Genomic DNA, 72,089 nt, shown 5'->3' with positions numbered 1-72,089 from the left:
ACGATCTGGATAAGGAAATGGCAAACTACTCTAGTATCTTTGCCAAGAAAACCCCAAATGGAGACACAAAGAGTTAGATGCAACTGAAATGGTTGAACAACAATAACTATATCTAGACAAATTACATCTTAGTAACACTCAAATTTCTGCTAATCTATTTGAAAAAAATTGGAGAATAGATGAGTTTCCGTAAAAATAGAGATGGACAAATGATTTTCCTCCTCCCCCCACATACAAATTTCTCTGTTTAGTATTTAAAGTCCACCACAACCCATCCCTATTCTACCTTTCCATCCTTATATATTACTCCCTTTCAGATCTTGGTTACTTCCCAGAACAAATTAAATTGTCTTGAAGATGTCTGGGGATTGATCACTTGCCTTCCTTTTCCTATGTGATTTGCTCTGTTACTTCATACTTTATACCTAGCAAATTAACCTCTGCCAGCTCCCTCTTTTCCTCCTCTCCCCAACATTTTTGGTATCACATAATCTTTTTCCATAAAATTTACAAAAATTTACTCTGCTTGCTTCTCTGTGACTAGCAGAATGGACCCTACCTCAAATATGTAGCAGATCAGACTCACTGAGATGAATGAAGGCTGTCTCACAGATGTCAGAACTGTGATTATTATTGCCAGGTTCCCAGCTGTCCCTGGAGTCATGTAAATTTGCCACCATAAATCAGATCAAGTGAAAGTTTCAGTCATGTCCTAGTCAATTAAACTCCTGGAAAGCTAGCCATATTCACTAACCATTTTCTTTCACCTTATTTTTGAAAATTAGTTTCAATTCATAGTGCTTAGCACAATGCTTTACATAGAATAGATATTCAATAAATGCATATTTAATTGGCGGTGAGGAAGACAATAAATTCACTAAGGCAGAACAGACAATCAACCACTTAATTCCTATTATAATCAACCCATCAAAGGTGATTTCTGAACTCCTTCTGTAAAACCAATTAACAACCCCTTGCTTATAGAGTAGCTTAAATCTGAGGAAAGTTAAGTGGTTTGTCCACGGTCTCATGGTTTTTAAATAGTAGAGGAGAATTTGAACCTAAGCTTTTTTGACTCTTGGTGTAGCACTTTATCTATTACTACGACTACAATTATAACAATGACCACGCCTAGTTAACATTTATATGGTGCTTTAAAGTTTGCAAAGGGCTGTATATGTAATTTCATTTGTTCCTCACGAAACCCTGTGAGACCAGTACTATTATTATCCTCTTTTTACAGATGAGGAAACTGAGGAAGACTAAGGTTACATGACTTACCCAGGCTCACACCGCTAATATCTAAAACAGTATTTGAACTCAGTTTTTTCTGACTCTTAGTCAAGTGCTCTTTCCCATTATGCCACCTAGCTGCCTGTACCACACCATACAGACTCTTGTTAACTAACAAAGCAAACATTTTTTAAGCTTATTTTTAAGTCTTGTTTTTTGTATGTAATGCTATATGTGTACTTGGCTTAATGCTCAGCAACTATGGATATGTCACAGAAGTGAGATAACAGCCATAGTAGGAGCACTGGGAGAGATCTTGAAATCACTACATTTGATTTCATAATCCAATCTTGGTGCCATTCCAGGCTGAGTATTGAATAGATTGTGGTTAACTGAATGCTGTATTTCTGTTTCCCAGTGCTGAAAACATCCAAAGAGTACACAATTATAAAGTTCTTCATGGAGAGAATGCCCGTATTTGGGAAATTGGGAAGAAATGCAAAGCCTCACCTAGGAGAAGAAGTATATTATGGATTGGATAGGTTTGAAATAGGTATGCCATGTATCACGTAACTTGGGTGCTTTCAGAGCATTGCTCAGGGTTGACCTCAATCATCACTTTTTATTTTATTTTATTTTGCTTTTTTGGTGAGGCAATCGGGGTTAAGTGACTTGCCCAGGATCACACAGCTAGTAAGTGTCACCTAGCTGCTCCATCAATTATCACTTATTACAACATCCACTTACTGTGAAAATCCTGGGTACCTGTTGGACCCATCTATTCAAGATTCCACCTTTCTCAAGATGTTACAAACATTCAACATCCTTAATTAACTTTGCTACATTCACTAAGTGTAGTCAATGTTTCTAAGTAAGTCTATGTAACCAATTACACATATTATAATTCACATCTCAGAAATAAGAATGTTGCTTTTAAACGTGTGTCCTTTTGGGGTAGTGGAGTTAGGAGCTTAGCAAATGGTGGAGAGAAATTGATTAGAGAAGCCAGCAAACACTCAGCAAGTATATAGAGACAGAACATGCTACTGTGAGAGTACCCCAACCCCTAGATTAATATGTCTGTTTGAGTTACCTTATCAGGCAGGTGCACTGGACACAGAGTAACCCTGTTTGCTGAAAGGAGCTAGTCAGGAGCCTGCAGTGATCCCAAGTCTTGCTCACGCCCAGACATCTTTGCTGGCTGACCTTGCGGAGCTGTGCATCCCAAACTAACCTAAACCAGCTTTGCGGTTAAATGTTCCTGCAAAACATCCTGCTTCTGTGTCCCACCTGTTCCTGTGAAAGACTGTCCATTCTTTATCCTAACCCTTCCTTAAACCTCACCTTTGTTGTTTTCTAGCATAAATTGTCTCTGGCTCTCCTAGGCTGTGGACTCCTTTGTACTTTGTACTAGGGTGCCTCGGCACTAGTGTCTGATTTTCTTTCTAATAAAATTTTTCTGCTTTCAACTCAGTTTGTATTTTATTCTGCATTTTAATGGGTGGGCTCCACCCAGTTCACACTACCTTTTGGATTAGTAGGTGGCTATATCTATCATGTCATTTAAATTGCTTCAAAAGGATGCTCTATGAACTTGAGGCCAGAAGCAAACCTTAGAGTTTCTTCCGAACAGTAAAATATGGCCTCTATAGTATAGCACTAAGCCTGTTTGTTCTAAAGTTGCTACACTAGCAAGCGGTGTCCCCTTCTCTACCCTTTTTACCACAATTACCCGTGGGAATTTTATTGTTAGTCTTTCTAATAGCCACCCAAAATACGTACACAACTTTGCTTCCCAAACCTAGAATTAATTTTTTTATGAATCTGTATGTAATATTCTTTATTCAAGTAAAGGTCTAATAATTGATTCTGTAGTCTGTCATTGTTGTTGCTACCATAACAAGAGTAATATCTTATATTTATACAGTATTGACATATTATGTATATCATATAACAATATAAATAAGCACATCATATATGTAACATATAGGATTATATATTTAAATGTATTATATACATCCATACATGTATGCATGTGTGCTTGTGTATATGTGTGTACATCTATATATGTATGTGTGTGTGTGTGTGTGTGTGTGTGTGTGTGCGTGTGTGTATTCCTCTGTTTGGCTTTTCAAAATGTTCCCCTTCTTGGTCCTGGTGTTTTCCCTGTTCCCCTGAAAAATCATTTCATTTTCATATTCATTGCCCTTTCACTACCTGTCTCCCCTACCTGAAATGCTCTGCTTCCTCATATTTGCCTCTTGGCTTCCTTGACCTTGAATGATCAGGTGAAATCTTACCTTCCATAGAAAGCTTTTTTCATTCTGCTTTCTGTCTCCCAATCTGTGTCTTCCTTCTGTGATTACCTTTCACTTATATTGTGTGTGTGTGTATATATATATATATATATAAAATATATATATGTGTGTGTGTGTGAGTGTATATATATATATATATATATATTTCTTTGCATGTTGTCTCATTTCCTCCATTAGAATGTGAGCTCCTGAGGTTAGGGACCCTATTTTTTGTCTTTCTTTGCATTTCTATCACTTGCCATGGTTTTTGACACCTAGTGATGACATGTATGTGGATATATACATTCATACTTTAAAATGTATATACGGACACACATATACATATGTCCTAGCTCTTATTAAACACACATAATAGATATCTATATATGTATATTATACAAGTGTACATGTATGTGTATGTGTGATGTTGATTTTCATCATTTGCAGTTGTTATATAAGTGGCTGCAAACAGTAACTTAGTGAATACAGAACCAGTGTTCCTAGGGGAAAAACAAGGTTAGGTTCTTCTGTTCCTCTGGTTACAATATTTACTTTAGCACTTTCCAGAGTGGCTTCATGTACAGATTGGAGAATTTCCTCTTCCTTTTTTCTGGATGTACTGTATTGCTAATTCATTAACATTGACCTCTCAGCCAATAATAACTTCTGTCTGAACAAAGCTTGTCGCACATATATTTCTTTTGCATAAGGCTTCAGGGCCTTCTTGTGTTTAGGAACTCTAGATAGCACTTTAGAATTATGCTTGAGGGCCATTTTAAACAATGATTTAAAATGTAAGAAAACATGATACTAAATAGACCATGATAAGGACACTTGTTTACAGTATGAGAGCTAAAATAAGAAGGCAGAACATGCCATGGTCAAACTCAGTTGGAAATGTGTCCCATGAGTCAAATTGTTGCTGCTCTGTGCCTATGTGAGAATTAACTCTACTGTGCTGCAAGTATTGATGTGGGGTTATAACTCCATTTCAGTAAGTAGGAAAATTCTCAAACAAGGAATCCATAAGTAGTGAGGTAGAATATATTTGCCACTAGTAGCACATATAATCAAAAGGCCTATATATTTCAAAAGTGGGAAAGATACACCTTAATTTCTTTCTTTTTTTTTTAAAAAAAGTTACTAGATCCAATTACCTAACATTCTATATTTCTCCTCCTTTTCTCAGCTCAACCCCTGCAAAAAGTAGCCTACACTCATTACTTCTTCTCCTCTAACCCTTTTCTAAACCCTATGCAAGCTGGCTTCTCAATTGAAGCTGATAATCAGTCAACTAAAATTGTCCCTTCCAAAGTTAGCAAAGATCTCCTAGGTGTAAAATCCAATGACTTCTTCTAAACCCTTAACCTTTTTGACTGCTCTAAAATATTTGACAATGTTCTAATTGAGCACTTTCTTCTCTTGGAATCTTTATCCTCGTGTGTGTGTGTGCATGTGTGTGTGTGTGTGTGTGTGTGTGTGTGTGACATTGTTCTACCTAACCGTATGACTACCTTGTCTCACTTTCCTATGATGGACCATTATCTCTACCAGTGTATCCAAAAGCTCTTCCCTACCCAGCACCTATGTGAATCCCTGACTCCCATTCTCACTGATCTCACATATCCAGTCCTTTGTAAATATTCAATATTTCTATCTTGACATCTCTTACTTATGTCCCTTCCTCTCTACTCACACAGTTGCCTTACCCCCTCCAGTTCAGATCCATGTCACCTCTCACCTAGACTATCACATTTGCTTCCTATTTGGTCTTTTAACTTCAATCAATCCCACACAGAGCTGGCAAAGTGATTTTCTCAAAGTGTAAATATGACTATGTCTCATCCATACTCCATGAACTCTAGTGGTATCATCTCCAATACTAAACTTTTATTATTATCATTTAAAACTCTTCATAATTTGACCCCTTCTTATCTTTCCATTCTTTGAATCTATTGCTTCTCTCCACACAAACTGTAGTCTAGGCATACTGATTATTTAATATTCTTCATACTTAACACTCCACCTCTTATCTCTGAGTTTATATAGTGGGTGATTCTCACTTTTGGAATGTTCCCCCTCCTCACCTCCAACTCTCAGAATCTCTTGAAAACTGAGTTCAAGTGCTATTTTCTACATGAAATCTTTCCTGATCTTCCCCAGTTGCTAAAACAATCCCTCCCCAAACTACCTTGTATTCATTTTTACATATCCCACTTTTATGTGCATATTGTCTTGCGAATAAAATATAAGTTTCTTGAAAAATGGGAACACTTTCATTTTTGCCCTTGTATTGGTAGCACTTAGCATGGGCATAACTGCCTAATAATGCTTCCTGACTGATACATAACACTAAGATCACCATCACAGAAAGGATCTATAATGTAGGTGTGTATGAAGAATAACAGTAGAGATTCCTAAGAAGTTTGTAGGGTTCAAGAATTTCAGAACATAGCAATGTATATATTATTGTAGATGTTTAAACACATAAGCAAGGCAATCTGGAGGTTCTAACTCTAGGGGAAAAATTTAAGATCATAGGTATCATTGAGATTTTATGAAAAAGGATTCATGAAAGGAACGTAGCCCTGGAATACCATACAAATTTCAGAAGGAGCAGGATAGGGTTTCTTTTTTCTTTTCTTTTTTTTTTTTAAGGAGGGTGGTATTGGGTTGGGAAGACAGGGCAGAATATCATTGTATGCTAACAAGATAAGAACGGTTTGCTGACTGCATGTTGATTTATTTAGAAAATACTAGAAAATCAGTAAATAAAATAATTGATCCAATTAATCACCTTAAAAAGTAATGATATAAAAAGCAAAAAAAAAAAAAACCCATGAAAATCAGAATCATTTTTGTGTCATGACAACAAAATCCAGCAAACTATAATGGAAAGTGAAACCCTATTCAAAACAATTATAAAATAGATAAAATGTCTTGGAGTAGACCTACCTGACCTAAATAGCCACAATTACAAAAAACAAAAACAAAACAAAACAAAACAAAGAAAAACAACTCTTTAGAGAAATAAATAAATAAATGGAGGAATACTCAGTGCTCATGGCTCAGTCATGCCAAAACAAGGAGAAAAAAGGCAATATCATATAAATTAATTTATAGATTTAATGTCAAACCAAACTACCAAAAGTGTACTTTATGGAGCTATATAAAGATAATAAGAAAATCCTTTTGAAGAATAAAAGATCTAGAATTTCAAGGGATGTAATGAAAAACAAAGTAGAAATGAAGGATGAAAAAAAACCTTTCAGACCTCAAATTTACTATGAAACTAATCCTAAAAAAAAACCATTTGCTATGAATTAGATAGTAGAAAAGTTTATCAATGGAAGATACTTGGCAAAGAAGTATTTGAAACTATTGAGTTCAATAACCCAGTACTTGATATAACAAACAACAGAAATTACTTGGTTTAAAACTTGGTTTATTTGTCAAAAACTTTTGGGAAAACTGGAAAGAAGTTTGGAAGAAATTAGATTTAGAACATATACCACATCATATTCAAAATGAATATATGACCCACATACTATAGTTCATACAGTTAAAAAAATTAGAGGAGGATCTGATCAGATACTTTTCACAGTAATTGGTAAGGGGAAAATTCTTAACCAAATAAAGAGCAATTTTTTTCCTGTTATGCACACATACATACACACAAGTGATGTATGCATTTTGTTTCCATGAAATTGAAAATTTATTGCATGAATATAGAAAGTAAAGTAGTCAATTTAAAAAAGAAATCATTGTATCAAATATCTCTGATAAGGTTATTATATCTAAATGTAGATGACTAACAGAAGCCAATAGACATTTTTCAATTTATAAGTGATCATTGGTTATGAACAAATAGGTCTTAAAAGAATTACAAGTTACTAGAAATCATATGAAAGATCTCTCCAAATCACCAGTCATAAAAGAAATGTAAATAAAAACAATGGTGAGATTTCACCTCAAATCAAGCAAATTGGGAAAAAAATGTCAATACTAGAGAGATTATATAAAGGCAGGCACAATAATATAGTCTCCCTGGAAGTGAGAATTAATCTAATCATTCTTGAAAGCGATGTGAAATTATAGCACAAAAAACAACTAAAATAGCCATAACCTTGAACCCAGAAATTTCATTGCTAGGCACATAACCCCAAGGAGGTCAAATATAGGAAAAAAAAGTTCCAAATACTTGTAAATATTTAGAGCAGCACTTTTCATAGTAGCAAAGAAATGGAAACAATGTGTATGCCTATAAATTAGGAAATGACTAATAAGGGGTGCGCAACCTGCAGCCTTGAAGTCACATGTGGCCCTCCAGGTCCTCAAGCGTGGCCCTTTGACTGAATCCCAAAAGTTTATTCCGTGAAGTTTGGATTTAGTCAAAGGGTCATGCTTGAGGCCACAGGTTCCCCACCCCTGGAATGTGGCATATGAATGTAATGGTTTATTACTGCACTATAAAAAAGGATGAGCTTAAAATATACAGAACACTATGGGAAGACTTAGATGACTAGATTCCAGGTGAAATAAACAGGACCAGGAAAATGTTATATACCATGATTACAACAATTAATTAACTAATTCATTAATGAGATGTACTATGATTACAATAATTTAAATGGAACAAGCAGAACTAAGTGCTTTATAATTATAATTATCAAGCTCAGCCTTGAAGAACAGATTTCAGAATGAATTCCCTTCCCTTCTAGGGATATGGGAATATTGTATAAAATGTTAGACTTTTGATGTGTAGGTTAGTTTTATTTAACTCTCTGTTTTCTAATTTTATTATTCTTGTTATTATTACTATTATTAATTATAAGCAATTTCTCTCAGTTGGAGATAGTGAGGGATACACCAGGAAATAAAGGTTATATAAAAACATCTTAAAATTAAATTAAAAGGGAAGTAAAACTCATGTGGAAATCTAACAATTAAAGAGATGAAATATATTAGTCAGATTTTAATTTAAGCTCAAAGGTGGCAGAAACAAATATGGTATTGTCTTTGGAGTATGTTACAGAACACATAGGCAGAGAGAAGAAATGAGTAATTTGTGGGGAGAGGGAGTGATGTTATTATACTGGTGACAAGAGATTGAGGCAGCTAGGTTGCACAGTAGATTGCAAGTACCTTGGGCCTGAAGTGAGGAAGACTTGAGCTAAAATGGAGACTCAGATATTTACTAGCTGCATGACTTTGACCAAGTCTCGAACTTTGTTTTTGTCATTTTCTTCTACTGTAAAATGGGGATACTAATAGTATCTCCCTCACAGGGACGTCGTGAGGAGCAAATGAAATATTTGTAAAATGCTGAACATGCTTCCTTCACGAAGTAGGCATTATATAAATGTTATTGTTTTTATTGTTGTTTCAGTTATCTATCTGCTAGAACCACCTGTCTTTGACAAAATCAATATTATTTTGTTACCTTAATGATAATTTCATTTTATGAAAGGTAGAGTTATTTAAAAAAAGTCTATCCTAGACTAATTTCTCACCAATAAGTAGAAATTTATTTCTAGGGAGGAAGTAAGAACTCCATTGTAAAATTTGGGACAATGAAGGAGTAGAAATCTGGGCATTGACTGATCTCTGCCACACATTTTGGTAATGCTGAATTCAAAAGATTCAGAGAAAGTATGACATATTTTACCAACTAATTTTAACAGGTGAAATTATTCAATTCCAATATATATATATAATATATATAATATATATATATAATATATATATATATATATGGAGAGAGGGAGAGAGACAGAGACAGAGAGAGAGAGAGAGAGAGAGAGAGAGAGAGAGAACTCATCACCAAATTAAGATTTTTAAATGACTAGTAGAAAGTATGGACTTGAAGACAAGTATGAGGAAGAAAACATATAAGAATAGTGGCAGGAGACAAAAGGAGTTGAAACTCGCAAGAAAAGCTAAGGACAAAAAAGAAGTATTTTTAAGCTATACTGAAGCAAAGAGGAGGATAAAAAGGAATAGGACCACTACTAAGGATGAATGGGATAATGTGAATGAAGATACAGATAAATCAGAGAGTAGTGATATTTGGACTGTCTTCAGATTTTTGAACTCAGTAATGTCTATTTCCCATTATTTAAGTAAAATTAGTCAGTGCTTTATTGATTCATTCTTTTTTTTAATCCTTTAATTTTTTAACTATCATTCTTTTGGTTTTAAATTGTCTTGTTTTGTTTTTGTTTGGAGAATATTAACTTGTTGGTTTTCTTTCCCTATTTTTAAATGAATTTTTATTTCTCTTTTTCACTTTTGTTAATATAAGCATTCAGAGACATATTTTTATCTAATGATTGCTTTAGTGGCATCAAAAACATTTTGATTTGTTGTCTCATCATTCTTATTTCCTTTATTAGATAGCTATTTATGATGATGGCATCACTATCACTCCTGTAACTAAGGCTCACAAATTAGTTATCTCATTGACTCCTACCTCTCTCATCTCCTTCCTTTTCCAAACTGTTTCCTAGTCTTGTCAATTTGACCTTCACAGTATCTCCTGAATATGTCCTCTTTTCCCCTCTGGTACTACAACCCTAGTAAAGGTTATCATCAACCCATTCTTTAACTATTGCAATAGCTTTCCAGTTTGTCTCCCTGAATCCAGTTTCTCCCCTCTCTGGTCCATTTTCTACTTAAGTGATTTTCCTAGAGTTCAGATGTGACCGTGTCACCTGCTACCTCCAACTCGGTAAACAAAGATCAATTATGAACTGTTGTTTTGCTTTTAAATCCTTTCTTAATCTGGTCTCTGCTCAAACCTGACTGCCCTCCATAAGTGATTTTGGGCTCTTTGTTCTTCTTTCTACAAGATACTCCATCTCCCAACTCCATGTGTTTTTACTGGATTTCTCCAATGCCTGAAAGTCTCTCTCCTCTTCTCTCCTTCTTGGTTTTTCTGACTTCATTAAATGCTCAGGTAAAATTGCATTTTCTTCAAGAAGTTTTTCCTGATCTCCCTTAATGCTAGTGACTTTCTCATCTATTAATCAAACTATGCCATCATATTTTGATTGATGTGGCCCTGAATGTGTTATTAATTTAGGTAATATTGTCTTCATATTGTATACTCATGAGTTACTAAAGTTTCTCCAATCATTTATGCCTTTTTCTGTACAGAAAGTTTTCTAGTTGCATTTATAGTTTATAGTTTCCTTGTGTTTACTGGTAGACTCCCAAGAGTTATATACATTCTATAGTTATTTTGAATGGAATTTCTCTTCTCCCTTTAACATTATTTTTTGGTAACATGTGGATATGCTTGTGATTTATTTTCTATTCTGCCACTTGATGAATATAATAGTTAATTTTTAGTTGACTAAAGCATTCTTTAATTAGACCATCATGTCATTTGGAAAAGAAAAGGAATAACTTTACTTACTCTTTGACTATGCTGATTCCTTTTTGTCTTGCTGTAATAGATCACATTCATATTGCTATTAAATAATAAGACAATTATCACTTGCCTTATTCTTGATCTGTTTGTTTTTTCTAATTTACTTATTTTTTTATTTATACTATGACTATTCCTTCTCTTATCCTTCCATCCTTTTAAATACACCTTCCCCACCTCCTCTGTTTCCTTGTTAAGGTTAGTGTATTTCTAGATCATGCTTTTTGTGAATGTGTATGTTTGCATGTATTCCACCTTGCTTTAGAAAGATCAAATGATAGTGAATTACATGGAATATCAACTTCTATAATTTCTTCCTCCATTTTGTATTCTATTCATCATATACTTAGGGAATAGAAAGTTTGAAGAATTAGGGTAGTATAGCAATCATGCAAAAGAACTTTTTATTTTTATCTGTTGTCAATTAGGGAGTAGGCTTCATAGAACATTCCTGAAATTTAAATTAACTGTTCATCACTTTGCTTGTTTGTTATTCCAGTAGTTATCCTTTTTTTTTGGGGGGGGGAGATAATGATTCATCTAAACAGTCACTTAAAATAAGATGACAAAGATGTTTGAGAACACAAAGTAGGTAAGTACAATTAATGTAATTGTTTGCACCCATTTGGAATAGACCCACAAAACTTTTTGGTAAGTAAACATAATATACAGAAGTATTTGTATCTTTCAATAATTTGTAACAGCATTTGTCACCCTTTGGACACTTTCACTCTGAGAATAACCTTCCCCATGCAATGTCAAGAGGGGTTTCAAATTTACTTCCAAAACTGGATATAAAGGATATAGTTCACTCTAAAGAAAATATGTTTCATTTAGTATTTAAAGGATAATTTCCTAACTGTTATTGCAAGTCATATATTACTGGAAAAAAAGAAAAACAAGATAACAAGTTAAAAAAAATCATAGTGCTAGGGGGAAAAATCAGAACCAAGATAAAATGTAGAGCAAATGTTGAATGGGATAGTTATCTGCTCATTGGTTGTGACTAGGTGTCTATAGAAGATACTCCAAATATACTTGTTAAATTGAGTGAAAGACAGTGGAATATTGAGATTCCACTTTGACTGTGATAAGGAATCTATACTGTGTTATTTAAATAAACTCCTTGGCTTTTTTGTCCAAAAGGAAAAAGACATTATGTAACTCAGGCGATAACTAACTCGATGACCTCAGGGGTCAGAATTAATCATGGAGCTGTAGCTGATGGCTGATGGCTTCTGGAACCTCAGCAGCTGCCTCTCCTAATCTCCTGAAAAGAGTGTCAAGTTGCACTTAACTGTAGTGTGGGTGGGAAGGATCTCCTAAAAAACTCTGGGTCATCCATGAAAAAAGGACAAAAATGTTGACAAAAACAGCACATTTCATAGGTAAAAATCTTATCCATTTCAAGATCCAAGTTATAAATGACAGACAGATGAGTGACAGAAACATAGCCTTGTCATAGGACAAGATGAAAAATTTCTGGCCTCCCAAAATGTCCTTTTGTGGAACTTTTCAGATAACTCAGCTAGGGTTTCTATTTTTTTTGACCTCCTCATATAGGAAATAAGCCATAAAGCTTGAGGTACAGTAGTAATTGAGCTTTCACAAAAGAAATCCACACGTCACCCCTCCTCCCAATTTATACAGAGCAGACTCTCTGACGCCTCTTGGACAAAGCCTTTGTGCCTTCTATTCCAAGACATGCCTCATCTACAAAGAACAGCATGTTTTCTGTCTTTCTTCTTATTATTTTGGTTCTTACATCTGAATTCTGGACTCATGCATGAACTAAACATGAGATTCTCCTCTGTTCTTCAAAAATTCCTTGCTTGTGATGTTGCTGGAAGCCATGTATACTACTCATGTTTACATGTCCAAAGTAGGGTGAAAAATAGGAATCATCTAGATAATTTAGATTACAACACGTAACTTGGAAAAAGGAGGACAATGGTTAGAGTGATGATGATGGCAATTATAACACTCATACATTTTGTCATCTCTATGGATTAATTCAATAAATAATTGCTGAATTTTCCAGTTTTGATTGATCTGTATAGATACTTTTCTTTTAGAACATGATGTTTTCTAGATGAAAATATGACTGATTTATTATTTAATGTTATTTAGTAAGTGTCCAAAACTTTAGCAGATGGCCAATATAGTAGATGTCCAAGGCTGGTTTGTTCAAAAAATGGAATCCTTTTTTCCCAGAAGTTTCATAGATTTTTTGCAATTGTTTTTGTATACTTGTTGTTTAGTCATTTTTTTCAATCATTTCCAACTCTTTGTGACCCCTTTGGAGATTTCTTAGCAAAGATATTGGAGTGGTTTTCCAACATTCTACCCACTATGCCACCTAACTGTCCTTTGGTATACTTACCACCCTAGCTTTTTATGAGGATAAAATTCATAACTTGAATATGGAAAAATTTGTTTTCTGTGTCAGTTTAGCTTCTGAATTCCCTCAGAAGAATGTAAGATCTTTGAAGGTAAGGACCAATTTTCATTTCTTTTTTTCTGTCTTTTCATGCCTCATCAACTCATCTTTAACTTACAGTCTTTGTGAGTTGCCAGGAACTCTTAGAAGCTAGGTTACTCACCCTTTGCTACTTAGCTGGTGTGTGTAAAAGGCTTATTTACTATACCATACTACTTCTCATGATAATAATTATTAAAAAAACTATAATAAAACTGCCTTGTGCAACCCTTTAAAATTTTCAAAATGCTTTCAAATACATGTTGTTCCTTTATGATCATTACAAACCCATGCAGTTAATATTATAACCCCATTTTACAAATGAAGAAACTGAAGTTTAGAGGGGAAAATGACTTTCTCTCCTCTTTTGAATTTCACTCTATTATTATCATTATTATTATTTTTTTTTAATTTCTACTGATCATGTTGGCTATCATCTTCTGACCACAAAGCCATTCTCACCATTTTCTCAAGGTGTTGAGGATCTGATTTATTACCTTTCTTTCCTCACCAAAACTCTTCCCGTATTCTGGAGGACTTGAACCTTAATGTTGTTAATGCTTTTTCAAACACTTTAACCTTCAAGTATCTCAGTTTCTTCAGATCCCATAATCTACTCCTCCTCTCCACCTCAACCACAAAGAGGGTAGTTACACCTGGGTCTCCATAAAGCTTCTACTTCCTTGATCAAAACCACTGACATTCCTCTGATGATAAATTCCTATCATTCCATCTCTCCCTATACCTCATCCCCCCCCCAAAAAATACCCTATACTTCTAACCCTCAGTATTTTCTTAGGCTATTATCCTTGCTCTGATATGACTTTCTTCCCTTCCCAATCTTGACTGTATAATTAACCAATGCTTGTTGCTATTGAATCATTTCAGTCATGTTGTAACGACCCCATTTGGGGTTTTCTTGGCAAAGATAGTTGATTGGTTTGCCAGCTGGAGAAGGCTCCAGCTAATTTTACAGATGAGAAACTGAAGGCAAACTGGGTTAAGTGACAGGCTCAGGGTCACACAACTAGGAAGTGATTGAGGCCAAATGTGGACTCAGGGAGATGAGTCTTCCTTACATCAGGCCCTATTCTCTATCCATTGTGTCACCTAACTTCCTAATTATGGGTTGTTGTTGCTTTTGTTATTTTTGTTGCTCTTCATGTTGACTCTTCATGACCCCATTTGGGGTTTTCTTGGCACAGATACTGGAGTGCTTTGCCATTTCCTTCTCCAGATCACTGTACAGATGAGGAAACTGAAGCAAACAAGATTAAATAACTTGCCCAGGGTCACACAGCTAGTGTCTGAGGTGAGATTTAAAGTCAGGTTTTCCTTACTCTAGACCTAGAGCTCTATCTACTATGCTAGGCACTGGAGAGAGAAAGAAAGATAAAAACTGGAGAAGCTTACCCCAGAGAAACTTATATTACATTGGGGAGACAACAAGCAGACAACAGTCATTGTTATTATTAGTTGGCAAGCAATTCTGGCAGACTGTCATACTGCCCCAAACTCAATAAAATCTAGTTTGTTTGTTTGTTTGTTTGTTTTTGTTTGTTTGTTTTACCTTTAGGATCAAAATAAAATCATTTGTTTGGCTTTTAAAGTCCTTCACATCCTCACCCCTTCATCCCTTTCCAGTCATCTCCTACTTGCCTCTCTATACGCTCTCATATAGTAATATTGTCCTCTTGCGGTTCCTTGAAAATGACACTCCATCTGCTGTATCTATTTCTTCTCTGTTTGCCCCTGATCCCTGGAATGCTCCCCTTCCCGTCCCTGTCTTCTGGTTTCTCTGGCTTCCTTCAAGTCTCAGCACAAATCCCATTCTCCGCGAGAGTCTTGTTCCAGTCCCTCTCCTGACCCCCTACCCTGGTCATTTTTCTGCCAATTACCTCACATTTGTATCACACATATCTTGCAAATCAGTTTTGCTATAACACTTACTTTGAAAATCAAATTTATTCCTATGTGATTCATCTATTAGGAAATGATTTGAATATAACATGAATTTTGATTTGTTTATGCATGATTTAGTGCACAGCCATCAAGAATGCAGAAAACTATTCTACTTCACAATAACTCACAAGCTGTAATCCTTCTGATACCCACTTCCATGAGCAAACTTCAGCTCTGTTTCAAGGTAAAGTGCTGTATTTATTGTATATCTTTTGGTGAAATAGAAACCACGGGGAGAGGAAGACTGGTCCACACCCATGTACTTTCCACTCCTTTCCACTCAACTACCTCTACTGCCTGCCCTGATTCCAGGCCCACACTCTCACTCTTCAGCCTTTTGAAATCTGGTCTGCTACCTCAACTGAAACTCTTCTTTCCAAAGTTACTAGTGATATCTTGTTTTCAACTTGGATTGGCTTTTTCAGTCGTCGCCCTTTTATGGTCTCTGTTGCATTTAATACTGTTTGAGTATGATCACTCCTGGCTAGTTTCTCCTTTCTGAGCTTTTATGAAACTACTTCCTTGTGGTTTTCCTACCTTACTGACCACTCCTCTTCAGTTCCCTTTGCTGGATCATCGTTATTCATATCATAGCACCTAATTGTGCATCTTACTGCTATTCTTCTCACATGGCACTCCATCTCCCGTCTCATTGCCTGTGCTTTTCACAAGATGACTCCTGTACTATTTTCTACATGAAGCCTTTCTACACTCTCCTATCCCTCCCCAGTCCTTGTCAACTGCTAGTGATCTCTCTCCCTTACTACCTTGTATTTTTCTGTATATACTGTACTTACCATATATGTATATGTCTAACCATAGAATGTAAGCACCCTGATAGTATGAATTGTTTAATTAAAACAATTGTATCCCCATTGTCTAGCACATAGTAGGAGTTTAATAAATATGTTTGGATTGATTAGTTGACTTTAGTCATAGTCCAGTGTTCTTTTTATTATTTCGTCTTGCTCATTTTAGCTGACAAAGGAAACATTTTACAGGTAAGATAATAATAGTATTAACACTCAGAATTCAATAAGAGAATTATTCCCAAGAGTATTAGTGAAGAAAATGATCTCAGATGGAATATAAGAAGGAAAAAATGCTTCCTGCCTCCCCAACTTTCTCTCTTTAGCACCTTTATCCTTATTACCTGGATACCATGAATATGTTCCATTAGGCATGGGATTAACAAAGGGAAGTGATCCTACTTATCACAATTAGTCTACCAGGGAATTCTAGAAAAAGAGAGTATAACAATGGTCTTTACATGAAACACCTTAAATATAACTTTTTCTGCTGCTATGAAAAGGAGAGCCTCTGGGGGATACAGAAAATAGTTTGCCCTATTAAATGAAGCAGTATTAGAGAAGGATAAAGAATTCCTGGATCATGAGGGTCCTCACCTGCTCCTTTCACTAGCAAAATATAAATAGCCAAATTTATGCTACGTGCCAAGATCACTATTGTTACTGTCCCACATGCCCCACATATAAATAAAAAATGAAGTAGCTCAGAAGGTAGGTCAGGGACTATTATTTGGGGCACTAGATTTTTTTCTAAGACAAAAATACTTTAAATATACAACCTGGGATTTCATCTGTAACAAAAAGAAACTTCTACCAATGCAGATCAGAACTTCTTAGTAGATTATGGTCTAAGAGAGTTGCCCTAGGAAAGTCATTTAACCTCTCCATTCCTATAGTGAAAGTGGTTTTGTTATAATGAAAATAAATATTGTGAACATTTTTCTTCTCAGCATTCCCATAGGTAGATATTATATCTTCTCAATGAATTTGAACAAGTAACCTTTAGCATATGATTAAATAGATTCATGGTTGTCTGAATACTCAAAAAAGTGGTCACCACTTGGTTAATACTAATCTGGAAGAACATGTCTGTCTCATTTTTGACTCCTTTCCTTAGGAATTAGACTTAGAGGCAGTATTAGGGATCTTGATACCTGACTTGAAGAAATGTTCCTGATATTGCCCTTGATACCAGTCTGGAAGATACTGCTTTCTCTTGTGAAGACATTGCAGTAAAATGGAAGGACCATGAGAGCAGAACACAAAGCCTAGATTCTAAACTCCTTGTTCTACCATCATTTAACTATGTCACTATGGGCAAGTCATTTAAATTTTCTAGGCCTCAGTTGCCTCATCTGAAAATAAGCAGGTTGAGCTAGACCACCTCTAAAGGCTCTTCCAGATGTAATGTTCTGTGATTTCATAAGTGACTAAGAGGTAGGTCAGAGAAAACTTAAGAGCAAGCAAAGACATTGGTAGGGCAATTTCAAATCATCCCCGGATCAGTGCTTCTTCCCAGTGCCTGTGTTCCCATCTAGCTACACAATACATTTTTAAAAAATAAAAATATTGATAAATAAATCAGCTCAGAGATAGCAACCAGGGAAAGAGCAAAAGAAAGAACAGCATAAGAAGTGGGAAGAAGGGATAGAAGTAAGGTGATTTTCATGAGACTGTCTCTCAGAGAAAAAGTGGAAAATTTGTTTGCATTGTAATTAAAAAAATCTATGACTTGCCAATCAAAGACAGTTAAAGTTAATATCATATTGTGAGGAATGCAGGGAGTTATATAAATAGATGAAATCTTTCTTGGGACCCTCTAGCAAACATTTCTTAATAAAATAAACAGCCATGGACAGTAGGTTGTTTTCCATCGTAAATAGGTATGGATGTTAGTCACAAGGCATATCTTTAAGGATGGCAGAATAAATGAATGGGTATATGAGTGAATGAATGAATATATAAATTTATTAAATGCTTGCTATGTTCAAAACATTGTACTAAGTTCTAGGGCTACAAGTGGAAAAACAGAGTCCCTGCTGTCAAGCAGTTTATATTTTAATAGGAAGATGCAACATGTATGAGTTTTCAGATGCAAGTCAGATGGAAGAGCTCCATGATTCTTAGTTACAAAATAGATAGTGACCCATTTTCATTAATGACATTTCTGCTGGTAAAAACATCTATTTCTGATGCTAGGACATTTTGTAGTTCCAAGGCTTGGTGAGAACTTTCTTCTCCAAGTTTTCAATAGCTGTGGCTACTGAGGATTTGAGAGCTATAGCACACCTGCTTATTGCTGGTCATTGGTCAGGAGCTGGTGTTAGCAAAGAATAGAAGATCATATTTCTAGTAAGTATGTGGAGCAAAGAAAATGTTTCAGTGACCTTCAGAGAGTGTGCTATGTTTGTGTTTCTTCAAGTGACAAGTAACTGCTATGTATGGTCAAAGTACAGGGTGGTCTCCCTAATAGAAGTGATGAAAGGACTTGAGAAATGCCTTTTTACTTCTCAGGTCATGAGATAGCATGGAAGGTTCCTGGAAAGAATGAAAGACATATTTCAAAGAATAAGCAGAGAAGGAAAAGGATGTAAAGAGGCAGAAGGAAATTTGAATTTATCAAATCAGGTTTGAAATTATCTAATCAGGTTGAAAAATAACAGCATAAAGAATTAAATAAAGAGGAAGCCTTCATAATTTTAAGCTGTATGATAGATTTGAGATTTTTTTTCCTATAGAAGATGAAATTTGATCATCTGATGAAGAAGCAACCATGTGTGGTCTAAGGAATAATGCTGTAGGTGTGTAAGTGCCATCAGGAAAGAGATCATTCAGTAATGTCTGAAAGGAGAAGCTGAGGAGTACAGAGGACAAAGTTTCTTGAATTCATATTAAGAACAGAGAAATTTTCTGTCTTACTAACCAACACAAGTGTAACATGTATGTTAAATGCATATAATAAGGGTATGTAACCTTGGAAACTTTTAAGACTTACAAAAACTGAAGACCACTACCTAATTCTTTATCTATCCATCCTACCTCCCTACCTATCTATCTAGATATATTGATATGTGTGTATGCATATTATATATGTATATATGTGTATATATGCATATTATATATGCATATATATAAAATATGCATACACACCTGATACTGTCATATATATATATACATATATGTATATATATGTGTATATATATACGCATACACACACGATACTATCATAAACAGCTCAGAAACCAATAAAAGTGCTTCTAAACTCCTGAGCAGGAAGTTTAGGTATTTAAATACATTTTCATCATTGTTATCGAGGATAGGTAGAGACTTCAAAAGAAAAAAGAAAAAGGAATATTGGGGAATTGAACTACTGATTAAGGTGCTGTCATTGAATGAAATTTAGGTTTCTGAACTATTCTTTTAAATATAAGAATAAAAGTGCCTTGACTAGGAATGGAGCAAACATAACAAAAGGTAGTAAAAATAGTTCTTTTTCTATTTTTTCTGCAGTCTAACTAAACTGTTCAAGAGAGCATTTGACAGAAAGGGGAGGAGTAAGGAGAAAACAGTTCTCTATTTTTCTGCCAAGCTACCAGATACCATGGGTAATACAGTAGCAGATAGAGCATAGTATAAAGAATATTTATAGGGAGGAACAGTAATCTACAAGAAAAAATGTAGAAGAAAAATATCAATAAAAATCATAGTCTTGCATGCCTGCTTGCAAATATATGCGTTGTATGGATAATAAACTAGAAGACTGAGAAATTAATTGACCAATCAAAAAGGAATCAGCTAGGTGGTACAGTGGAAAGAAGGCTGGTCCTGCAATCAGGAAGACTCATCTTCCTGAGTTCAAATCTGGCCTAAGACATATTTACTAGCTGTGCAACCCTGGGCAAGTCACTTAACTCTTTTTGCCTCAGTTTCCTCATCTGTAAAATGAGCCAGAGAAGGAAATGGCAAGCCACTTCAATGTATTTGATAGAAAACCCTAAATGGGTTCACCAAGGGTTGCACATAGCTGAAAATGACTGAAGAACAACAAATTATATATCCTGAAACTTTACTGAAGTTGTTAATTATTTCAACTAGCTTTTGAGTTTACTCTTTTTTCTTTTACCATTATATCATCAACAAAGAATGAAAATTTTGTTTTTTCACTGCCTATTTTTATTCCTTCAATTTCTTTTTTCTTGTTTTATTACTATAACTAGTTAATAGTAGCGGTAATAGACATTTTTGCTTCATCCCGATCTTTTTGGGAAGGCTTCTAGTTTGCCACCATTACAGATAATGCTTGCCCTTTGTTTTAGGTAGATACTATTTATCATTTTGAGAAAGGCTCCATTTATTCCAAGGCTTTCTAATGTTTTTAATAGGAATAGGTGCATTTTGTGAAAAGGTTTTTATTTCCTCTATTGATATAATCATATGATTTCTAATGTTTTTATTATTGATATGGTCAAATATGCTTTTAGTTTTCCTAATATTTATCCATCCCTGAATTCCTGATATAAACTTCACCTGGTCATATTATTCAAGTTTTGTAAAATATTGCTGAAATCTCCTTGCTAGTATTTCATTTATTTATTTATTTATTTGCATCAACATTCATTAGGGGAAATGGTCTATAGTTTTCTTTCTCTGTTTTATTTGTTTGTTTGTTTGTTTTCCTTGGTTAAGGTATCAAAACCATATTTGTGTTATAAAAGGAATTTGGTAGTTCTCCCTTATTTACCTATTTTTTTACATAATTTATATAGCATTGGGAATAATTGTTCCTTTAATGTTTAGTAGAATTCACTTGTAAATCCATCTGTTCCTGGGGATATTTTTAGAGATCTCATTTATGGCATACTAAATTTCTCTTTCTAAGACATGGTTATTTCAGTATTCTATTTCTTCTTCTATTAATCTAAGCAATTTACATTTTTTATAAATATTTATCAATTTTACTTAAGTTGTCAGTTTTATTGGCATACGAGTGAGCAAAATAACTCCTAATAACTATATTTATTTCATCTTAATTAAAAGTGAATTATTAATAGTATAAAATCCTTTTCATTTTTGATACTGGTAATTTCATTTTCTTCTTTATTTTTTAATCAAATTAGATAATAGGTTGGTTTTTTTCATAGAACCAGCTCTTTGTTTCATTTGTTAGTTCAATGGTGTTTTTTTATTTTTAACTTTATTAATCTCTCTTTTGATTTTCAGAATTTCCATGTTGGTGTTTAATTAATGATTTTTATTTTGTTCTCTTTCTAGTTTTTTAGTTCCATTTCCAAAACATTGACCTACTCTTTCTCTATTGATGTATTTATTTAGAGATATTTTCCCCTAATCAGTGCTTTGGCTGCATCCCACCCATTTTTGCATGTTGTCTTCTTGTTATTATTCTCTTTAATGAAATTACTGATTGTTTCTATGATTTGTTCTTTGACCCACTCATTCTTTAGGATTAGATTATTTAGTTTCCAATTAATTTTTAATCTATGATTCCATAGCTCTTTATTGAATGTGATTTTTATTACATTATGGTCTGAAAAGGTTCATTTAAAATTTATGCTTTTCTGCATTTGGTTGTGATGTGTTTATGCCCTAATACTTGGTCATTTTTTTGTGAAGGTGCCATGTACACCTGAGATAAGAGGTATGCTCCTTTCTATTCCCTTTTAATTTTTTTTCAGAGATCTATTGTATCTTACTTTTCTAAAATTCTATTCATCTTCTTAACTTCTTTCTTACATATTTTATGGTTAGATTTATCTAGCTCTGAGAGGGGAAAGTTGAGGTATCCCACTTGTATAGTTTTACTATTTATTTACTCCTATAACTTATTTAACTTTTCATTTAAGAATTTGGGTGCTTTGTCCCTTGCTGTATATATGTTTATCATTGATATTACTTCATGTTCTATGGAGCATTTTTAGCAAGATGTAGTTTCCCTGATTATCCATTTTGATTAGGTCTATTTTTGCTTTTGCTTTGTCTGAGATCATTACTGTTATCTCTCTCTTTTTTTCCCTTTAGCTGCACTATAATATATTTTGCTCTAGCTTCTTATTTTAACTGTGTGTATGTGTGTGTCTCTCTGTTTCAAGTGTTTCTTGTAGACAAAATTGTTGGATTCTGGTTTCTAATCTATTCTAATATCTGCTTATTTTATGGGTGAATTTATAGCATTCACATTAATACTTAAGATTACTATGTATTTCCCTCCATCCTATTTTCTTCTATTTATCCTTTTTTTTTACTCTCAAAAGTCTGTTTTCTTCTGACAATTGCTTCCCTTTATCTGCTCTCCCTTTTATCACCTCCTCCTTTCTCTTATACCCTTCCTCTCACACTTCCCTCTTAGGTAAGATAGATTTCTACAATTGATTGCATGTGTGTGTGTCTCTCTGTGTGTATACATACATACATAGTATTCCCTCTTTAAACCAATTTGATGAGAATGAGGTTCAAATGTTACCTGCCCCCTGCCAATTTTCCCCTCCTCTGAAAAAGCTCTTCCTCATGCACCTTTTTTACGTGAGATAATTTTCACCATTCTTCCCCCCACCACACACACCTTTTTCCTGTGCATCTCTATGCATTTTTTTCCTGATTATCCTAATCTAATTGACTCTATCCTATGTGCTGCTTATGCAGGATCCTTCTAACTGCCCTAATAATTATGAAGTTCTTAGGAGATACATGTATCATCTCCCCATACAGAAAAGTAAATAGTTTAACCTTATTGAGTCCTTCATGATTTCTCTTTCGTGTTTACCTTTTTATGCTTCTTTTTTAAGTCTCATTTGAAAGTCAACTTTTCTATTCATCTCTGGTCTTTTCGTCAAGAATGCTAGAAAGTCCTCTGTTTAATTAAATGTCACCTTTCTCCCCCAGTGGATTATACTCAGTTTTGCTGGGTAGATTATTCTTAGTTGTAATCCTACCTACTTTGCCTTTTAGAACATCATATCCTAAACCCTCTGTTTCTTTAACATGGTAGATGCTAAATCTCATATGATCCTGACTATGGCTCCATGATAATTGGATGATTTTGAATGGTTTCTTTCCAGTTTTCACTTTTACCTGGGAGCCTTGGAATTTGGTAATAATATTCCTGGGAGTTTTCATTTGGGGTCACTTTTAAAAGATGATTGTGGATGCTTTCAACTTCTGTTGTACTTTCTGGATCTAAAATACAAGAGCAATTTTCCTTTATAATTCCTTGAAATAAGATGTCTAAGCTCTTTCTTTGATCGTGGATTTCAGGTAGTTCAGTAATTATTCACTTATCTCTATTCAATTGATTTTCCAATTTAATTGTTTTTTTTTTGAGGAGGTGTTTCACATATTCTATTTTCTCATTTCTTTGACTTTGTTTTATTGTTTTTTGATGTCTTATGGAGTCATTAGGTTCCACTTGCCCAAATCTGATTTTTTTAATTTTATTTTTTTATTAATTTTTTTGATTTATCAATGATCACTTCCATATGCTTTTGAGTTTAAAATTTTTCTCCCCCTTCCTCCCCACCACCCTCCCCAAGACAGTGCACAATCTGATATTGGCTATACATTTACATTCATATTAAACATATTTTCACATTAGTGATGTTGTAAGTAGAAATTAAAATCAATAGGAGGAACCATCAGAAAGAGGAAACAAAACTCAACAGAAGAGAAAAAAATAACAATTCAGCTTCCATAGTTATTTCTTTGGGTGTGGATAGCATTTTCCATCACAAGGCCTCTGGAGATGTCTTAGATCCTTGTATTGCCAGGAAGGGTTAAGCTTATCAATATTAGTCATCACACAACGTGGCTGTTATTGTGTACAACATTCTCTTGGTTCTGCTCACTTCACTCAGCATCCAACCATACAAGTCTTTCCAGGTTTTTCTGAAGTCAGCCTGTTCATCATTTCTTATAGCACAATAGTATTCCATCACATTCATATACCACAACTTGCTCAGCCATTCCCCAATTGATGGGCATCCTCTCAATTTCCAATTCTTTGCCACCACAAAAAGAGCTGCTATAAATATTTTTGTACATGTAGGTCCTTTTCCCATTTGTGTGATCTCTTTGGGATATAGCCCTAGAAGTGCTATTGCTGGGTAAAAGGGTATGCACATTTTTATAGCCCTTTAGGCACATTTCCAAATTGCTTTCCAAAATGGTTGGATCATTTCACAACTCCACCAACAATGCATCAGTGTTCCAATTTTCCCACATCTTCTCCAACATTTATCATTTTCCTGTTTTGTCATTTTGGCCATTCTGATAGGTATGATGTGGTACCTCAGAGTTGTTTTGATTTGCATTTCTTTAATTGATAGTGATTTAGAGCATTTTTTCATATGACTATAGATGGCTTTAATTTCTTCACCTGAGAACTGTCTGTTCATATACTTTGAGCACTTATCAATTGGGGAATGGCTTGTATTCTTATAAATTTGACATAATTCTCTATATATTTTAGAAATGAGGCCCTTATCAGAGAGACTGGTTGTAAAAATTCTTTCCCAATTTTCTACCTTCCTTCTAATCTTAGTTGCATTGGCTTTGTTTGTGAAAAAAACTTTTCAATTTAATGTAATCAAAATTATCTATTTTGCTTTTTGTAATGTTCTCTATCTCCTGTTTGGTCATGAATTCTTCTGTTCTCCACAGATCTGACAGGTAAACTATTCCTTGCTCTCTCAGTTTGCTTATAGTATCAGCCTTTATATCTAAATCATGTACCCATTTTGACTTTATTTTGGTATATGGTATGAGATTTTGGTCTATACCTAGTTTCTGCCACACTCTTTTCCAGTTTTACCAGCAGTTTTTTTCAAAGAGTGGGTTCTTATCCCAGAAGCTGGGGTTTTTGGGTTTATCAAATAATAGATTACTATAGTCATTGACTACTGTGTCTTCCATACTTAACCTATTCCATTGATCCACCACTCTATTTCTTAGCCAGTACCAAGCAGTTGTGATGATTGCTGCTTTATAATACAATTTAAGATCTGGAATGGCTAGGCCACCTTCCCCTGCATTTCTTTTCATTAGTTCTCCTGATATTCTGGACCTTTTGTTCTTCCAAATGAATCTTGGTATTATTTTTTCTAACTCAATAAAATAATTTTTTGGTAGTTTGATTGGTATAGCACTGAATAAGTAAATTAGCTTAGGTAGAATTGTCATTTTTATTATATTAGCTCAGCACATCCATGAGCAACTGATGCTTTTCCAATTATTTAGATCTGATTTTATTTGCGTGAAAAGTTTTGTAATTCTGTTCATAGAGCTCCTGGGTTTGTTTTGGAAGGTAGACTCCTAAATATTTTATAATGTCTACAGTAAGTTTAAATGGAATTTATATTTCTATCTCTTGCTGTTGGGCTTTGTTGGTAATATACAGAAATGCCGATGATTTATGTGGGTTTATTTTATAGCCTGCAACTTTGCTAAAGTTATTATTTCAAGTAGCTTTTTACTTGATTCTCTGGGATTCTCTAAGTATAACATCATGTCATCTGCAAAGAGTGATAGCTTTGTTTCTTCTTCACCTATCTAATGCCTTCAATGTCTTTTTCTTCTCTTATTGCTAAAGCTAACATTTCCAGTATGATGTTGAATAACAGTGGTGATAATGAACGTTCTTGTTTCACCCCCAATCTTATTGGAAATGCTTCTAGATTGTCCCAATTACATATTATGCTTGCTGAAGGTTTTAGATAGATGCTATTTATTATTTTAAGGAAGACTCCATTTATACCTATGCTCTCTAGTGTTTTTAATAGGAATGGGTGTTGTATTTTGTCAAAAGCTTTTTCTGCATCTATTGAGATGATCATGTGGTTTCTGTTAGTTTTGGTGTTGATATGATGGATTATGCTGATAGTTTTCCTTATATTGAACCAGCCCTGCATTCCTGGTATAAATATTACCTGGTCATAGTGTATTATTTGTGTGATAAGTTCCTGTAATCTATTTGCTAATATTTTGTTTAAGATTTTTGCATCTATATTCATTAGAGAAATTGGTCTATAATTTTCTTTCTCTGTTTTGACTCTTCCTGGTTTAGGTATCAGCACCATATTTGTATCATAAAAAGAATCTGGTAAGATTCCTTCTTTACCTATTTTACCAAATAGTTTATATAGTATTGGAATTAATTGTTCTTTAAATGTTTTATAGAATTTGCATATAAATCCATCTGACCCTGGAGATTTTTTCCTAGGGAGGGCATCAATGACTTGTTCAATTTCTTTTTCTGATATTGGGTTATTTAAGTATTTTACTTCCTCTTCTGTTAATCTGGGCAATTTATATTTTTGTAAATATATATCCACTTCACTAAGATTGTCAAATTTATTGGCATATAATTGGGCAAAATAATTCCTAATTGTTGTTCTAATTTCCTCTTCCTTGGTGGTAGTTTCACCTTTTTCATTCTTGATACTAGTAATTTGGTTTTCTTCTTTCTTTTTTTAATTAGATTAACCAAAGGTTTATCTATTTTATTGGGTTTTTCATAAAACCAGCTCTTAGTTTTATTTATTAGTTCAATAGTTTTCTTAATTTCAATTTTGTTAATTTTTCCTTTGGTTTTCAATATTTCTAATTTGGTGTTTAATTGAGGATTTTTAATTTGTTCTTTTTCTAGTTTTTTTTAGTTGTATGCTCAATTCATTGATCTCCTCTTTTTCTATTTTATTTGTGTAAGCATTTAGAGATATAAAACTTCCCCTAAGAACTACTTTTGCTGCATCCCATAAGTTTTGGTATGTTGTCTCATTATTGTCATTCTCTTGAATGAAATTATTGATTGTTTCTATGATTTGTTCTTTGACCCAATCATTTTTTAGGATTAGATTATTTAGTTTCCAATTATTTTTTAGTCTATCTTTCCATGGCCCTTTATTACATATAATTTTTATTGCATCATGATCTGAAAAGGATGCATTTACTATTTCTGCCTTTCTTCATTGGATTGTGAGGTTTTTATGCCCTAGTACATGGTCAATTTTTGTGTATGTGTCATGTACTGCTGAGAAAAAAGTATATTCCTTTCTATCCCCATTCAGTTTTCTCCACAGGTCTATCATACCTAACTTTTCTAATGTTCTATTCACCTCCTTAACTTCTTTCTTGTTTATTTTGTGGTTAGATTTATCTAGTTCACAGAGGGGGAGGTTGAGGTCCCCCACTAGTATAGTTTTGCTGTCTATTTCTTCCTGTAACTCCCTGAACTTCTCCTCTAAGAATCTGTATGCTATACCATTTGGTGCATATATGTTTATTAATGATATTACTTCATTGTCTATGGTGCCTTTTAGCAGGATGTAGTTTCCTTCCTTATATCTTTTGATAACATCTATTTTTGCTTTTGCTTTCTCTGAGATCAGGATTGCTACCCCTGCTTTTTTTTACTTCAGCTGAAGCATAATATATTTTGCTCCAGCCTTTTACCTTTACCCTGTATGTGTCACTCTTTTTCAAATGTGTTTCCTGTAAACAACATATTGTAGGATTATGGTTTTTAATCCAATCTGCTATATGCTTCTGTTTTATGGGAGAGTTCATCCCATTCACATTTACAGTTATGATTACTGTCTGTGTCTTTTTCTCCATCCTTCCCCCCCATTTATGCTTTTCTTTCTCCTTTTTCCTTTACCCCCCTCACTAGTGTTTTGTTTTTGACCAGCTCCTATGGTCCCACCTCCCTTCTATTATCCCTTTCCCTTTTCTTCCCCTTTACCCTTATTGCTTCTTCCCTCCCTTCTATCCCCCCTCCCTTTTCTTTCCCCTTTTGCCTCCTACTGCCTATAGTGCAAGTTAGATTTCTATACCTAACTGATTATGTTATTCCCTTCTTGAGCCAAATCTGATGAGAGTAAGGTTCAAACAATGCTCATCCCCCTCCCTTCTTTACCTCTGCTCTAATAGGTTTTTGTGTCTTTTCTTGTAATGTAATTTACCCTTGTCTGCCTCCTCCTTTCTTAGTACATTTTCTTAGCTCAGACTAATCCACTTACTTGGATCCATTTAACCCTCTTGATTAATTTTTTTTTCATTACATCAAATTCAACTTATATCCACCCCCTTTATGTATACTCCTTTAACGTGGTATAATAACAATACAGTTCTCAGGGGTTCAAGTGTCATCTTCCCTTGTAGGGATGTAAACATTTTGCCCTTATTAACAATATATTGTATCTTTTTGTCCCATTTACTTTTTTATGTCTCTCTTGAATCTTGTATTTGAAGATCAAATTTTTTGTTGAGCTCTGGTCTTTTTATCAGGAACATTTGGAAGTCCCCTATTTCATTGAATATCCATCTCCTTCCCTGAAAAATCATGCTCATTTTCACTGGGTAGTTAATCCTTGGCTGCATTCCAAGCTCCTTTGCCTTATAGAATATCATGTTCCATGCCCTATGGTCTTTTAATGTAGAGGCTGCAAGGTCCCATGTAATCCTGATTGTGGTTCCATGATATTTAAATTGTTTCTTTCTGGCGGCTTGCAGTAATTTCTCTTTAATCTGGTAATTTTGGAATTTAGCTATTATATTCCTTGGTGTTTTCAATTTGGGATCTCTTTCAGGTGGGGAGTGATGGATTTTTTCTACAATTATTTTACCTTCAAGTTCTAGGACTTCAGGGCAGTTTCCCTTTATAATTTCCTGAAGGATATTGTCCAGGCTCTTTTTTTCATCATGACTTTCAGGTAGGCCTATAATTTTTAAATTGTCTCTTCTGGATCAATTTTCCAGGTCAGCTGTTTTACCCATGGCATATTTTACGTTTTCATTTATTTTTTTCATTTTTTTGTTTCTGTTTGACTGATTCTTGCTCTCTCATAGAGTCATTAGTTTCCATTTGTTCAATTCTAATTTTTAACATTGGTTTTTTTTCTGTTAGATTTTGTACTTTCTTCTCCAATTGGTCAATTGTATTTTTAAGGGATTTATTTTCTTTATTGTACTTTTTTTCCAGTTGGCCAATTGTGTGTTTTAGGGACTTGTTTTCTTCAGTGTACTTTTTTTCTATTTGGCCAATTGTACTTTTAAAGGACTCCTCTACCTCTCTCATTTGACTTTTAAAACCCTTCTTGAGCTCTTTGAAGCAGCCTTTTTGGGCTTCAGACCAGTTCATATTCCCTTTTGATGTTGCAGATGTGGGTTTGATGACAGTGTTGTCCTCTTCAGAATTTCTGTCTTGATCTTCACTCTTCTCATAATAAGAATCTATCGTACGTTTCTTTTTACTCATGGTGTTTCTTTATTCCCTGGCCTTTACAGAGATTAAGCTTTCCTGCTGGGGAGCAGAGGGCACTGATCAAGCTTCTTGTGTTGGGAGCCTAGGTCTTGGTCATTGGCTTTGGGAGCTGGGGCCTCTTATGTTGGCAATTGGAGGCTGTAGGGCTCCGGCCACTTATCTGGTGTTAGGCTGGGATCAGCAAGGCTGGGACTTTCAGGCAAATCTAGGTTGCCTGCTTTTCCTTTCCTTTAGCTTTGTTTAGCTCCTTTTAGATAAGTGCTGCCAGGTGTTTATCTGCCTGGGGCCCCTTGCAGTGCTGCCTCCCTTATTTCTGTTGAGGTACTGGGAGACTTTGCTGTAGAATGCTGAGGCACCTGGTGGTTTTCTGAGCTGGTTTCCACCAGTTACCCCACCCTCACGGAGGCACTTGGAGGTCCAGCTGTTGGTGTTTGCCTGATCAACCACCTGAGGTTTGGGATCTCCTCCCGGTTTGCAGTTGGAGGCTGTAGGGTTCTGACAGCTTACATGGTGTTGGGCTGGAATCAACAAGGCTGGAACTTTTTGGCGCCTCTAGGTTGCTTTCTTCAGCTCCTTTCAGGTGAATGCTGCCGAGTGCTTATCTGCTTGGGGACTTTTGTAGTGCTGCTTCCCTTATTTTTGCTGAGGCACTGAGAGACCCGTTTGCTGTAGAATGCAGAGGCACCAGAATCTCCTCCTGGTGTGCTAAAGTGGGTCTTTCCACTAGCTGGCTGGGCGACTCCCTGTTCTGTACTGCTCCCCTTCCCTCAGGGTAAGAGGGGCCTTTCCTGTTAATCCCTCTAGCTACTTGGGCTACTGCATTGCTGCACGCAGTCTTTCTTCTGGTTCAGCTGTTCCAGGGTTTTTTCTGGGGTGATATTTTCTGGGTTTTCACAGGTTGATAGGGGAGCGTGAGAGCGACTACCTTTTAACTCTGCCATCTTGGCTCCCAGAAGTGGAAGTCCTGGCCCCAGATCTAATTTTTTGAGGATTTTTTTTTCAGTGGGCTTTTGTATTTCTTTTCCCCATTTGACCAATTCTAATTTTTAAAGATTTATTTTCATTGGTGAAGTTTTGTATATCTTTTCCTGTTTGGCTGATTCTGTTTTTTGATGTATTCTTTTCTTCATTTTTTTTGTGCTTCTCTTGCTAAGCTGTTAATTGTCACTTCACAATTTTCTTATATCACTATCATTTCTTTACCTGATATTTTCCTCTGCTATGATAATTTCATTAGGAAAATCTTTTTTTTTTTACTTTTCTAGGAATTTTTGTGCTTGTGTCCAATTTATACTTTTTCTCTTTTAGGTTTTGTTTATAGATATTTTAACATCAATGTCTTCTTCTGAGTTTGTTTCTTGATATTCCCTGTCATTGTATTAATATTGTATCATCTGGCTATGTTTTTTGTTATTTTCTCATTTTCTATCCTACTTTTGACTTTGAACTTTAATATTTAAAGTTGTGCTCTGCTGGGGCACTGTGCTGTTTATGGCTTTTTTTGCACTACTATTTTCAAAGGTAGTTCTGGGGGATTGAACATTTTCGGTGCTGCCAAAGTATTATGATGCTGGTAGAGATATGACCACTATTTTTTGGGGGGGGGGGGCTAGGAAATGGGGTTAAGTGATTTGCCCAGGGTCATGCAGCTAGTAAGTGTCAAGTGTCTACAGCCAGATTTGAATTCAGGTCCTCCTGACTCTAGGGCTGGTGCTCTATCCACTGGGCCACTTAGTTGCCCCTAATTTCCAATCTTTTATTTATTTGTTTGTTTGTTTGTTTGTGAGGCAATCAGGTGTTAAGTGACTTGCTAAGGGTCACACAATTAGTAAGTATCAAGTGCCTGAGGCTGGATTTGAACTCAGTTTCTCTTGACTCCAGAGCCGGTGCTCTACCTGTTGCACCACCTAGCTGCCCCCCACTATTTTCTTGTTCTTCACTCTGATCCTTACCTGGAAGGGCCCCTGATTCTTTCTTCACACTAATGATACTGTTCCTTAAGGCTCCTGTTCCTTGGCACAACAAGTAATACTGTTCCTCAGGGTTCTTGATCCCTTGGGACTGAAAACACTCTTCTGCACCCTGGAATTGTGACCTGGAAGAGGTTATGGGCAATGAAGTCACCAATCAGTGCCCTGTCCCATGCTCTATTCTAGCACTGGGATCCCCAGTAACCTTTTTATGACCAGTTGCCAAATCCCTTTACTGTCTTTGGCTTCAGAGCTCCTGAAATTGCTGCTACTGCTGTTGCCACCTCTAATATCTACAGCTACTGTTGCCACCATCTGGGCTCTAGGTTAGCCCCTACCCCAATGTCCCAGACCTCTCCTTTTGATCTTCTAAGTTGACTGGGAAAATGATTTGCTCTGTCCTTTTATTGGCTCTGTTGCTCCAGAATTGAATTTGAGGTGTTATTTTAAATTTATCTGGAGTCTAATGTTGTGAGAGATATGCTTCTTCCTCTTCTCCACAATCTTGGCTCTCTCCCCAAAAGTCCTTATATTTGAAGTTATAGAAAATTGATTTGGCAGCTTTGTGGAGACTAGCTTAGAGTTAGTTGGGAGATAATTAAAGCATGAAGGCCAAATAGGAAGCCATAGCAATAATACAGGTAAAAGGAGATGAAGTTTTGGCCTAAATCAGTGACAGCATCAGTACTGAGTAGAGGATCAATATAAAAAAATGTTATATAAATAGAAATAGTCAGTTGGGGCAGAGATCTAGAATGGTGAATCATGAATTGCACAGTAGGAGAAGAGGCCAAGATGCTTTGAAATCCAGATGCCAAAGGTACCACTATCAGAGGGATCAAATTAGAGAGTAGGAGAAAATCAGGAGAAAAAAAGGCTGAAATTACAAAAGCTATCAGGAATAAGAAAACTGAAAGACTATGAATATAAGCAGATAAGGTACAAGGAAAACATTAACAACAGAAGAAAATATTGTCCCCAGATCTAGCAAATAAGTTCAGGCATCATTGAATAAATACTGCAAAACTATACAACATTTGATGAAACAGAGCACTTGGTGGAATATGAAATGAACTTGGAGCTATGACACACTGTTCCTAAGTGGTTCAAAAGAGAAATGAGAATTATGAGAGGTTAACAATTAATTACTGACATTAAAAGAAAATGTGCTCACAATGCAAGAAAAACATACTAATCTCAAAGACAGCTTGAATAGAAACCAACTCAGAATATTAGGTCTTGTGAAACAACATGACAAGCCAAAACAAGCTCTGTAAAGTTCTGTAAATGAACAAGAGAAAGACCATCAAATACAAAGAAAAGACAATTCAAAAAATTCAAGACTTTTCTGCACCCACCAGAAAATATAGGAAAGAATGGAATAATGCGTTCTAATGAGCAATGTAGTTGAGGATGCAGCCCAGCCTGTAGCTAATCTTAATAACATGTAAAAAAGATGGATATTTAATAATAATAATAAAAGTATTTGAAAAATAGAAAAGACTTCAGATTTAAGGCTATTATTTGTTTCTCAAATATCCTAAACAACACAAATGCAATGCAGTAGCCAAAAACAGCAATAGCAGCAACATAATAACAAAGAGACCAGGAAGAAATTTCTTCCCAAATATACACATACAGACAGGTGTGCAGACAGAAGTCAGGTGGAAGTAACAGTGAAGAGATGGGCCTGGGGCATTATCGACAGAATCTAGTAACACTCAACCTATAGGTGAATTGATGCACTTTTTTTTTTCAGAGGGGGGTACATTTCAACATGGGAGAACACATGAAGGAGGAGAGGAGGGAGAGGAATAGAGAGGAATAGGTGATATTGTGGTGCCAAAATGAGGGTTTAACAGTGAGAAGATGACCCCTGTGTTCCCAGGTAGAGAAGAACCCACAGGGGAAGGGGTAAAGAGGAAGAGGGGAAGGGTTGAAAATGGGGCAGGGAAGGGAAAAGCTCTTACTTTGGTGGCAAAAGGGGGTTCCATCTTTGAAGGCTGCTATGGGTGAAGAGAAATAACCTGTGAAGAGAGAGGAGACAAACAAGGAAACTGCATTATGCTGAAAGGAACCATAGACGAGAAACTTATATCAGTAATATACTTATACTGAATAGTTTAACAGCCAAATTCACAAGGGGAATATTATGTGAGTTACAAGAAGACATAAATAGTAACACAAAAGTGACAGGAGACTTCAATATCCCTCTCTTAGTTTTTAATAAGTCTAATAGAAAAATGAGCAAAAGGAAAAGTATGGAACAGAAAAAATTCCTAGAGAAACTAGAGTTAAATGACATATGGAATCTTTTAAATTGGACAGAAAAAAATTATACATATTTTAGCACTCTATGGAACTTTTACAAAAATTGATTCTGTTACTGAACTTACACTCCAAAGAAATCCTCAGCAAAAAGAAAGTTCCAACGTACACAAGATAAGTAAACTATATTATGGTTAAAGGAATCATAGAAAGAAAACCAATATCAGTAATAATATAGTCTTCAAATATCTTAGCATCCAAATTCATAAAGGAAACATTATTTGAGCTTCAGGAAGCCATAGACAATAATACAATAGTCACAAGAGACTTCAATATCTCTCTTTCAGTTCTGAATAAGTCTAACAAAAAGATAATCAAAAGGGAAAATATGGAACTGGACACATTACTGGAAAAACTAGAATTAAATACTTATGGTATCTTCTAAATGGGACAGCAAAAGAATGTACATATTTTCTTTTTAGCAAACAGATCTTTAAAAAACAACTGAGCATGTTTTAGAGCACAGTGATATTGTAAACAAATGTAAAAGGGCAAAAATAGTAAATACATCCTTTATTGACCATGATGCAATGAGAATAGAAATTGATTCAAGGACTACAAACAAAAGATACAGACCCAAATATAGACTTAACAATGAAATCTTAAATAATAAATGGATCAAAGAACATATCACAGAAACAAATGAAGACTATGTAAATGAAAATTATAATGATGGAATGACATGTCAAAATTTCTATGATGCAGCTAGAGCAGTCCTCAAGAATAAGATCATATCTTTACAATTAACATTTACAAAATATAAAAAATGTAAGATTATATACACATACATATATATGTATATATATGCATATACACACACATACACATATGTATATATATATATAAATGAATCATAGATGCAGATCTTCTCTGCTAGGTGAAAGATTTAATGAATTAATGTAGTTGATGGAGGAAACAAGTCACCGCATTGCCTACTTTCTGATGATGAAGATTTCTAAACTTGCTTCAGCTGACTCTCAAATAATGTACATAGTGTCATAAGGCAATTTTCCCAAACTGTCCAATTTCCAAATGAGAACTGCCATTTTGTCATCAGAGAACCCAGCATCAGCTTTTTGCCACGAGACCCATCAAATTTTAATCTTCATGCAATGATATTCCTTGTGCGACGCCAAAAGTAACTCCAGAAATCATTAACTAGGAAAAACTGTGTTCATTACTGTTCAGATTATGCTTGAAAATCAAAGGTAGTTCTTACACTGGTTAAAATTTCATTACACTATATAACAGTGGAAACTTTTGACTGATGGGTAATCTCAAAATATTCTTGCTTACCAAAAGCAGGATATCTAGAAAGGATGTTTTACCAAACCTGGAGAAAGGTATGAAGGAAGGGAAAGAGCCAGTGATGCTAATGGGAAAGCAGCAGTAAAGGAGGTCCAAGTTTGGTCTAATCTTGGGTGCAGTTGTACATAAAAGGGGGCAACTGGACAACTGGAAACATAGAGACCCATCCTCCTGCGGCCCTTCTGGGTCACAGAACTGAGAGCGGAGAGAAAAGAGGGAAAGGCCTACACATTGACCAGACCTATGACTGCAACCGGGAGAGTATATACCTGCAAGGGAGAATTATGAAAGTTCAGGGGAAGAAGAATTCTTTCCTGGTTTTTGGCTTACTTTGGGAAGCCTTATCATCTCTATTCTGTTTAATGTTCTAATACAGTATAATTTGAGCAAATTATAAAGAAATACCCTTTCTCTCAGAGTTTAGCGAGTGCGAACACATTGGAATTGCTTCCAGTTTATTGTTAATACATAGTTGTCCAGATTCACTGCTACTATTGGCCTCAGGATTATTTATTTTGGTTTGTCACATCCTTAGGCTGTAATGTGTCTCAGATTTCAATCATAACAACTTTGGCTCACATAGCACTTTACAGTTTACAGAGTGTTCTCATCTTTGATATTGAAACCAATCCTGTGAGGCAGGTAGTGTAGTTATTATGACTCCCATGTTCAGAAGAGGTAACTAAAGCTCAGAGAAGTTTGATGACTTGTCCAAAATCCAGAGCTGAAACTCAAACCCAAGTCTTGCTGATTCTAAGTCAATTATACTTTCAATTATACCAAATGATCCAAGCAATGCAGTGAAATCCACTTCAAGGAACAGGAATGGCAAGGGGGTGATATGCACGGGTACTCAAAAGTCTCAGTCTACTTGTAAACTTTAATAGCTTAATTAATTAATAGCTTAAGTTTTTCTTAGCTTAAAATACTATTTAAAGTTTTGGGACATCCTGTATAAATAGTCTCTATAATTAGTACCAAAAATAATATAGTACTTTCTAAAAGTTAAAGCTTAAAGTTTCCATGAAATCTTTGCAAGTTTCCTGAAAGTCCAGAGAAGTTAAATGAATTGTCCAAGGACACACAGTTACAAAATGAACTTGAATCCAAGTCTTTCTCATTTCATGTTGTGTTCTTTCTTCTCTAGCATGTTGTCCAAGCTAAACACGTGAAATCCAATTTAGAGAACAGGAAAGGTGGAGGCTGGGTGTTGATGGGGTATAGTGGAATATAAACTTTTGTAGATTGAAACTGCACTAAGACTTTTGGGACATCCTGTAGATTCTATCAACAAAAACAATATATTACTTTCCAAAAAGTGTAAACAGGTGAAAAATCATATAGAATTATTTCATATTTCTGGAAAATTCACATTATCTTGGCAAATTACTAAGTACTGAGAAATGTAAACAAGCATAGTCCACTACAGCAAAGCTTTAGCAGGATTACTAAAAATAGCTGCTCTAAGCTGCCATTCTCCCCCTCCTCAACCCCCAGAAAATACTGTATTTTTAAATTAAGAAGTTGGACCAAGCCCTACTGAGCCCTGCTTCAGGTTTGGCATTAAGCCTGCAAAAATACTTATTATGGTCAACCCCTGCTACTGGAACATTTATTATGGCTGGATGTAGGTAGGCTTGGTCAACAAGAAAGATGCTTCTAATCTCATTTGCGCTTGATGCATATGTTTTTCACCATGTTCTAATTCAGAACAGTCTGTTTCTCTTCAGTATGCAGTTCTCCTTCCCTGCAAACCACTCCCCCCCACACACAGACACATCAGATTTCATTACTTAACTCACATACTTGTTACGAAAGCTATTTCTGTGCCTGGTAGGTTTAAAATTATTTTTAAAGAGATGTATTTGTCCCCTTTTTAGATGATGCATATGCTTGCCTGAATTTTATTAGGGGAAAATACATTTCTGCATTGATGAAACCAGAATCCTGTCTTCATCCTCAAATTATCTGAAAATATATGAAGTGCCAGTGAAGAAAACTGTGAAGGAAAATAGAGCTAATTGGGCACCTAATCTTCCTATTCTGAAAAATAGCCATCATAAAGTGCCATACCAAGGAAAACTCCTTTTCAAAGGACCAAGAATAGAGAATCTATCCTCGTGTTGTAGTGGATAGAGGGTGGGCTTAAAGTCAGAAAAACTGAGGTGAGGCTGAAATCCTGTTTCTGACCATGTGACCACAGGCAAGCCACTTAACTTAGGAGTGGCCCAGGCAAATCTCTGATTTTAAGCTACAGATGGTCTTCAGATCTGAATCTGTGCATGGAATTTCCACCATAGAGGAACAAGAAGAGGATAGTACAGACTTAAATAATCAATCAAGAGCCTTTTAATTGCTATGCTTTTAAAATTTATACGGTACTTATAAATGTAAATTTGTTTGTATTAAGAAACAAGTCTCCTCACCTATAAGCCTCACATGTGAATATTCCATAGCTGGAGTATTCATCTCCCTTTAAAGAAGGATGTTTCATCATTTCTTCTCCTGGATTGAGATTTGTGAACACAATTAATCACAGTTTAATGATCTTTTGGTTTGGTTTTTATTTATATTTTATATTATTATAGACAATGTATATATTGTTCTCCTGGTTCTGCTTTCACAAGTCTGCACCTCTCCATAAGTATATATGGGGTTTTTATGGAGGACTAGCACCTCTGTGTGAAGGCTTGCCAAACCCTTTTCAGGGCTGCTCATCCACCTGTGGTGTTTATCTTTCGCCCAAGTCTCACCTGTGGCTCCAAGAAGCTGTAGCATGCACAGTGGCCATACCCCATAAAACATTCTTGGCATATGGGCTAAACAAAATTAAGTGTAATTGACAGGCCTCACACCTGTTAGGGAGATGTGCATCCCAAGCAAGTGAAGACTTCTGCCATTGGAATAGATGAGCAAATGATAACAATTTTCTGTGAAGGTGGGCTGAAGCAGAGGCTGTGGAATGCTTAGAACTTGGTCAGACATCAAAGATGCCGAGGTCATCCGCTGCATCTCAGTGGATTTCCAGTCATCCTGACTTTTGTCCTGCCACTGGACTTTGATGACTCTGGGAGACAGAGTGATGCTGACACCTTTGTGTAATTCTGCGTCACTTAAATACAATTCATGCACAAGTCAAGACATTACTCCATGATGTCATTGGTCCTCTTTGAAATGAAGGATGACTAATCACACTATAATAGTCTTCCCATATTTCCATTAATACCTCTTATTTTATATTTCTTGCAGAGCATTCACCTCATTATGTTGGTATACTCTAATTTAGTCAGCCATTTCCCCTTTGATGGTCATCAACTTTTTTTTAAACTTTTCTACTAATAGAAAAAGTGTTTATATGAATGTTTTTGCATAAATCAAATTTACTTTTTATCTTTGACCTCCATTTATTATAAGCCCAGTGCCAAGTCTATCAGGTGAAATATGAACAATTTATTGACTTTTCTATTTTAAAACCATGTCAACAAGATAAAATGTTGTGGCAATTGAATTGAGATCTTAGTGTATTTTTAAGAATCTTTGAGAGAGCAGTTTCAGTGAAGTGGTAAGATTGTAAGCCATTATGAAGTGAGTAAATAATGAGGAAATGTAGACTACTCTTAGGCAAAGTTTACCCATTCAGGGAAAGAAAAAGCAAATGAGAACAAAAGTAGTTTGAGAAGGTAGCATTGTGATGAGATTTGAAAAGTAGTGATAGTGGTAGGGTGTGTGTGTGTGTGTGTGTGTGTGTGTGTGTATGTTTGTGTATGTATTTGTGTGTGTGTGTGTGCATGTGTGTAATTGGGCTCAAGTGTGTGTGTGCATTTGTTGAATAGGGGAGATTTGATTGTGCTTATTGGAGGAGGTCAAGAAGTCAGTCAAGAAAAGACAGAATAATTAGCTAGGTTCTGGGAGACAAAGGAGGAAATAAGATAAAAAATTCGAATGAAGCAAATAATATTGACAAAGAGTCGGCATACTTCATCAGAGTTAGGAAGGGAAGGACAAGACCATTTGATATGATGGGGGAAAGAGTAGAACAAAAATAAGCTCATGTCTTCAGTACTCAAGCTGGAATGGACAATGTAGAGAGTATGGTATAGTAAAAAGAGGACTATCTGTGGAATCAGTCACTTAACTTTTCTCAACCTTAACTTCCTCAGATTAGATTAGATAACTTCTTTTGTCCCCTCCAAGTCTATATGTATGAATAGATATATTATTTCAATCTGAATATAAGAATATCTGTGACTCTCAACTGAGGCTAAGTAGCACAAACTTGTAGTTAATGCAATCAGTTATATTTTGTGATTTTCTACATCAAAATGTGGAGATTAGTCACAGGAGAATCAAATATTTCATTGATTCAATCAATCAATCAAAAGTAAACTAAGTATAAAAAATCCTTAGTCAGTTTGAAAATATTATGGGCACTTTGGGTCATTGGATAAAGATAGATGCTATCCCACAGGATATTCCTTTTACTTGATTGAAGATCAATTGTTAGCTTATAAAAGCAAATAATTCAGAGTCATTCTAGTGAAAGGGGCTCAAAATTTGGGAGCTAAGGCTTTTGGGTCCCTGTGGAATAAATGCCCCTAGTAGGAGATTGTAAGCATTCTTTTCTTTTCCCTCCCCAATGACCATGTTACAAGAGAGATTGGACTTGCAGACGACAACACACCTGTCTGTGGGTATGGAGGGACATGCCAGGGGCAGACAGAAGATATGCTGAGAAAAGGGAAGTAAGTATCCAGAGAAGATATTGGAAAGGCTATTGATCACCTTGTGAACTCTGAAAGGTCAGAAGACCTGGAGGGCTCCATTGGTGTCATAAGTAGCAATTTCCACCAGAACTGGTAATAGAATCCTTGAAGCAGGAATGACCAAAGGCAGTGTCTGCAACCAAATCTGAGAAATAAAACAAAACCAAATAGACATAATTAGTAAACACAATTTCAAGAATATATGGAATCACCAATCCTCAGAGCCCAACAGAGAGCTAAGGGGAAATTCATGAGTACTACATGAAGTAAGAAAAAAACTTCTAGCAACCATGAGTTAGGAGTTAACCTTTTGATGCATGGGTTTCCTACATTTGTGCCTCACTACCATTTTGCAATAAGTTTGAACTACTTTCTCCATGGACCTTATGTGTGCAGAAGAAGAGTATGATGCTCCTGATTTATGGGAATCATTTTGTGTAACAAATGTCTTTGCTATGTCTGCTTAGAAAATAACTTTTCTATAAGCCAATCATTGACGCTACTTACTGATAATCAATGGAGTGAACAATGGTGGAGGTTCATGATTGGCAATAATAGAAACCCTATTCCCTCCGAGTTATCCCTAGAGATCTGAGGGGAACAAGTCCTAGCCTTACACTGGGGACAAAATATGGCAATGCCAATGCATATTTATAAACGTAAACACTGAAGGAATAAGAGTGATTATGAGAAGGTAATTCTTGACTGTTGAGATTTTGGGGATTCTGAAATGATTGTCAGTGAGTATTTTTTTGTTGTTGTTAAGGACATCATTGTTCTTTGGACCCAATGAGAATTAAGGTGATGAAAACGCACTTACATAGTTATGTAAACTGCAGTCCAGTTGATGTGATCCAAAACTAGAATGGCATATCTTATTCAGTAGGGACTTCTCTGTCACTGGAAGTGTTCATATAAGGGATGATTGTTCACTTGCCAAGAATGTTGTAGAAAGTTGTCATTTATATAGAAGGCTGGCATCTGAAATGTTCTCTGAAATTCCTTCCAATCCTAAAATATTTGATGTCATGACTAATTCTCTTAAATATCTGTAGATTACTACATTCTAATGAAGAAGTCTTCCTACCAAAAAAGTAACCTATTTTACACAAGAAAATTAAAAAAAATTTAAATTAGAAACAACTTTAGAAATTATACTTTAAAAAATCAAACTGGAAACTTTCCAGTCTCTAACTCCTGTAAAATTGAGTGTATTAATGAAGTAAAATCCCATATTTCCTTCATCAAATTAGCCAGAATCTCTGTATAACCATGCAAAATTTCCCCAGAAATTCAAGGACTATGGCATTATCTAATTAGTTTTTCTATAATGCGAATAATCCATTCCATCAACTTTGATTCACTGGGATGAGCAGCATGTCCCAATCCATCATGTACCTTAATCACCAATTACCCCAGTTAGCATCTTTGTTGACACTCAGCATCCCTTTATGTTTTGTATGCCTGATAGAGAAAGAGCTACTGAAGAACTTTGTATTTTTCTAACTTAAAAGAAATGAAAAAAAAAAAAAACAACCTAAAAAAGCTTTCTGGTGACAATGCAAGAGCCCATGATGTTGACAAGTTATGCCTCTAGGCAATGTAATTGAATACTTGTGGGGAGACGCCCAGAGTCTAGTTCTGACCATCAATATTTCTGAAACAAATACAGACTTTGCAAAACAAAGTAGTTTGCTGTCTTCATGAAGATGAAAAAATATTATCAAATAGAAAGTGTGGCCTGGGCAATTGTGCAGCATCTTGCATCCTACATCAGAAATAGAAAAAACCCAGATTCAAAAATAACACCCAGGCTCATCAGTCAATCAAATAAGGGTGCTCCTGAAAAAAGATCTGGATATCTTAGTCACAACAAAGACAACTATTTTCAGAGAGAGTGCTGCAGACGTACATTCTGTTTGCAGCTGCAGCCCAGCCCTAAAAAGAGATGTAGATTCGGTTTGGAGGGAGGCCAGGGTGAGGAGTAGAATGAACTCTGTAGCCTGGGACTGCCTAAGTGAGTGTGAGAAAGGAAAGCCAATTCCAGAACTCTCCTGAGACCATGGCTGAGAAGGGAGCCTTGAGGTATCAGGGTTTCACAATTGTAACCCTAAATAGCTCATGTTTGGGTTAGGGCAAAGCACATGTATGCCCAATGGTTATCTACTTTACTCCAAAGACCCAAACAATGGCAGCACCTTTGAAGGAAAAAATAATATGACGTGTATACACAGATGCTGAGTGAGAGAAGAAAAGATTCGGGAGTTACTCTGAAGCACAGACATTCCTTTTTGAAATTTGATTTTATTATTTTGATTAACATGCATTTATATTTTTTTTTCCATTTTCCACAATTGAACAATAAAAAGAAAATTCTCATAAAAATAGGCAGAATTAAATAAAACAAATCCCCATACTGTTTACACATATATAAAAATATATACTTCATTTTTACATGTTAAGTCCATCATCTCTCTAGCATGAAATGGGCCATATGTGTTATTGTTGGTCTTCTGGAATCAAAATTTGTCATTGCAAAGGTTAGAATTCAAAGTTGCTTTTCTTTAACTTGTTTTTATCATTGTATAAAATGTTCCCTCACTCTGCTCACTTCTCTTTCCGTTAATTTTTAGATGTCTTCCCAGTTTCCTGTGAAACTGTCCATTTCATTATTTTTATGGATCAAAACTACTCTATCACTTTCATGTACAATTTGTTTAGCCATTCTTAAATAGGTGAGCATGCATCTAAGTTTCCAGCTTTTGTTGCCATGAAAAGAGCTGTTATATCTTCATTCAAATGGATCCTTCTCCCCATTCTTTGATGTCTTTGGACCATGTGCCTCGTAGGGATAAAACTTTGTCAAAGGCTATGCACAGTTTGGCGACTTTAGGAGTATAGTTCTAAACTGTCTTACGAAATGGCTGGACCAATTCACACTTCACCAAGGGTCCATTAGTGCACCTCTTTCCCCACAGAGCATAGCCATTCCTAAAGCAGCCCTTTGAATCATAACTTAACTGTGAACATTCATAGAAGGTCCTTGGCATTTTCCGATCAGTAAAAAAGAAATTCTCAAAAGCTAAATAGTGGAAGTGAGCAGAACCAGGAAAACATTGTACACAGCAACAACAACATTGTGCAATGACCAAATTTAATAGACTTAGCTTTTCCCAGCAATGCAATGAACCAAGGCAATTCTAAAAGACTCGTGTTGGAAAATGCTATCCACATTCGGAGAAAGAACTGTGGAGTCTGAATGCAGACCAAAGCATACTATTTTCTTTCTCTCTTTTTTTCCCCTTTGGTTTTATCTTTCTCATGATTTTTCCCTTTGGTTCTAATTCTTCTTTACAACATGATTAATGTGGAAATATGTTTAATATGATTATACATGTATAGGCTATATCAGATTGCATGCTGTCTTTGAAAGGGGAAAGGGAAAGAAAACTAAAACTAACTAACTAAATATTAAAAATAAATAAAAAAGAGCTAAATTGTGTAAAATACATTGTGTATGGTTGGCTTCAAAAAAAAATGTGTGATGCCTTTTTGAATGGACCATCTGGTGACAGATACAGAGTGAGTTTCAAGTATGTTTTAAGCTGCTATCATTTAGAACCAACTTCCAAGAGCATTTCTGATGTTATTACTTCCATGTATACTTCTTCCTCTGAAAGGTCAGAGAAACAGAAGCTGCCAGAGGACTATAACAACCAATCAGAACTCAGATGATTATGGGACCTTGTTTACTTCAGACCCTTTGTGTTATACAGAATCTGGGACTCAAAAAACAAAATACTTAGATTCATGCTTTAAAGTTTGCAAAAGGCTTTACTACATTACTGCAGCTGGTCCTCACAATAATGCTGTGAAGTAATATGGATGTCACATTTCAATAGTTTCAGTTCATATTTTGAATATTAGTGTTTCATTTAATAAATATTTATTAATTACCTACTATGTAGCTGGGACTATCTTAGATACAGGAAATATGAGGCTCTTAAATTCCGTTAGAGGATGGAGGAGAAAGAGGGAATGACATTCATGCATATAAGTAAGTATCGAATATATAAAAAGTAAACACAACTTTCCAACATACTGATGAAGGATGAGGGAGGAATCAGTGGACAAGACTAGTGGGGAAGCTTTGGGAGGAAAGTACTTTCCCTTCTCTTTAGTTCCTAGACCAGAGTTTCTTAACTCAAAGATCCACAGTCCCCTTAGGAGTTTGTGGATAGTTTTTAGGGGGTCTTTGAAACTGTTTTTTCAAATGTTTTGATAACTATTTCAACATGTGTTTTCCTTTATAATGCTACATATTTTATTTTATGCATTTAAAAACATTATTCTGAGACTGGGCCTATAAACTTCACCAGGCTGCCAGAGGGTTCCATGACACACAAAATATTTAAGAACCTCTGGCCTAGAACTAACTGAATGTCTGAGGCAAAGAACTTTATAATTATAGAGATTAAGTAAACTCTAATGACATCTCTCCTTCCACCCCCACCCCCATCCTTCGAAAGACTTTAAACTAAAAAGCCTTTTTCCCCAGGGGAAAAAAAGTCTACAATACTACTATGGTAGTAGTGGGATACTGGTGGGGACAAAAACTATAGACAAATTGCTAAGTCCTTACAAAAGATTGGTAGTTTACAATTTAATTTAAGCTTAAATATGTAAATGCTAAGCGCACCCATTAAAGTATGATTTGCCTGTAACAAGATACTATGTTCCAGAACTTCACAACAGAATCTCCTGGGAAAGTTTTCTTGTGTATCTGATGTTACAACCTGAATTCAAGTCCTGCTCCTTATCAAAGACTGTAACAGGTGTTGATTTGTTTTGCCAAAAAACCAAAACCAAACCAAACCAACCAAACAAACAAACAACAAGTATTTCTTCACTGGGAATTCCCTAAACCAATAAAATCAAAAGTCAAACAACAATAACAAAAACTTAGATAAATTAATACATAAAACCTATTATTAAAAGATAAAACACCTGGTCTTGTTAATGATATTACTTTGCATTTATAAACCATCTGCAATTTGAAAAATCATCAGAGCCATAAATATTGTTTTCTATTTAAGAATTATTTTTAAACTGTTCTTTGTCAGTGGCCATGTGTTACATTACAAAAATATAGCAATGGTAGGAGAGGTGAGGCATCTCTTTTGTCAATTGTTGGAGACAAACATTGACCATTTGGAAAATTTTAGGTTTTCAGTGTCAACTTTCTTACTGCAAAATCTGTCTGGCTTCCCCAACACAGAGCACAGGCTCTAAAACAGCATCTCTGTGAGTCAGGGCCTCTGCCCTAGAAACCACCTACCAATCACCTGAGGGTTGAGTAAGGCCAGGAAGCAGCTGCAAAACATGACTCATCTGGCTTCCTCTTCACTATAAGCAGAACTTCAGCCTACTCATTGGGCCTAGTGCCAACTTCACCACCTGAATTTACCCCTGAATCCACCTCTGCTTACCTGATATTTTGATCTCCCAATGCCTCAAAGACCTTAGCTTGCACTGACCCTGTGAACTCTTCCCCAGGTGACTGACTCCTTTTACTGCCCATGCTTATCTTGTGGCTTGGCTCTTCTGATTCTGCATTGGCTGATTGGCTTCATCTATGCTAAAACCTTTGCCTCAAGGTGACAGCACGGCCACTTCTATCTTTTCAAGTCCAGTCATATGGATCCATTTGCTATTCCTCATACACAGTGTTCCATCTCCTAATTCAGTGCCTGTCTCTATCTGTCCTCCCGGCCTAGAGTATATTTTCTCTCCTATCTCAGAATTCCTTGATTTCCTTCAAGATTCAGATCAAAAATACTCTTCTTTATGAGCTGTTGCCAGAGCCAGATCCTGACTCTACCCAAGACAAAGGAAATATTCAGAGAGATTAGAAAATCAGGCTTTATACATGAATTATGTCCTTCCAGAGAGGTGATGGATTCAGGGTGCAGAATGAAAACATATATATATATATATATATATATATATATGAATATAAATAGAATGAAAGATATATTACAAAGCCAGTATGGGATTTTTTTTTTTGTTTGAGCCTGTATATTTGCTACATGGGTTTTGTTTTTATTTTTCCCCAAGGGGAAAGGCATGAGGAAGAGATAATAGATTTTTTGATAACTAAAAAAATAATTAAAAAAGAGAAAATAATCAGTTTTAGTTACCTAGGATATTCTTATTTTCAGTTACTTCTTCCTTTTTGATAATATGGAGGGTAAGAAGAAAACTTGAGTGAATTTCTTAAATCCCTTCAACTCATCTTCTTCATCTATAAAATTGTGAAGTGTGGGGAGGGGATACAGTTGGAGGAAGTAGTTAGACTAGATCAGTTTCTGGAACGTTTTGTGTCAAGGACCCCTTTGGTAGTCTGGTGAAATGAAAAGGCCCCTTCTCAGAATCATGGATTACTGCATACATTCATAATTGAAGGGAATATTTTATTTTAGTTTGAGATCAGTGAAAATAAAGATGTAATTTTCCTCCATCCAAATTCTTTGACTACCTGAAATCTATCCATGGAACCAGTCAAGAATCTTTGGACTAGATGATCTCTAGGGTACTTTTCTAGTGGTAACACTCTATGACAAGAGGGAAGCATGTGCATAAATCTCTCCCAATCAGCTGTCAAAATAGGAAGTTGGGAATAAGGAGGAAAATAAAAGCTTAGTCATCAAATGGAGCTGGAATTCCTTTCTCCCTTCAGCACACAAAAAATTCACCAAGTGCATAGAAAGAGACAGATGAGTGCAGGTACAGATTTTCATTCAGTCTTAGCTATGATTCTTATAGTCCAGTGAGCTTGACTTTGATTTGTGGTAGAATTCTCAAACATATTAAAAGGGTGGGTGTAAAACAACTAGAAAATGATTCAGTGATCATGGCTTAATTAAGAACAAAGCATGACAAACTAAATATGTTTCCTTTTCTGAAAGGGTTACCAAGCTCGTATACCAGGTGAATGCTATAGATATAGTTTACCTAGTTTAGAAAGTCTTTCATGTCCTTCTTGTTGAAAAAAAAATACAGTAAAAAACGTAGTTTATACAATAGCATAATTAGGTGGATTTAGAAATAGTTTATTGTATGTGGAAACTATAAAATAATACATCTAGAACTTAAAATAACTTTATAATAATTTATGGCTCAAGGTAAACGCTATTGATTGAAGTACCCTAGGTGTCAATGCTGTTTAACTGTTTTTCTTGTTGTTATTGTTATTGTTGTTGTTGTTTTTTCAATGATAAAAGGCATAGATGGTATCCCTTAGATCAGGGCTTCTGAAACTTTTTCCACTCATGACCCCTTTTCACATTTTGTCAGCATTTGTTAGTGCTGTGTGGGCATTACAGCATATGCAATGCAAAGCGTGTGTGTCTGTGTTCAAAACCAAGGTTGTAGTGATGTTGTATAATGCAACATGGGCAAGCACTGCCAGAAATAGATTGTTGGATTTCTAATTATTATGCATTTAATTTTTAATTAATTTTTGGCCATTGTGAATTCAGAAACATTTTACTGTTGCCAAATTTTTCTTGACTCCTATGGCCACAGTTTAAGAAGTACTGCTATAAACAATGAAGTAATATCAATACTAAACATATATGCACCAAATAGTATAGCATCCACATTTTTAAAGAAGGTAAGTGAGTTATAGGAGGGAATAGAGAGTAAAACAATATTGGGGGGGAGGGGCTCAACTTTCCCATTTGAGAACCAGGTAAATCTAAACAAAAAAAATAAACAAGAAAGAAGTTGAAGAACTAACTAGAATTTTTTTCTAGAATTTTAGAAAAGTTAGATGTGATAGACCTCTGGAGAAGACTGAATGGGGATACAAAGGAATATACCTATTTCTCAATAGTATGTGGCACATAAAGAAAAATGGATGGTGTATTAATGCAAAAAAAAAATCTCACAATCAAAAGCAGAAAAAGAGAAATATCAAATATACCCATTTGAGAGCACAATGAAATAAAAATTACATTCAATAAAAAGCCACAGAAAGATAGATTAAAATTAACTGGAAAGTAAAATAATCTAATCCTAAAAAATGAATGAATCAAACAACAAATCATAGAAACAATAAATCATTTCATCAAAGAGAATGGCAACAAGAAGACAACATATTACAATGTGTGGGAGGCAGCCAAAATGGTACTTAGGGGAAAATTTATATCACTAAATGCTTATATCAATAAAAGAGAGAAGGAAAGATCAATGAATTGGTTAGGCAAGTGAAAAAAAATTTAAAAAAAGAACAAATTAAACATCCTCAATTAAACACTAAATTGAAAATTCTCAAAATCAAAGAACAGAGTATTAAAATTAAAAGTAAGAAAACCATTGAAGTCATAAATCACACTAGGGCAGATTTTATGAAAAAAAAACAATAAAATATATAAACCATTGGTCAATTTGATTTTATAAAGAAAGAAAACCAAATTACCAGTCTTAAAAATTAAAAGGGCAAATTTGCCACCAAAGAAGAGGAAATTAAATCAAGTATTAGGAGCTATTTTGCCCAATTATACGTCAATAAATCTTACAACTCAAATGAGATGGATGAATATTTACAAAAACATAAATTGCCCAGATCAGAGGTGGGGAATCTGAGCCTAGAGGCCACATGAAACCTTCTAGGTCCTTGGGTGCGGCCTTTTGACTATGTCCAAGCTTTACAGAATAAATCCTTTTATTAAGGGGATTTGTTCTGTGAAGTTTGGATTCAGTCAAAGGGCTATGCTTGAGGACCTAGAGGGCCACATGTGGCCTAGAGGCTGCAGGTTCCCCACCCCTGCTCTAGATTATCTGGAGAGAGATAGATAATGATAAGGGTGAGAGAAATTTTTTGGAAAGGGATACACAATTGAAATTTAAAAATAATGAATAGGAGTGGATGATGGGGAGGAAATGAAGTGGGGAAGTTTCTTGACCAACTAAGAAGAAATAAAGGGACTAAATTAGACAACCAGATAAAAAACAGGAAAGAAAAAGCTACTAGTAAACAAAACTCAGATGGGAAAGGTATAATGAATGTAAAAGGAGATTGGGGTAAGAGGAAGAGAGTGAATGGGAATAAAGCCACCTTAAAAAGATTAATTGAAGGAAACTAGGTGGTGCAGTGGATAAAACGCTGGCCCTGGAGTCAGGAGGACCTGAGTTCAAATCCAGTCTCAGACCAGATACTTGACACTAACTAGCTGTGTAACTCTGTACAAGTCACTTAACCCTATTGCCTAGTCTAATAATAATAAAAATATTATTCTAAGGTAATTGAAGAGATAGAGTACTATTTACATCAGAAGGGGAAATATATAACTTTTAACATAAACCAAATAATTATATCTTTAAATGTAAATGGATTAAAAAAATCCAATAAACAAAAAAATAGTGAGATTGGTTAAGAAAAAAGCCCCTACAATCAGTTGTTTACAAGAAATATAGTTAAAAAAAAACAAAGACAAAATTAAACTGAGGAGATGAAAAAGAAAATTATTATGCATCAAGTGCATGCAAAAAAAAGTAGGAATTTAAATCATGCTATCTGAGAAAACCAAAACAAACATTCAAAAAAATAAAAGGGACAATCAAAGAAATTATATTATGCTCAAAGGAACCATAGACAACAAACCAATATCAGTAATAAACTTATACATTCTGAATTTCTTAGTATCCAAATTTGTAAATGAACCATTAACTGAGCTACAAGAAGACATATATAGGAAATAACACAATAGTGACAGAAGGCTTCAATACTGTTCTCTCTGTTTTGTCTAACAGAAAGATAAATGAGGGAAAATGTAGAAATTAATAAGTTGATGAAAAATTAAAGTTGAAATATTTATGCCGTCTACTAAAAAGGACAAAATAATATATATATATATATATATATATATATTTCTCTGCACCACATGCAACTCTTAACAAAAATTGACTATGTTTTAGATCATAAACATTGTAAACAAATATTAAAAAGCAGAAATAGCACATATTTTACATACCATAAATCAGTAAAAATAATAATTGATTTATAGACCACAAACAAAAGACACAGCCCCAAATGTAGAATTAATGAAGAAATTCTAAATACTAAATGGGTCAAAGGACATATCATAGAAACAATTAATAATTGTGTGAAAAACTGATAATGAAACAATAAAATTCCTGGGATTCTGCTAAATTAGTCTTCAAAGGAAATATCATATACCTACAATCATACCTTAACACAAAGCAAAAAAAATAAATAAACTGAATATGCATTTAAAAATTAAAAAGCCAATAAGTAAACAAACTTGAAATAAGCACAAAAAAGAGATATTAAACTTAAGGGAAATAGATAAATTGGAAACTAAAATAATAACAGAAATGGCAAACAAAAAATAAAAGCTGGTTCTTTTTAAGAAACTAATAAAATTGATTAACTTTGAGCTCATCTAGTTGAAAACAAAATAGCAGAAAATCAAATTAATAAAGTAGCAAATGAACAAGGTAAAGTCACAGCAAAAGCAGAAATGAAAATAACCACCAAAAAAGTATGCACAATTATGCCAACAAAATTGAGAACACAAAAGGAATCAAGGAATACTTTCTAAAAATGTAGAATAAACAGACTATCAGAAAACAAGATGGAGAACTGAACCAAATTTTACAAATGGAAATACTTCTAGTTGTAAAGGCACTACCAAAGGGAAGGTGGTAAATTTCTGGTCTTGATAGATTCATAGACAAATTCTATCAAAATTTAAAAAAAAAATCAGTACCCATACTTTATAAATTATTTTCAAAAAGTGAGAAAGGAATCATCTTATCAAAAACATTTCAGAAAACAAACATAGTACTAAGATCTAAACCAGGGAAAGATAAAAACACCCAAGGAAATCTATATGCCAATATTATTAGTGAATACCGACTCAAAACAAAATCCTGTCAAACAGAATGCTGTGGTTTGTCCAAGAGATCATTCATTGTGACCAAGTAAAATTTATTTTAGGGATTCAAGGATGGTTCAACACTAGGGAAACAGTCAATATAATTGTATTAAAAACCAAAATATCAAAAAGCACATAATCATCTCAAAAATGCAGGAGAATAAAAAACTTTTGACAAACTTTTATGCTAAAAACCCAATAATATATAGGGGTAGAGCGACCACTTAATATAATAAAAAGCATCTATCTAAAACCAAAATTAATTATCTCATGCAATGGGGAAACACTAGAACATTTTCCAATAAATATGAAAATGAAACAAGGTTGCCTATTCTCACTATTATTTGATATAGTTAGAAAATTCTAGCAACAGCAATAGAATGAGAAAAAAAATTGAGGCATAAAGATAAGTAAAGAGGAGATAAAACTATCCCTATTTCTTGACAATATTGATGGGGTTGGAATCTGGACCCCAGAAAGGAAAAACCCTGGAGTTTCCCACATGGCCAAATCTTTGGCATTTTCCTGAGGTTATAGTCCTATGAATTGGTCTGTCTTTGTGCCTATGCCCAATCTTCCAATTCTCTGTTACCCTTAACCTAGCCTAGTCCTCCATTGTCTTGCCTCCCTATGGCCCCTGGCCACTTTCCACCCTTAATCCTAGCTAGGCTCCATTCTCCCTTGGCCACATGGTCCAGGTCCCTGGCATTCTATTACCTCACAGTCCTGCAGACTAATTGGTCACTCCTACATCTCTCCCACAGTCTTTTTGTATATAATGTCCATCTTGTCTCCATTAAGGTGCTCAGATTCTTAAAAATCTAGCCACTGCTCAGATTTTTATAATCTAGCCAATAACTCACTAATGTTCAGATTCCTTAAGAGCCTGGCCAAAATGGAGGATGTTCTAATAAACTTTGTCTTTGACTGAAAGAAGGCTTGGTTTGAATTCTTTTGGGCAGGCCCCGGGTGTTTTGATTTTGGGGTCCCAGCACCCCTAAACTCCTAAACCTCAACAATATGATAGTATACTTAAAAAATCTGAGCTATGTTGGTAGAATTGTGAACTGATCTGGAGAATTATTCTGGAGAATAATTTGAAACTCTGTTCAAAGGGCTATAAAACTGCAAATTCTTTGATCCAGCAATTCCACTACTAAGTCTGTATCCCGAAGAGATCATAAAAAAGGGAAAAGGACCCACATGTACACAAATATTTATAGCAGTTCTTTTTGTTGTGGCAAAGAATTGGAAATTGAAGGGATGCCTATCAACTGAGGAATGGCTGAGCAAGCTGTGGTATATGAATGTAATGGAATGTTATTGTGCTATAAGAAATGATGAACAGAAAAACCTGAAAAAAACTTACATGAACTGGTGCTGAGCGAAGTGATCAAAACCAGGAGAACATTGTACACAGTAACAACAACATGGTGTGATGGTCAACTATGATAGACTTATCTCTTCTCACCAATACAGTGATCCAAGACAATTCCAAAAGACTCATGATGGAAAATGCTACTCACAACCAGAGAAAGAACTATGGAGTCTGAATGCAGAGCAAAACACACTATTTTCACTTTTTTGTTTCTTTTTTTAGTGGTTTTCCCTTTTGTTTGGATTCTTTCCTTCTTTTTTCTTTTCCTTTTTTTTGTAACATGACTAATGTGAAAATATGTTTAACATGATTGTACATGTATAACCTAAAAACAAAAAAAATAGAGAATCAGCCAAGACACTAATTGAAAAAATAGCTTCAGCAAAATTGCAGTATGCAAAATAAACTCTCAAAAATCAATAACAATTCCATATAATAATAATTCAATTTGATAAACATATATCAAGCACCTATTATGTTTAAGGCACTGTGCTAAATGCCAGGGGTACAAATTAGAAAAGAAAAAAAAGAAAGACAATCTCTGGTCTCAAGAAGCTTATAATATAATGGAAGAAAACAACAGACAAAAGGAATCTGAAAAGAGAGAGTGGGGGGGGGAACAAAGAGTACCTATGTTCTATGAAGTTGAAACAAAGTAAAGCTAATGATGCAAAGTGTAGTGAACTGAAAGTCCAAAAGATAGTTTGGGGAAGAATTTAGTATTCCTCCTTTCTGACCTCTAATTAGAGCAATAATAGGGAAACTCCATTTTGAATAACTATAAAAAGCACAAAATATCTGGCATCAACTTAAGAAAGCACAAAAATGACTTTCATGAATTTAATTATAAAATTATCTTTAAAGGAATAAAGAACAGCTTATATAACTGGGAGAATATTCAGTGCTCTTGGCTAGGTCATATCAACATAATAAAAATTACAATGCTACCAAATTAATTTAAACTCCCAATGCTATACCAATCAAATTAGCAAGGGAATACTTTCAGAACTAGATAAAATAATAACAAAATTCATTAAAAACAAAACATAAATATCAAGGGAAATGACGAAAATAACTAAATTAGATGGAAGAATAGTACTTGTAGACCTCACACCATATTATAAAACATCAGTCATCAAAAATATATGATATTGATTTAAAAAAATAGAAAGATAGATCATTGGAAGAGATTAGGCAAGGGATAATCAAAAACAATGGAATATAATAACCCAGTATTTGATAAAATAAAAAACAAATTACATTGAAAAATCTTCTTATTTGATTAAAACTGCTAAATTAAAATTGCTAAGAAAACTAGAAAGCTGTCTGGCAGAAATTAGGCTTAGAACAACATTTTATACCATATTCAATAATATGTACTCTAAAGGGACATGTGGCCTTAATATTAAACATCATGCTATTAACAATTATAAGAGAAACACCTCTTATATTTCTTACAGCTTTGAGTAGGAAATGTAATCTCAAAAGGGAAGGCACTAGCTCTAATTCTAATTATCCATTTCTGTTGGAGCTGTAAAATGGTATAATCATTTTATAAAAGAATTTTACTTAGAAACCCTTGACAGAAAGAATACACCCATCCATGCACAGCAAAATATCTTTGTGTGTGTGTGTGTGTGTGTGTGTGTGTGTGATAGTAAAGACTTGGGAAAAAAGTAGATGCCATAGATTGGAGAATGGCTAAGCAAATTGTGGTTCATGGATGTAATAGAATATTCCTGTGCTGGAAGATGTAATGTATGTGATGAACACAGAAAAGCATGGAAAGATGTACATGAATTGATGCAGAATGAAGTAAGCAGAGACAAAAATACAATATACACTATAACTATAACAATGTAATTCAAAAGAATAACTGCACATACATACATGAAATGAAAAGTGAATGTAACAAAATTTTAAAGATTAAGCAGCACTCTAATGCATACATTTGAGAAGACAATCCCATTCCATCCTGCCATGGAGGTGGAGGTATTACAGATGTTGTACACTGCACATGTTTTGGGACTTTTTTCAATATATTCATCTGTTGTGCTGATATTTTCCTCTTTTGGTCTTTAATAATACTAATTTTTGTCTTTATTTTTTTTCTTTTTTTTAATTTTTTTTTATTTTTAGCAAGTGTTTTTAAAACTGTGGGTTACAAATTTTCTCCCTTCCTCCCTACCCACCCACCCTCATTGAAAAGACAAGCATTCTGATACAGGTTATAGATATGTAGTCATTCAAAACACTTCCACAGTAGTCCTGTTGTGAAAAACTAACTATATTTCCCTTCATCCTATCCTATTCCCCATTTATTCTATTCTCTCTTTTGACCCTGTCCCTCCTCAGAAGTGTTTGCTTTTGATTATCCCCTCCCTCAATCTGCCCTCCCCTCTATCAACCCCCTACTCTCTTTTCCCCTTCCCCCCTTATTTTCCTGTAGAGTAAGATAGATTTCCATACCCCATTGTGTATGTTATTCCTTCCTTGAGCCAAACCCTATGAGAATAAGATTCACTCATTCCCTCTCACCTTCCCCCATTTCCCCTCCACTGTAAAATCCTTTTCTTGTCTGTTTCATGTGAGATATTTTACCTCATTCCACTTCTCCCTTTCTCCTTCTCCCAGTATAATCTTCTTCCACCCTTTAATTTTTTTTCTAGATATCCCTTCATCTTCAACTCACCCTGTGTCCTTTATCTATCTATCTATACAAACATATAATTTTTTCCCTCCCACTACCCTAATACTGACAAAGGACTCATGAGTTACAAATATCATCTTTCCCTGCAGGAAGGTAAACAGTTCAATCTTAATAAGTCTCTTATGATTTCTCTTTCCTGTTTACCTCTTCCATGTTTCACTTGAGTCTTGTATTTGAAGGTCAAATTTTCTATTCAGCTCTGGTCTTTTCCACAGGAATGCTTGAAATTCCTCTATTTCATTGAATGACCATTTTTTACCTTGAAGGATTATACTCAGTTTTGCTGGGTAGGTGATTCTAGGTTGTAGTCCTAATTCCTTTGCCCTCTGGAATATCATACTCCATGCCCTCCAGACCCTTAATGTAGAAGCTGCTAAATCTTGTGTTACCCAGATTGTGTTTCCACAATACTTGAATTGTTTCTTTCTGGCTGCTTGTAATATTTTCTCCTTGACCTGGGAACTCTGGAATTTGGCTACAATATTCCTAGGAGTTTTCCTTTGGGGATCTCTTTTAGGAAAAGATTGGTGGATTCTTTCAATTTCTATTTTGCCCTCTGGTTCTAAAATATCAGGTCAGTTTTCCTTGATAATTTCTTGAAAGATGATGTCTAGGCTCTTTTTTTGATCATGGCTTTCAGATAGTCCAATAATTTTTAAGTTCTCTCTCCTGGATCCATTTTCCAGGTCAGTTGTTTTTCCAATGAGATATTTCACATTCTCTTCTATTTTTTCATTCCTTTTTGATTACTGTTACATTGCCTTGATTTCTCAAATTGTTCCTCTCTTCCAATTTCTCCATTCTAATTTTTAAGGAAGCATTTTCTTCAGTAAGCTTTTGGACTTCCTTTTCCATTTGGCTAAGTTTGCTTTTAAGGGCATTCTTCTCGTTGGCTTTTTGGACCTCTTTTGCCATTTGGGTTAGGCTACTTTTTAAGGTGTTATTTTCTTCAGTATTTTTTTGGGTCTCCTTTAGCATCACCCTCAGTTTTTCTTCTACTTCTCTTACTTGCTTCTCAAAATCCTTTTTTGAGATCTTCTATGGCCTGGGACCAATTCATATTTTTCTTGGAGGCTTTGGATGTAGGAGTTTTCACTTTGTTGTCTTCTTCTGGTTGCGTGTTTTGATCTTCTTTGTCATCAAAGTAAGATAATATAGTCTGACTCTTTTTGCGCTGCTTGCTCATGATCCTGGCCAATTACTTGAGTTGTAAACTCTTTGTTAAAGTAGAAGTCTGTTTCCAGTGTGGAGAATGTACTGTCCCAAGCTTCAAGGGTTTTGTGCAGCTGTGTTCAGAAATACTTTTAGGGACCTGTACATTTTCAGTTCTTCCAAGGTGATATGATCAAGGGCTAGGTGTTTACTCCTTTCCTGGCCTGTTCTCTGGTCTATGAGCACTCTTTTCTGTCTTGGAACTGTGAGAAGAGTTTCCTCTCCACAGCCACTACAAGCTCCACCACACCAGCTTCCCTCCTAGGACCACTACCCAGAACTTTGACCCAGATCCAAGCACGGGCAAAGCAAGGGAATCCTGCAGCAGCAGAGAGATCCCTGCAATCCCCCTCTGATCAGCCACTCGATTCCCCCTCTATCTGTGGGCCAGGAAGCTCAGGAGGCAGCTGCTGTCCCAAGGGCACGCTCAGGACTTGTGGCTGAGACCTAGCTCCTTCTCTCACCGCAGTCACACTTTTCCCACTGACCTTCTAAGTTGTCTTTGGCGTTCGTGGGTTGAGAAGTCTGTAAACCACCACAGCTGCCCGTGATTCAGTCCTCTGAGGCCTGCTCCAGGGTTGCTGCTGCCTTCGCGCCCACGCCAAACTGTGCTCCTCTCCCAGCCCGGCGCGATATACCTTTCTGATTAACCATTCAGGCTGTCTTGGGCTGGAAATTTGTTTCACTCTGTCTTTTTGTGGGTTCTGCTGCTTTAGAATTTGTTTAGAGCCATTTTTTATAGGTATTTGGAGGGGTTTGGGGGAGAGCTTAAGCGAGTCACTGCTTTTACTCCACCATCTTGACTCCGCCCCTACTTTTTGTCTTTAGAATAATTTTTGTTATATGAGATCAATCTCTAGAAGAGGAAATTGGAGATAATGATGATATGAAAAATAGAAGAAATAAATAAAACTTAATTTTTTTAAAATGTGAAAGATATCTGCAGCTCTACATCTATGACTCTATTACTTTCTTAGAAAATACCTACACAGAAGCTTGAACACAATAAGGCCTTAAATATTTTTTTTTGAGTTTTAAAAACTTGTATTCTGATTAGATTACAGACTAAAAGAGGTTAAAGAATTGTTTCATTGCTTTGGAAATAGAATTTTTTTTTTCCTAAATGAAATGTGCAGAAGGGCTGGAATGGTGATGAAAAAAACCTGTATTTATAAATTGTTACCAAACTACCTCAATAGAACTGTTCCCAGTCCACATAAAAGGGTCGGAGGTTTTTTAGACATAATTAAAATATTTGTCAGAGGTTGGAAGACAGCTCCTCCTGAACAAACCACAAATATGCACTTTATTCATTCCTGTGAGGCCTTTATGTTTTTCTTTGACTCCTAATCATTAGTGTAAAAATGTGGCTCTGTATAGAAGAGCTGTCCTGTGCATTCATATTCATAGGAACATGACAACTGAGATCAGAGAACTATTTGCAAAACCGTTATCTGGTGACACACTGAAGAGGAAGATGAAAAGATAGTTAGGAGTTACGGTCAGTATATATTTTGACGGCAATAAGAGTCAATAATTTCTGCTTATAGTAGATGAAATTGCCAAAGGTCTTCCACAAAGTCCTGCAAAAAACAAACAAAATGAATCATACTGAAAACTAGAGTAAGCATAGTTTAATGGAAAGAACTTTGCATTTGGTATTAGAAGGTATTCCAGTCTCTGCATGACCAATATTAGTCATGTAGCATCCTTCACTTTATGTTGTCTAGACCTTAGTTCTCAACCCTCAGAATGCTTCTCGTTCCCAATTAGTGAGAATAAAGAATTCCTTGTAGAAATAAGTAGGTGTTATAGTGGATAGAGCTCCTAACCTGGGGTCAGGAAGATCTGAGTTCAAATACAGTCCCAGACACTTATTGGTTGTGTGACCCTGGGCAAATTATTTAACTTCTTCTGGTCAGTTTCCTCAACTGTAAAATGGACATGATAATACAAATTACCTCCTATGGTTGTGGTAAGGATCAAATAAGATAATATTTTCAAAGCACTTTGCACAACACCTGGCATATAATAAGCACTTAATAAATACCCTTATTAAAGTTAAATATATTTTGAAATGAGCTTTTCTAGTTTGAAACATAGAAAGAAGGATTGGACCCTCTCTTTTTTTTTCACCATATATAAGAAGATGGTGACATGATGGAGAGAAAACAGAACTTCTTGACTTTTGATTTCCTTCTATTTTTCTTCTCATGTGAATAATAATCGGATGAGAAAGAACAGAATAACAACAACAACAGGGTTTAACTGAAGAAAACTGAAACTCAATAGTAAGGGAACATCCTGCTGATATCAACAAGTTCAGGTCACTAACATGAATAATAACCAACTGCACAAACATAAAATTGGGAGAATGTGACAAGAAAGCATTTTATTTGTGTGACAAAGAGTGTTTTAGTAATTTTGAAAAGGGAGAGATAAGTATGAATCTGTGAAAGACAATTGCTTGGTAAAATTAGAAATGATTAGAATATGTAGAACAGACCATTCTAGGTTCAAGGCAATGTTGACTGAAAGATTTTGTAGGCTCAGATGATAGAGAACCAGGCAGAAGAATTTAGACTTGATTAAGTTGGAAATAAGGATCCATTATGGATTTTGGACTAGGTCAATGGTATGATGAGAATACATGTCATGATAGCTTGTCTTTTGCTTTCTAGTAATTGGCAACAGGCAGAACCAAGATGGAAGCATAAAATGAACATTTATTGCTAAGTTCTTCCAACAAACTGTTCCAAAAAACTTTATAAAGCACATCAAATCAAATTCCAAGCAGAATGAAGAACAAAAAGTCACAGTGAGTCATTTTTCCAGCCCAGGCTAACACAGTTGGACAGACCTATAGAGTTCTATAGACATTGGGGTGGGGGGATTGCTGGGATTATAACTCAGCATAAGAGACATTGGCTATGGATTTTGGAGGCAGCATCAGCAGTCATGGTTTCCGGGGAGCAGAGGCCCTATCTGGATAAGGTCCTCTAGAGCATAGACCAGGGGAGCAGTGACCAGAATACTCCCTGGATCAACCACCTTAGAAGCAACAAAAACTTACAGGCTTGCAAACCTAGCAGTGAAAGCAGCAGAGCATAAAAATCAGATCAGGCCAGAATTTCACCCTTTCCAAAAAGTGAGCATATAGACTTTCCATAAAGTCCAAAGTCAAGAAATAGGCTGGAAAAATGAGCAAAACACACACACACACACAACTTGACTAGAAAGAGTATACATGGGTCAATTTTTATAGTGAAAGAGAGGTTCAAGACAAAAACTCAGATGAAGAAAATCACTTGAAAATACCTTTAAAGAGCCCCAAAAATGCAATTTGGAAACAAGCCCAAAAGAAACAAATAAGAGAGGTAGAGGAAAATTTTGGGAAAGAGGGGCAGCTAGATGGCACAGTGGATAGACCATCAGTCCTGAAATCAGGAGGACCTGAGTTCAAATCTGGCCTCAGACCAAACATTTGACACTTGCTAACTGTGTGACCTTGGGCAAGTAACTTAACCCCAATTGCCTATAAAAAAAATTGGAAAAGAAATGGGAATAATGTAAGAAAGTTATGAAAAGAATTGGTTAAAATAGGCATAAAATAATACTGAAGAAAATAATTTTTTTTGTGAGGCAATTGGGGTTGTGACTTGTCCAGGGTCACACAGCTAGTAAGTGTCAAGTGCCTGAGGCCAGATTTGAACTGAGGTCTTCCTGATATTTGGACTGATGCTCTATTTACTGCACCACCTAGCTGCCCCAGAAAATAAATTTTAATAAATAAAATGTATTTTAAAATTAGGGGTTCAACATAAGGAAAACAATTTAAAATAGTTGATTATATAAATAAAAATAAAAAGATCATATGATTATATCAATAGATGCAGAAAAAAAACTTCTGATAAAGTACAACACTCACTTTTATTAAAAAAATTAAAGTATATGTACAAATGGATTTTCCCTTATGTTGACAAGAATTTTTTATATAAAATCACCAGAAAGCATTATTTGCAATAGGGATAATCTAGAAGCCTTCCCAGTAAGATTAGGTTTGAAATAAGGATGCCCACTGTCATGAATATTATTTAATATTGTATTGGAAATCCTAGGAATAACAATAAGGGAAGAAAAAGAAATAGAAGGAATCAGAATATGGAATGAGGTAATAGAACTATCTATTTTTGCAAATGATATGATGATATTATTGGAAAGCTCCAAAGACTCAAATAAAATCCAGTTGAAATAATTGATAATTATAGCAAAGTAGTAGGATATAAGGTAAATCCACATAAATCATCACCATTACCATGTATTACAAACAAAACTCTGCAAGAAGAGATAGTAAGAAATACCCCATTTAAAATAACTCTGAACAGTATAAAATACCTGGGAGTACACCTGCCAGAACAAACCCAGGAACTATGTAAGCAAATTTATAAAAAATGAACTTTTTTTATACAAATAAAATCAGACTCAGATAATTAGATAAATGTTAATTGTTCATAGGTAGGTAGGGCCAATATAATGAAAATGACATTTTTACCTAAAGTAATTTATATATTGAAAGCCATCCTAATTAAATTACCAGAAAATCATTTTACTGAATTAGAAAAAATAATAACAAAATTCATTTGGAAGAACAAAAAAAAAATCAAGAATACGAAAAGAAATAATGGGAAAAAAATATAAGGAAGGAGGTTTTGCAGTACCAGGTCTTAAACTATATTATAAGGTAGTAATTATCTAAACTATCTGGTACTAGCTAAGAAACAAAAAGGTAGATCAATGGAACAGAGCAGACATACAATTCATAGCAGTGAATAAATGTAGTAATTTTGAGTTTGACAAGTATAAAGGATTAAGATTTTGGGTTAAGAATTAATCATTTGGTAAAAATTATTATTAGGAAAACTGGAAAGCAGTATGGTGAAAACTGGGCATAGACCAATATCTTACATCATTTACCAAGATAAGGTCAAAATGGATACATGACCTAGATATAAAGGAAAAACATTGCAAGGAAGTTTAAAGACCATGGAATATATTACTTTTCAGATTTATGGATAGGTGAACAATTTATTAATAAACAAGAAATAGAGAGCAGAGTGAAGTATAAAATGGAAAATTTTGATTACATTAAATTAAGAAGTTTTTGTACAAATAAAACAAATATAGGCAAGATTAGAAAGAAAGCAGAAAACTGAGGGAAAATAATTTATAGACAGTTTCTCAGATAGAGATCTCATATATCAAATATATAAAGAACTTTGTCAAATCTATAAGAATATGAGACATTACCCAATTCATAAATAATTAAAGAATAACAGGCAGTTTTCTGATGAAGGAATCAAAATGATTTTGATATAAAATGTTCTGAATCATTGTTGATTAGAGAAATGCAAGTCAAAACAACCTTGAGATATCATTTTACACCTATCTGGCTAAAATGATTGAAGAGGAAAGTGATAAATGTGGGAGGGGATATGGAAAATTTGGGATACTAATTCATTTTTGGTGGAATTGTGAACTGATCCAACCATTTTGGAGAGCAATCTGGAATGATGCCTAAAGAATTATTAAACTGCCTATACCTTTTGATGCAGTAATATCATTACTAGGTCTATTTCCAAAGATGATTAGGAAAAAAGGAAAAGAACTTTTGTATTCTAAAATATTGATAGCAGCTTTCTTTTTGGTGGCAAAGAACTTGAAATTGCAGGGGTTTCTGTCAATTGGATAATGGCTGAACAAGGTGTGGTATATGATTGTGAGGGAATACTACTTTTCTATAAGAAATAATGACTTCACCTTCAGCAAGCATCATATGTAATGGGGACAAGCTAGAAGCATTTCCAATAAGATCAGGGGTGAAACCAGGATGTCCATTATTACCTCTGTTGTTCAATATCGAACTGGAAATGTTAGCTTTAGCAATAAGAGAAGAAAAAGAAATTCAAAGTATTAGATCATGCAAAGAAGAAACAAGGCTATCACTCTTTGCAGATGATATCATGATACACTTAGAGAATCCTAGAGAATCAAGTAAAAAAAAACTACTTGAAATAATAAACAACTTTAGTGAAGTTGCAGAGTGTAAAATAAACCCACATAAATCATTGGCATTTCTATATATTACCAACAAAGCCCAACAGGAAGAGATAGAAAGAGAAATTCTATTTAAAGTTACTGTAGACATTATAAAATATTTAGGAGTCTAACTCCCAAAACAAACCCAGGAACTATGTGAACACAATTACAAAACACTTTTCACACAAATAAAGTCAGATCTAAATAATTTGAAAAACATCAGTTGCTCATGGGTAGGCTGAGCTAATATAATAAAAATGACAATTCTACCTAAGCTACATTACTTATTCAGTGCCATACCAATCAAACTACCAAAATTATTTTATAGAGCTAGAAAAATAATAACAAGATTCATTTGGAAGAACAAAAAGTCCAGAATATCAAGGGAACTAATGAAAAGAAATACAGGGGAAGGTGGCCTAGCCATTCCAGATCTTAAATTGTATTAAAAAGCAGCAATCATCAAAACTAGTTGGTACTGGCTAAGAAATAGAATGGTAGATCAGTGAAATAGGTTAGGTATGCAAGACACAGTAGTCAATGACTATAATGATCTACTATTTGATAAACCCAAAGACCCCAGCTTCTGGGATAAGAACTCACTATTTGACAAAAACTGCTGGGAAAACTGGAAAAGAGTATGGCAGAAACTAGGCATAGACCAAAATTTCACATCACATACCAAAATAAAGTCAAAATGGGTTCATGATTTAGATATAAAGGCTGATACTATAAGCAAACTGGGAGAGCAAGGAATAGTTTACCTGTCAGATCTATAGAGAACAGAAGAATTCATGACCTAACAAGGAGATAGAGAACATTACATAATGCAAAATGATAATTTGGATTACATTAAATTGAAAAGCGTTTGCACAAACAAAGCCAATGTAACCAAGATTAGAAGGAAAGTAGAAAATTGGGAAAGATTTTTTACAACCAGTGTCTCTGATAGGAGCCTCATTTCTAAAATATATAGAGAACTAAGTCAAATTTATAAGAATACAAGTCATTCCCCAATTGATAAATGATCAAAGGATATGAACAGGCAGTTCTCAGATGAAGAAATTAAAGCCATCTATAGTCACATGAAAAAATGCTCTAAATCACTATTGATTAGAGAAATGCAAATCAAAACAACTCTGTGGAAACACATCACACGTATCAGATTGGCCAACATGATAAAACAGGAAAATGATAAATGTTGGAGGAGATGTGGGAAAATTGGAACACTAATGCATTGTTGGTGGAGTTGCGAAATGATCCAACCATTTTGGAGAGCAATTTGGGACTATGCCCAAAGGGCTATAAAAATGTGCATATGCTTTATGCACAGCATAAAGCACTTCTAGGGCTGTATCCCAAAGAGATCATACAAATTGGAAAAGGACGACATGTACACAAATATTTATAGCAGCTCTTTTTGTGGTGGCAAAGAATTGGAAACTGAGTGAATGCCCATCAGTTGGGGAATGGCTGAACAAGTTGTGGTATATGAATGTCGCAGAATACTATTGTGGTATCAGAAATGATGAGCAGGCGGACTTCAGAAAAACCTGGAAAGACTTGTATGGACCGATGCTGAGTGAAGTGAGCAGAAGCAGGAGAACATTGTACATAGTAACAGCCACATTGTGCGATGACTAACATTGATAGACTTAGCTCTTCTCAGCAAAGCAAAGATCTAAGACATCTCCAAAGGTCTCATGATGGAAAATGCTGTCCACATCCAAAGAAAGAACTATGGAGTTTGAATGCAGATCAAAACATACTATTTGCTATTCTTTTCTTCTGTTACACTTTGTTTCCTCTTTCTGGTAGTTCCTCCTATTGGTTCTAATTCTTACTAATAACATGACTAATATGAAAATATGTTTAATAGGAATGTATATGTATAACCCATATCAGATTGTGCACCATCTTGAGGAGGGAGGTTGGAAGGTAGGGGGAGAAAAATTTAAAACTCAAATCTTATGGAAGAGATTGTTGATAAATTAAAATAAATTATTAAAAAAAAGAAATATTGATTTCCAAGATCTTAGAAAAAAACATGGATAGGCTTTCAAAAAATAATGAAGAGTGACATGAACACAAGCAAGAGTTCATTGTATATGGTAACAGCAATATTGCTTTAAGAACAACTTTAAGCAAATGAGTCATTTTTAAATGATTTTTAAATTAATTAATTAATTAATTTTAGTTTTAAACATTCACACACAAGAAAGAAGAAACATTGATCTTTGCCTTGCTGAGAAGAGCTAAGTCTATCAAAATCATTCATCATATGATGTGGCTGTTACTGTGTACAGTGTTCTCTTGGTCCTGCTCACTTCATTCAGCATCAGTCCATAATTCATTTCACTAAGATTGTCAAATTTATTTGCATACAGTTGGGCAAAATAATTCCTAATTATTGTTTTAATTTCCTTTCATTGGTGGTGAATTTATCCTTTTCATTTTTGACATGGTAATTTGAATTTCTTCTTTCTTTCTTTTTAATCAAATGAACCAAAGTTTTATCTATTTTTTAAATAAAACCAGCTCTTATATTTATTTATAAGTTCAATAGTTTTCTTACTTCCAATTTTATTAATCTCTCCTTTGGTGTTTAATTGGGGATTTTTAATTTGTTATTTTTCTGGCTTTTTTAGTTGCATGCCCAATTCCTTGATCTCCTCTTTCTCTATTTTATTCATGTAAGCATTTAGAGATATAAAACTTCCCCTAAGAACTGCTTTTGCTGAATCCCTTAAGTTTTGATATGTTATCTCATTATTATCATTCTTTTGGATGATGTTATCAATTTGTTGTTTGACCCACTCATTCTTTAGGATTAGATTATTGTTTCCAGTTAATTTTTAGTCTATGTTTCCATGGCCCTTTATAACATAATTTTTATTGCATCATGATCTGAAAAGGATGCATTTAATATTTTTGCCTTTCTGTATTGGATTGTGAGGTTTTTATGCCTTAATACATGGTCAATTTTTGTGTAGGTGCCTGTACCACTGAAAAAAACATACATTCCTTTCTATCTCCATTCAATTTTCTCCAGAGTTCTACCATATCTAACTTCTAAAATTCTATTCACCTCAACTTCTTTCTTGTTTATTTTGTGGTTAGATTTATCTAGTTCAGAGAGGGGGAGGTTGAAGTCCTGCACTGGTATAGTTTTGCTGTCTATTTCTTCTTGCAACTCCCTGAACTTCTCCTCTAAGAATCTGGATACTATACCACTTGGTGCATATATGTTTAGTAATGATATTACTTCACTGTCTATGGTGCCTTTTAGCAGGGTATAATTTCCTTCCTTAACTCTTTTAATAAGATCTATTTTTGCTTTTGCTCTGTCTGAGATCAGGATTGCTACCCCTGCTTTTTTTTTACTTCAGCTGAAGCATAATATATTCTACTCCAGCCTTTTCCTTTTTCCCTGTGTGTATCCGTCTGTTTCAAATGTGTTTCTTGTAAACAACATATTGTAGGATTATGTTTTTTAATCCATTCTGCTATCCACTTCCGTTTTATGGGAGAATTCATCATATTCACATTTACAGTTGTGATTACTATCTCAAGTAGGGATGTAAACAGTTTACCTTTATTAAATAACATGTTCCCCCCCCCCTTTCCTGATTACCTTTTTATGCCCCTCTTGAGTCTAGTACTTGAAGATCAAATTTTCCCTTGAGCTCTGATCTTTTCATCAGGAAAGTCTGGAAGTTCCCTATTTCATTGAATGTCCATCTTCTCCCCTGAAAGATTATATTTAGTTTTGCTGGGTAGTTGAACCTTGGTTGTAATTCAAGCTCCTTTGCCTTATGGAATATCATCTTCCATGTGCTCCAATCTTTTAATGTAGAAGCTGCCATGTTCCGTGTAATCCTGACTGGTTGAATGATATTTGAATTGTTTCTTTCTTGATGCTTGCAGGATTTTTTCCTTGACCTGATAATTCTGGTATTTGGCTACCATATTTCTTGGCATTTTCAATTTGGGATCTCTTTCAGGAGGTGATTGGTAGATTCTTTCAATGACTATTTTACCCTCTGGTTCTAGGGCCTCAGGGCAGTTTTCCTTGATGATCTCCTGAAAGACACTGTCCAGGCTTTTTTTTTTTTTTTTTTCCATTATGACTTTCAGGTAGACCATTAATTCTTAAGTTATTTCTCCTGGATCTATTTTCTAGGTCAGTTGTTTTTCCAATGAGGTATTTTATATTTTCCTCTATTTTTTCATTCTTTTGATTTTGTTTTATTGATACTTGATGCCTCATAGAGTCATTAGCTTCCAATTACCCAATTATAATTTTTAATGAATTGTTTTCTTTAGTTAGCTTTTGTACCTCCTTTTCCATTTATCCCATTTTACTTTTTAGGGAGTTGTTTTCTTCAGTGTACTTTTTTCTCCCCATTTTGTCAACTGCGTTTTTAAAGGAATTGTTCAATTTTTCTTCTACCTCCCTTATTTGACTTTTTAAATCCTTCTTGAGCTCTTCCAAGAAGGCTTTTTGGGCTTGAGACCAGTTCATATTCCCCTCTGAGGTTTCAGATGTGGGTATATTGACAATGTTATCCTCTCCTGAATTTGTCTTTTGATCTTCCCTGTCATCAGGATACTTCTCTATGGTCATGGTTTTTCTATGTTGCTTTTTGCTCATGTTGTTTGCCTTTTCTGGCTTTTAAAGTTGGTCACTGCTTCTAGGGCACAGGGGGGTACTGTTTTATTGGTTTGTTGAGGTGGGGCTTGCCACCGGTTTGCTGGGATGCCTCCTTTCCTGTACTGGTCCTCTTCAGCCACAGCAAGAGGGACCATTCCCATTAATCACCCTAGCTTCATGAGATAAAAAGACTGCTGTATCTAATCTTTCTGCTGATTCTAATATTTCAGAATTTTTCCTAGGGCAATATTCTCTGGGTTTTTCAAGGTCAATAAGGGAGGGTAAGAATGATTTACTGCTTACTCCACCATCTTGGCTCCTGGAAGTCAAAAGAGGTGACTTTCTAATATTCAGTCTGTGGGCTAATAGCTCCAGAAGCAGCAGCTGCTGCTGCTGACACCACTACTGCTGATGCTGCTGCTGCTGCTGCTGCTGATGATGATGATGATTCAGTCACTCCCAAGACCTGTTCCTGGTTTGCTGGGCCCGGAGCTATATTGGCATGCCCCGTTCCTCCCCCCTCCCCCCAAGCTGGACTGTGCTTCTGTCTTACCCAGTTGCAACAGATTCCTCTTGCTGACCTTCTAAGTTGTCTCTGGTGTCTGTGAGCTGAAAAGACTGGAAACCACCACTGCCACTGGTGATTCAGTGTCTTGATGCCTGCTCTGGCTTTGCTTAGGCCAGGCCTGTGCTATGCCCTGAGCGCTGAGTGTTTTTCTCTCAGGCTGGTGCAACAGACCTTTCCTGTTGACCTTCCAAGTTGTTGGCCTAGAAATCTACCTCACTCTGCCTCTTTGTGGATTCTGACACTCTAGAATTTGTTCAGAATTACTGTTTAGAAGTATTTGAAGGAGAGCTCAGGCCAGTCCCTGCTTTCACTCTGCCATCTTGGCTCCACCTCCAAATGAGTCATTTTGACTATTGTAAATATCCAAATTAGACAGGATTCTGAGAAGATGGCAGAGTAGGTCAGAAAAATTTCTGCTTTTCAAATTTCCTCCACAAAAAGAAAAGAAAATTTTGCATCAGGGCAGAAGAAATAAACATGGGATAAAGCAATTGTCTGTTTATGACAATTTGTGAAGACCCCAGGAAAGACCAGACCTCCACGGGTGGAGGTTTGGCTTGAGTGAAGTGCAAACACCTCCAGGCCAACTCTGCAGATTCAACAAACAACAAACCCTGGCACAGCTGTGTTGAGAGGCAGCCTCAGCCTTAGAAACTTTCATTTTGCTGTCAAGGGACACTAAGCTTTGTTGACCAGATGCATCCTGGGCTGTGACCTTGGGAAAAGGAGCTCCCACACAGCTGGTGAGTACAGCAGAAGGGCAGGGACCCTGCTGGTTGTGGGCACTTGCAGCAAGGCAGAGACCTTGGTTTCAGTTCCAGGGCAGAGAGTATAGCTATAGTTTGCAGTCACTGGAGGGACTACAGAGAGAAAGATCATTTCTGGAGCAGTGTAGGTGGGGGCCCTAGCCATGGCTTAGGAGTGGAGAGAAGAGCTCAAGGTTGGGCCCCAGAAGGACCTCAGAAAATAACAGAAAGAAGGACCTGAGGCTTGGAGAATCATTCACCATGCCTTGCATCTACAACTTGACTACATTAATAGATGCTAAAAATAAAATAAAACAAAAATAAATAAAAACGAGTAAGCAAAGGAAAAATAATCCAACTATAGATAGTTACCATGAGGATAGAAATGATTTGGATTCATATCCAGAGGAAGATAATGGAATTTAAAAAGCCACTTCTTTTTCAATGAGAAACCTCAAATAGTCCCAAGTGCACACACACACACACACACACACACACACACACACACACACACAAGAACTTTAAAAAGGACTTTAAAAATCAAATAAGAGAGATTGAGGGGAAATTAAAGAAAAAGAATAAGAACAATTCAAAAAATCAAGAAAATTATAAAAAGAAAGTAAACCAACTGGAAATTCAGAATCAAAAACTTAAGAAAATAATTCCTTGAAAATTAGAATTGGGGAAGAGGAAGGTAATGATATTCTAAGATACCAAGAAATTATAAAACAAAATCAAAAGAGTGAAAAAAATAGAAGATAAGGTGAAAAATCTCATAAAAAAACAACTCACCTGGAGAATAGTTTGAGGAGAGATAATATAAGAATAGTCAGACTATCTGAAAATTACAATAAAGAAAAGAATCTTGGTACAATATTACAAGAAATTATCAAGGAAAATTTCTTTGTAGTTTTAGAACAAGAAGGCAAAGCAAAAGTAGAAAAAAATCATTGATCACCACATGAAAGAGATCGCAGGAGGAACTTACAGGAATATCATAGCCAAATTTCAAAGCTTCCAGGTTAAGGAAAAAATATTGGGAGCAACAAGGAAAAAACAATTTAAATATCACAGAACTATAATAAAGATTACACGAGACCTAGCGGCTACTATGCTGAAGAATCTTATGTCTTGGAATACTACATTTCATAGAGCAAAAGAACTAAGATTGGGACCAAGGGTAATTTACCCAGCAAAGTTAAGTACAATCCTGAATGAAAAAAAAAAAAGATATTCAACAAACTCAAAGACTTGCAGGTTTTTGTGACAAAAACCCAAGAACTTCAGGGAAAATTTTACACACAACATCCAGAAGAAATACAAGGTAAATTGAAGACCAATTATAAGGGGCTCAATAAGATCAAATTGTTTACTTCATATATGTGGAAATATTAGCAGTACTCTTATGATTATCATCATTATTTGGGTAGCTTGAAAGAAAAGCTGTTACATATATATATACATATATATATATATACATACACACATCAGACAGAATGAAAGGAAAAATAGACTTAATTAAAAGAGATGAACATGGAAACAATATTTTACTAAAAGGTTCCATGGACAATGAATTAATATCAATATTAAACATATGTGCACCAAATGATATAGCATCCAAATTCTTGAAGAACAATTAAATTGGATTACAGAAGGAAATGGAAAATAAAATTATACTAGTGAGGGAACTCAATTTGTTCCTCTCAAAACTAGATAACTTTAAAATAAAAAAGAAGTTAAAAGAAATAAATAGAATTTTAGGAAATTTGGATATGATAGATCTCTGGGCAATATTAGATGGGAATAGAAAGGAGTATGTCTATTTCTCAACTGTGGATGGCACCTTCACTGAAAAAATTGACCATGTACTAGAGTATGAAAACTTCACATTCAAATTTAGAAAAAGTATACATATTAAATGCACCCTTTTCAGTTTATAATGCAGTAAATATTGCATTCAATAAAGAACTTTTGAATCATAGATTAAAATTAATTAGAAACTAAATTATTTAATCTTAAGAATAAGTAGTTCAGAGAACAAATTATCATAACAACAAATTATTTCATTAAAGATTTTGACATTGATCCAAAATATCAAAATTTATGGGAAGCAGCCAAAGTAGTACTTAGGGAAAATTTTATATCACTAAACACTTACATCAGTAAAAGAGAGAAGGAGCAGATCAATGATTTGGACATGCAACAAAAAAACATTGGAAAAAGAAAATATTAAGACTGCCCAATTAACCACCTAAATGAAAATCATGCAAATCATACAAGAGAGTAATAAAATTTAAAGTAAAAAATCAACAATATTGATCTAATAAATAAAACCAGAACTGAGTTTTACGAAAAGTGATGAAATAGAAAAAAATAACTATTGACTAATTTGATTTTGAAAAGAACACCAGTTTATAAACATCAAAAATGAAAAGGGTCAATGCCCAACCAATGAAAATCAAGTTAAACTAATTATTAAGAGCTATTTTGATCAATTATATGCCTATAAAACTGACAATCTAAATGAAATAGATGAATACTTACAAAAGCAAAAATTGCCAAGATTAACAGTTGAGGAAACAAAATACTTTAAAAAAAAACCTTATATGAGAAAAAAGTTGAACAAATCATAAATGACTTCCCTCTAAGAAAAAAAATTCTTCAGCACCAGATCAGAAGTGAATCAAGGATGTCCATTATCACTATTATTATTTAATACTGTACTGGAAATGCTACTTAGGGAAATGAGAAAAAAAGTGATGTTGTTAGATGCCTTCTATGAGCATGAAAATGGCATCAATGTCAGCCATAAGACTGATAATAAAGTATTTATCTTGAAAATACTAGAAGCCAAGACTAAAGAGGAGGGAGAGTTGTTGCGCAACTTCTTGTTCACAGATGATTGTGCACTCTGCAGCCTTTGAGGCTGCAACAGAGCGGCCAAGTACGGATCAGTTCTCTGCTACTTGTGGTAATTTTGGTCTGACATTTAATACCCAGAAAACAGAGCTTCTCCACCAGCCAGAACAGCACATCAATATGTGGAACCATAGGTTATAGGAGATAAAGAAATTTTGGATGCCATGGATAAGTTTTCTTATCTTGGCAGTATGCATTCCAAGGATATACACATAGATGATGAGGTTGATACACAAATTGCCAGAGTTTGAGAGCCTTCAAAGTGTGGGAGAGAAGAGATATTAGTCTGCCCATGAAACTGAAGGTCTACAGAGCTGTTGTGGTGATCTCATTGTTGTATGCCTGTGAAACCTGGACAGTATACCAGTGCTATGCATGGAAATTGAATTGCTTCCATTTGAATTGCCTTAGGAAGACCCCGAAGATCACCTGGCAAGATAAGGTATTGGACATTGAGGTCCTTTCTGAAGCTAAATTTCCAAGTGTCCAAAATACACAGAATGCAATTCCAACGGGTGGCCCACATTGTTTGAATGTCAAGTACTCATATAGAGGTCAGAAGAAGTAATACAAAGAAGCTGTCAGTGTCTCTGTGAAAAACTTTTGTATTGGTGTGAAATATGGGAGACACTAGCACAGGACCACCCAACATGGCATGCCCACATCAAAGAAGGTGCTTTGCTCTCTGAACAAAGCAGAATTGCAGTAGCACAAAAGAAACATAAGATGTGCAAATTTAGAGATATTTTTATTCCAAATGTTCATATAGATGATTTGTGTCTTACCTATATGGCAGAGCCTTCCAAGCTTATATTGCTCTGATTAGCCACAGTCTTACACACTATATTGATGTCATTTTGGTCCTCTTTGAGTACAAAAGACGTGTGTGTGTGTGTGTGTGTGTGTGTGTACACACACACATAACATACATAGATAATGCACATAGATAATGCATATATATGTATATATATATATATAATACATACATATA

Source organism: Vombatus ursinus, unplaced genomic scaffold (genome assembly GCF_900497805.2).
Source record: "Vombatus ursinus unplaced genomic scaffold, bare-nosed wombat genome assembly UNPS02014813.1, whole genome shotgun sequence".
NCBI lineage: Eukaryota > Metazoa > Chordata > Mammalia > Diprotodontia > Vombatidae > Vombatus > Vombatus ursinus.
Note: the sequence above shows the minus strand (reverse complement) of the source record.